Here is a 72,089-nt window from a genome sequence, read left to right as displayed (position 1 = left end):
ACCAGTAATACTCTGTGATGAGTTACCAACCAATATTTTGTGATGAGTTACCATCCACTGATTGTTTGACGGTGCCGACACTTCAACAATGCTTTTTGTGTCGTGTTACAAGATATGTCTAGATGCATTGAACCTAGGAAATTGTATTGTAATCCTATTGGACCGACATGAAATTAGATTCCTTTAAAAGGACATCATGTCTAGGGTTTTAGGTTGTTGCTAGGGTTTAAGGTGGTTGATGAGTTAGAGAGAGTATGAATGTGTAGAAGACTAAATTAATGCTGGAATGCATTAGGAACGTGCTATCAAGGATATAACCAAACAATCTGTGCTATTAGCTAGATCACTCACTTGTTGATTACTCACATATTCGACAAGTCTGAAGCCCTTAACCGAGTAGGCCTAAAATCCTTTTGTAAATCCTCTAACAAGGTGGTTCACATCTGTGGATCTAAAATCCTCTAGCAAGGTAGTCTTTAATCGGACTTATCTCCTAACAGAGATTAAGATTCCTAACAGGATCCATTATAGTAAAGAACATTGTATGACCTTAACTGGTCTAACCTTAACCGGTCTAGTTCCTATTCTTTATATAGTTACTTGTGAGTTCCATCTCACTGTGGTTTTTCCCATTTGGGTTTCCACGTCAAAATCTCTTGTGTTATGGTGTTTGTGCTTTTGTGGGTGAATGCATTATTTGCTATTTGGTTTGTATGCGTGCTAACTGGTTTGTCTGCTAAACTGTTTTACCGGTTTACTGTTAGTCTAGCAAAGTGTTTAAGTACAAAGATTTTTGGCATACTAATTCACCCCCCTCTTAGTATTCATCAATTGGTATCAGAGCCAACCTTCCTATAAGTTTAACCACTTGGAAAGAGATATGGGGGAATACACATTGAGGGAACTTACTCATCAACTCACTCAGTCTGAGCAAGTCTATGATGATCTTATGGTCAAATATAAGGCCTCTCAAGCAAAAAGGAGAGAACATGCTGAAAAGATGATGGAGCTATCTGAAAATAGTTCTTCTGATGAAGCGAACATGGAAACCCTAATCCAAGAAGTAGAAAAGCTGAATGAATTTAATTCCAATTTGAGAAAGGAGTTGGAAGGACTGACTATCTCCATGTTCCAAGAGCTTGAGAACCGGGGGAAAGCTGAAGATTTGATAAAAGACAAAGATCATGAAATCTCCAAGCTAAAGCAAGAGATTAGTGCCCTAACTGCTCAACTCCATGCGAGCAAAGTGGAAAAGGAAGACATGCAAGGAGAACTGAACATTGCCATCTCTGAGAATGCAAATCTGATGGAAACAAATGCTGCTATTTCCAAAGAACTCTCTGAGTCAAAGGAAATACTTGCTAGGTTCAACAAGAGTTCTGTTAAGCTAGAGCAAAAGATTGAATTTGCCAAACCTGTCAAGAATACTGATGGACTTGGTTATTCTGGTCATGAGGAAGGTGAGACCTCTGGTACAAATGCTAGAGCATCAAAGAAATAACCGACATCAAAGGATAAAGGTAAGCAAAAGTTTTAACATGTTTGCTTTAACTGTCTTAAAGAAGGACATACTGCCAATGTGTGTAGGAGTAAGGCTTACAATAATTTTCCTTATTTTCTAAATGATAAGCCTAGATCCTATAGATTTAATGGTAACTGTTATGCATGCAACAAGTTTGGGCATAGAGCATCTGAATGCAAGTATGTTATGAACAACACTGGAAGATATCCTCAGAGGACTCAAGGAGTTGGTTCTGAACCTTTTGTGAACCGGAATCACAACCGATTTAATGCCTTTAATCATCAGTCAAGAAGCGGTAGCTATCAAGCGGCAACCGAATGGAGAGCAAACTGTATGGTCTGTCATGGTCATGGTCACACTGCTGCAACATGCAGGAGGAACAACAACAACATGAATAATGGACCTTGGAGAGCACCAGGAATGGTCTGCTATCGTTGCAACAAACTGGGTCACATTGCCAGATTCTGCAGAACAACAAAGAACATATCGGATGACATACCGGTCACTCCAGAAGGAAAGATTGATATTGACACTATTCAAGCGGATATGAACAAAACCTATAAGAAGAAACCAGTAGTGCTGGAAGAAGAACCGGTTTCTGCACCTAGTGTGGAAATATCAGAACCGACAAACTAAGCATCAGAAAAGCTTAGGGGGAGCAAACGGCGAAATGTTTTGAACCCCCGGTTTACATCGATAAAAGACCTTAACCGGTATGTGATACCTGTCATCTGGTGGAAGACCAGAAATGGTAAAAGGCAAATTAGGGTTTACGCCCTAATGGTGGAGCATTTATCACGGTAGGTGAGGAATATGTTTAAAAGGAATTTTCAAATCACTTCTCACTATCATTTTTCGAGCGAAGAAGGTTTTCAAGAGCAGAGCGATGAAAAAGTGATTTGTGCTGTGATTTAGAGGAATTTAGAAACCTTGAAGGAGATTCAAAGGCAAATTACAAACGGTCAAGAGAAGAATGCAAAGCGGTGATTCTGCAACCGACGAAGTGTGAGGTGAAGTGGAATCTGAAAGCCCTAAATTCTTGATTTTCAAAAGGTATTTCTCGAGTTTTCTATTTTTATCATGGCTTCTGCATCTCATACTAGCTCTAGTGCATCTGTCGATTCAGTAAGCTTCATTCAACGCAAGTCCAAATACAATGCCCTATCACAAGTTCCTGCTGGAGTAATAGTGGAAGAAGGAATATCTGATTATATAGACTATAAAATTAAAGACCTAGGGTCTCTAGCAATCCACTCGCAGCTAGGTCTATTCTGTGGGAAAGATAAAAAGATCAAACCAAAGTATAGCATTCTGGAGAAAAAGAAACTTCACAATGCGGTTTACTTCCTAGAGGATTTCACAGATGACCACATTAGAATCATTCTGAGCAGAGTTCATGGTGACAAGATGTATCTGGAGAGAACGCATGATATAACACCACAAGCTATTCATGCCGTCACCGGTTTCTGCAATGTCGGTGAAGTGCCAGCCCTGAGGAAGATCATCAAGACTGAAATGACCAAGCTTACCGGTTCAGTGAGTAACTCACGAGGAATGACTGTTAATTCCATCAAGGATGACCTCATGAAATATGCGTGCATGGTGATTGGATACCGGACGTTCCATGCTAGCAGAATTAACTCTGTATCTACTGCAGTGGTAAATGCCGCTTACTAGATGATCAAGGAAGATGCATCATTTAACCTCTACATCGGTATGCAAAGGCAACTCCTGTTGAATCTTAAATCAATCAAATAGGATAATGCATTAAAATTCAAGTTTGGACAACTACTAGTAGGACTATTTTTCTACTTCCAAGGTTACTTCCCTAGAGTGGGAGATATTCAGTGGTCTGTGGACCAATCGGTTACCAAGCAAATCAAAGAAAGCCTGCAAGCAGTTGGAACCGGCTACCCTAAAGTTCTGAACAAGTACTTTGATGAGTTCAGAAGCAAGATGAGTATGAGGATGAGGATATCCGGTGACATTGTCAAGAAATATGAAGATGATATCTACTTTATCATCAATGTGGATGAATGCATAATGGAGGTCGTTGAGCCCAGACAGGAAGAAGTAGAGCCTATGGGCTTGAAGTAGAGCCTATGGGCTATGAGGTGATGTATGATATGCTGGATGGGTATGCTTCTACCCTAATTGCCTCACCCCTAGATCCCAAGGCAAAGAGAACCGACACCTATCTGGAAAGGGTTGCACTAGTTGTAGAACCTCTGGAAAAGAAAGGAAAGGCAGTGCCTTTGGCATCAACAACAATTATTGCAGCTAGTCCCAAAGTGACCAAGCGGTCACCTGCAAAAAAAGAAACCGAAAGCGGCACCTACCAAAGTCTTCGAGAGGAAGAGGAAGACACAAAATAACTCACCAGACTCAGAAGAAACTGTGTCTAAGGAAAAACCCAAGAAGACTAGACAGGCAAGGAAAAAGACAAAGAATGAACCGACATCATCGGCATCGGTAAATATTGACATTTCTTCCTACAAACCTTTGACACATTGTCAAAGAACCATAAAAAATATTAGGAGAAAAGTGTTGAATGATTTGATTGATTGTTTTGATGATTTTAATGATGATGAAAAGGAAGCAGTTGAAAAAGAAATCATTCAGTATTTATGTGTTAATGACTGGTCGCCTTCAAAAATTAGATCTGAGACACCGGATTCTTTGTATAACTCCTTAGACAATAAAAAATTAGATCTGAGACACCGGATTCTTTGTATAACTCCTTAGACAATAAATGACACATTGCCATAGAAAAAGAACAGGAAATGAGAGAGACAATTTTTGCTCAACATTTTCCTGATGTATCAAATTCAGAACTTTTTGAAGTTATGAATAAATACAAAGGCCTCTTCTTCATGAGAAGAAGAAGACTCCTATTGTTGGAAGGAAAGAGTCAAGAAGTGATCAAGAATACACACACTCTTGCTCTAGAAGCTCTTAAGATGCATCAAGTGGCTGAAGCCAACAGGAAGGCTGAGCAAGAACCGACAATAACTAAACTGGATGAAGTTTTTTATAATGAAGGAAACCCGGTTGTTGAACCAACAGACATTATTGATGTCGATAATCTAGATGTGAAAGATGTTGCTCAGGGTACACCATCAAAAGCAACAGGATAGGAGAAGCAGGCAGAACAGGTAGAAAAGCAAAAGGAAACTGAGGAAAAAAAGGAGGAAGCAAAGAAGCAAGCGGAGAAGAAGAAAGCAGAAGAGGAAAAGAAGAAGGATGAAGAGGAGAAAAGGAAGAAGGAAGGGGATAAGAAGAAGAAGAAGGAAGAGGAGAAGAAGAAGAAGGATGAAGAGGAGAAGAAGAAGAAGGATGAAGAGAAGAAGAAGAAAAAGGTAGAGGACAAGAAGAAGAAGGAAGAAGATGAGGAGAAATGGAAACAGGAAGAAAAGAGAAAAGAGGATGAGCAGAAAAGAAAGGAAGAGGAAAAGAGAAAGGAAGAGGAGAAGAGAAAGGAAGCAAAAAAGAAGAAGGAAGAAGAAGAAAAGGAAGAGGAGAAGAGGAAGGAAGCAGAGAAGAAGAAGGCAGAGGAGGATAAGGAAGAGGAAAAGAGAAAAGAAGCGGAGAAGAAGGTAGAGGAGGACAAGGAAGGAGAAGGGGCAAAGAGCACACAGATGGAGACTCCAAAGGCAACCAACAATCAAGCCAAATCAACTGACCTCACTAGTCCTATTGACCTCCAGTCTGCAAACGAAATGGAGTTGCTACAGAGCATTAAAGTTGCTCAATAACGCCTTGAGGTGTTAAAGAGGAAGAAGGAGGAAGATGTGATCCAAGCTGCGGTGGACACTCTTACCGGTTTGTTACTAGGCACAAACCTCCCCAATACTGACTCATCATTGGCACAATTGAAGCTCCTATGCACGGTAGTGGATGATCAGGTGCAGAGCCTAGAAGAGTTAGCAGAGGCAAATGCCAAGAAAGAGCATCAAAAGGCTCTCAACATTGCCTTGGTGAAGAAGCTTAATGAGCTCCGGTCCGAACTGCAAAAAGCACAAAAAGACATAAGGAATGCTCTAGATGAGGGGAATCTACTACTAAGTAAGATTTGCCAACCCCATCTCTTCTATGATGATGTGCTTATACAGAAGCAAAAGCTATAAACTGACTTGCAGTTACATATGAGCACCTTCAAGCTGCCGTATGACTCTTTTACAACTTATGGGAAAACCGTTCACCGGTTTCACATCCAGTCAGCCAAAATAGAGTTGGAAATCAGCAACCAAACTCGAGATTTGCAAGAACTCCAACTGGTTCCACTCCCTTGCCTGCAGATACTTCATAAATGTTATCTAAATCTGGATGCCTTACGATGACTTAAGAGGTGAGCACATTAGACGCCATGGAAGAACAGGTCTCCCAGATGCAGACAGAGAAAGAAGTGGCAACCTCTCTACTTGAGTCCTGGTCTTTATCAATGAAACAATTTTTGTAGAACTTCACATCAGTTTTTGACAAGTTTTATTCTTTACTGTCATAAGCACCTATTATTTTAATGAAATAGGGGTTAGTCTCCAATATTATTTTTTTTGTCATTGTTGGCAAAGGGGGAGAAGTATAAATTTTGAATGTTTTGATGTATACTTTCATTTTATTTCTGTTAAGAAGTAGTATACATTGTATTTTTCTACAAAAGGGATAGTGTATATGCTTAGGGGGGGTAATTTTGATTATGGCATATTTTTGTTGTAAAACACTTAGATGTCAAAATTTCCTAAGTGTTGCCATCAATGCCAAAGGGGGAGATTGTTGGCATTTTTGATGATTATGTTGTGATTGTCATTGATGGACACACACTTGCATTGAGATCACTTTTATATGTATGAGTTATGCTCAACCGACAATTGTTCCCAACCGGTATGATGCATTATAGTCCTTAGGCTATTGGTGTTTTGCAGAAAGTGTTTACCAATCTGAAGCGGTATGTTGACCCTAAGCAGTTCGAGGATCTCAAGCGGTACGAAGGATCAAAGCGGCAAAACACATATTTCCCACTCTTCATTTTGTCAAACCGACAACCGATATTTTGCTTAAACTGGTATTTTGTATGAACCGGTAATACTCTGTGATGAGTTACCAACCGACATTTTGTGATGAGTTACCATCCACCGATTGTTTAATGGTGCCAACACTTCAACGGTGCTTTTTGTGTCGTGTTACAAGATATGTCTAGATGCATTGAACCTAGGAAATTGTATTGTAATCCTATTGGACTGATATGAAATTAGATTCCTTTAAAAGGACATCATGTCTAGGGTTTTAGGTTGTTGCTAGGGTTTAAGGTGGTTGATGAGCTAGAGAGAGTATGAATGTGTAGAAGACTGAAGTAATGCTAGAATGCATTAGGAACGTGCTATCAAGGATCTAACCAAGCAATCTGTGCTATTAGCTAGATCACTCACTTGTTGATTACTCACATCTTCGACAAGTTTGAAGCGCTTAACCGGGTAGGCCTAAAAGCCTTTTGTAAATCCTCTAACAAGGTGGTTCACATCTGTGGATCTAAAATCCTCTAGCAAGGTAGTCTTTAATCGGACTTATCTCCTAACAGAGATTGAGTTTCCTAACAGGATCTGTTCTAGTAAAGATCATTGTATGACCTTAACCGGTCTGGTTCCTATTCTGCAGATAGTTACTTGTGAGTTCCATCTCACCGTGGTTTTTCCTGTAGACACCCAAAATTGTTATGTCTAATTAAATAAATATTTTTATTTATTTAATTATCTAAGCCTAATTCTTCTATTAATTAAATAAATCTTTATTTATTTAATTAATTCATTTATCATCTTTTAGCCTTATTTCTCATTTAAATAAATACATTTATTTATTTAAATTATCCTTTTCCTAAATTAAATAAATATCTTATTTATTTAATTGATCCCACTTCTTCTATTAATTAAATAAATCTTTATTTATTTAATTAATTCATTAACCTTTTCTACCCATGACACATGTCATTCATCTCTTAATTCATACACTACCTACCCCTTTCATTATTTTATTATTTCTTTTACCTACCCTCTAATCATAGCCGACCTCCTTTTACACCTCTCAATCTTATCCCTCCATTTCATATTGTGTCTTCTATATAAGGAGATGCTTCCCTCATTATCAAACCCTAATCATTTTATGCAATTGATTACACTACGATCCTACTTGCAACCACATTCTATTCTTTGTTGAGCTCTTGTGCACACATAAAATTTGAGAGCAAATATATCAAGCAAGATCAATGGAGATAGGAAGAATGGAGATCCAAACCCTATTGGACATGTGATGGTATAATCTTTGTGATTTCATTTGATTTGCATTGTCTTAGGTAATCTTCATATGTTATGGTGGATCTTTGTTATTGTTAGGCTAGGGTTTTGTGGTTGAATCTATTTAGCCTTTCAATATTGTTATTATTGTTATCCATTTTCACCATATACATTTTGGCACGCCCGGTGGGACCCTTGTCCCTTTTGCATTTAACATCCTTGTTGCAGATTTTGTATTTTGAAATTGCAGATCTGACATTTTCGGCAGCATTTTGATATTCTCGCGTCTGCGCACTTTCGGATCGCGTTTTTGTTTTTCTGGCGCGTCTGCGACTTCTGGAATCGCGTCTGTGTTACTAGCAGTATTTTATTTTGCAAGTTCCAGAAAAGCGCGTTTGTGTTATTAAGTCGCGTCTACGGTGTTTTTAGCTGCGTCTGTGTCCAAAAATCGCGTCTGTGTTCTGTAGTCGCGTCTGTGCCTCACAAAACCGCATCTGTGTAACAAAGGCGCGTCTGTGTTGAGGGTAATCGCGTCTGTGTTCACCAGTTTCAAATTTTAGGTTTATTGATTCAGTTTTGGATTTTGCATTTAGGGTTTCAGATCTGGTTTATTTTGAGCTAACATTTTCAAATCTAGCTAACGAAATTGGTGCAGCTTGTCTTGAAAGCAAAATCGTTTGGTTGAAGACCCCTATTTTCACAAAGTCTTTTGGGTTTAAAATCTACCTTACTTGTGTGCTTGCAGGAAAGGGTGATTATTTGAAACAATCCAAACTACTAACAACTCTTTGTTGCAGGTCCTTGGCAAGGGTTTTTGGATTTTTATTGTGTGCCTTGTTTTCATAGAATAGCAAACACTTCAATTGGTGCACTAAAATTGAATCATTGTCTTTTGTGTCTTGAGTAATAGACTCTTTTTGTTTAATCTTTAGAGGGCCTGTCTTCCCATGTGGTCATTAGGACTACTAGTGAGAAGAGAATGACTCAAGTGGTAGCGAGGAAAACCCACCTCTTCCGAACCACTATAAACAACTGTATTCATGGTGAAAACTATGAATAACATGTGCTGATTAGTTCATACCGACACTATGTCTCCCCATAAACCCGTTTGATCAAATTTATTTGATCATTTGTAGGGCGTAACCCCTACCGGCTAGGAGCCTTCTGTATTTACAGAGTTGAAAGTGCCGCGTGTATGGCCACACGAGCGGATGCCCTTACTAGCACCTTTTTGTTTTAGAAGCCCAAATCCTTCTACTTGTTGGGGCAGGAGGTCAGACCTTTGGTAGCGACTCACACACATACGGTTCTTAGTAGAGATACAAAGTTCGCCACGGGGAGTTTTCGTGGGGACTGATGCTTGGCTGACCCAAGAAGTGAGTGCCGAGGGTGGAGCCAGTGAGGTCAAGCATCTAAGTATCCGCTCTGAATAGCGTAGCCTCAGGGGTAAAACCCCATGTGGGATCAACAACTATTGTCTTGCCCAGCCATAAGAATTGTGTTTGAGTTATTTTAAACATTCAAAACATTCAAGACCAAACAGCAAAACATTGTGTCTTTTGTGTCTTCAAGTGTATGCAAAACATTTTTACATCAAATAACACACTTTTATGGGAGTCATTTGAGTCTAGACACTTGCAAACATTGAGTCTTCATCAACACTGTGTCCTCTTGTCATGAAAAATAGTCAAATAGTCAAATTTGGTCACAACAAAACGACTTCACAGATTGGAAAAAATTGCACAAATTTTGCAGAAACGCGTCTGTGTCGGACATAATAGCGTCTGTGTTGTATAACTGCATCTGTGAAGGGCAGAAACGCGTTTGTGTTCCCAGAATCAACATTACACTTGGCAAAAAAATCTCAGAGACGCGTCTGTGTTGAACAGAGCCATGTCTGTGTCAGGAAACCACGTCTGCGTTCAGAATTGAAAAAAAAAAAAAAAAACTTTACAGTCCAGCAAACAAACACAGTCAATTTTGGAATTCTTGAGCTTCCTAGGTCATTTCTCTAGGGTTTCATTTAGCAGTCAACATGTCCTTGGGTCTCACAAAGTCCATCATTGCTTCACATCTCACTTTACATTCACAATTGTCTAAACTTGAGTCAAAAGGTCACTTGCTTGTCCCCATCATACTTTGTCAACACACTACATACAACAACACTTTGCTAAATGGTCCCTCATCAAGGTTTCTTACCTTTGGGTCTCATTTGGTCTTACTTAGAGTCAAGGTCAACTTACCTCATCAAGAGAAACTATCCTCTCTTTGGAAGTCACACCTACTCTACTACATACATCCTTGGTCTTACACTTTGGACATTGAAAGTACACCTCAGATTTGTTTACATTCCATCCAACTCTTGGTCTTCCATACTTTTTCCATTTTCATCTAGTCTCACACATCTCGATCAATACTTAGTTCATGGTTGAAACCCGTCTTCAAAATCTAGGAGAGAAAGTAAAGAGGCTCAAGAGTCCGCATAATGAGTTCTTATGAGTATGACAATGATATCTTTTTCAATTCTGATCATACTACATTACCTGACATGGATGCCTATAGAAACATTCCAAATGTTGAGAACATGGACACTACAAACAACAATGCTACACACAATGACAATATGGATAACTTTTTCATACATTCAGCAGATGTGGAAGAATCCATTATGAATCCCCATTTCAATCGATTGGTTGAGGAAACAATGAGGAGGGATAGACAATACTTCTTACAAATGATGGCACAAAGTGGAGCCAAGATCCCTCATGATTTTGACATGTCTCAAATAATGGAACATAGACCTTTGCAACAAACTCACTCCAACATGGATCAAAGGAGGCCTAATAGTGGAGGCAATAGAGGACCACATATGGTGCCTGAATCACCATCATCTTTGTTTCAAAAACCAGAGCTCCCACACACACATGGTCAAGCATATGATACTCACCTTCGCAGACCTTTATGGAAGTCTTATGCAGAGAAATATGCTCGATCACATATCAATGCCAAGGATCAACCACCAAAGCAATTGGATATTCAAAGGCATGCTCAAAATTTGGACACAAGGAAACCCCATGTCAAATTCGGGGGCAACACATTAGAACATGATATGCCTGTAGAGTATGGTATACATGCACAAAATAGATATGGTGCTCCTCAACATGAATCTATACCAAGTGGTCCATATACGCAACATCACTATAGACCTCCTCCATATGAACATGTGTATGATCAATATCATCCATATATGCAACATGCTCCTCCTCCAATTGGTGCCTCAAGCATAGGGTATGGTCCAAGAAGTCGATCTCCACCTAAAAGCAATTTGGAGCAACAAATCAGGGACTTACAAAAGAAAATGGAGGACATAAATACACCGAAGCCAACATACACAATGAGAGACATATGTCCTTATCCATTTGACAAGAGCATTCCAATGCCTCCATTTCCTACACACTTTGTGACGCCTAAATTTGATAACTATAGAGGAAAAGGGGATCCTAAGGCACACATAAGACATTTTTTCATAGCTTGCATTGAGGTAGCAGCAGAAGAGACATATTTGATGAGATTATTCCCACAAAGCCTAGGTGATCAAGCTATGGAATGGTTCTCCCAACTCCCACCTGGTATTAAGTCATGGGGTGACTTAGCAGAGGCATTTATTCAACATTTCTCTTACAATATAGAGACAGACATATCGGTCACTACTTTGTGCAATACCAAGCAAAAAGAGGGAGAGCCTTTTGCATCATTTTTACAAAGATGGAGGAATCTAGCCAGCAGATGCTCTTGTGAAATTCCACAAAAACAAATGGTAGAAATGTTCACCCAGAATGTTAACAAAGAGATTGGTTATGACTTAAGGAAAGCTTGTTTGTCCACCTTCAAGGATGTCATTGAAAAAGGCTTAGCAACAGAGAAGGTCCTAATTGAACAAGGAGTCATTAAGATATTCAAGGAAAACAAAGATGATTTTAAGGGAAAAGACAAGCCGAGATTTTGGAACAAAAACAAGAATGTAGTCAATGATGGTGTTGTTGATGCCAACACAGTGCGACCCAAATTCATCTTTTCGGGATCAAGTTCTACAAACAATCAAGTGAATACTCAAACAACTTCTAGATCACGAAGGAAGTACACTCCATTGGGAGAACCACTTGAGTCAATTTTCAAGAAGCTAGTGGCAAACAAGGTAATCACAGTTCCAGATTTTCCTCCATATGAACCAAAGGTTAAGCCAAATTGGTGGAATGATGATGAGTATTGTGAATTTCATAAGAGCAAGGGTCATAAGATAGGAAATTGTCATCGACTGAAGAACATCATACAAGATCTCATTGATAGAGGTGATATTGAGATTGAAGGACACTCATCTAATCAAGAACATGAGATGTTTAAGGAACCATTCCCAAAACATGACAAAGGAAAAGCTAAAGCCACAGATGACCAAACCAAATATACCAGATCATCCTACAACTACGATTCAACTATCAATCACATTTCGATGGACAATTATGTCTCTACTATTATCATCAAGGACAAAAACCCTGAGAATTCTACCCGGAGACCCAGGATTGTCCTAAAAGGTGTTGGATCTTCTTTCGAACCTACCTCTGAATGTCATGATACAACCTGCCGAGGTAAAATCACTTTGCAAGGTGCTCTAGCCAAGAACACTGCCTCCTCATCAACCAAACCTGTGTATGACCTTGTAGAACAGTTAGGGAAGACACCCGTGCTCATCTCCATCCTTGAGCTATTACGCATATCCCCCGCTCATAAAGCCATTCTTGACAAAATCTTGAGAGACACCGTCGTTCCTACTGATCTGAACGTGGACTAGTTTCAAGCCATGGTGGGATACCTTTCCATTCCACACTCCCTTACATTCACAGAAGCTGATGACGCCTCCGTAAGTCAGCCAGATAATGCACCGTTACACGTTGAAGCCTTCATACACAAACATCGAATAAAAAGAGTCCTGATAGATGGAGGAGCAGGTCTAAACATTTGCACATTGAGAACTATTAAACAATTGGGATATTCTGATAAAGCTATGAATTCTGCAAATCAAATCACCATTAAGGCATATGACGACGAAGAGCATTCATCGAAGGGCACAGTCACCTTACCTCTCAGAGTTGGGCCAGTTACAAAGGATGTGGTTTGCCAAGTCTTGGATCTAGATCTCACTTATAACATATTACTAGGACGTCCTTGGATTCATGAAATGAGGGCAGTCCCATCCACATATCACCAATGCATTAAGTTTCCTCATAATGGAGTGGAAGTAACAGTTAACGGCTATCCTAATCCGTTCATATACTGCAATAACCTAAGATCAAAGACTGAGACCATCATTCCCAGTAATCGTGAAGCGGTTCCTTCCTCGGCATACATTGATCCTGAGTCATTAAAACCCCCGACATCAAAACAAGGTGAGCTTAAAGGCAAGTTTCAAGACAAGGGCATGGGGGAATACACTTTAAATTAGACCATGTACTTATGACAAGTCATGAGTTCCCCAAAAGAATATGGAAGACCACATCCTAACAAGCAAGTATCCATCATGATACTCAAATGGGACCCTACTACCTTTCAAAGATGGGGTGAACTGGAAGAGGAAGATTTATACAAAATGCTTTACAAAGACAATGAAGATGACACACAAGATCACATCAATCTACCATGTGAGAAATATGGCAAAGGCTTCAAAATTCTACAAAAATTCGGGTATGATGGAAAAAGCCCTCTTGGGTTACGAAAGGAAGGAATCTTTGAACCTTTACAACCTAAATTGACTTTCAAAAAGGAACGCTCGAAAGGACTTGGTTTCTTAACTTCCAAGGTCCACACCCAAAGGACAGAAGAAGCCTTACAAATCAAAGCTGCCAAAATTCAACAAGAGGATCGCTATTCCACAGATTCCAACAAATGGGAATGGGGTTCAGACAAGTCTTCCAGTGACTACGAGCTCACCGAAATATTCAGAGAGCCAGAAGAACCCACAGAAGAAGAGGAATTTTATGACAAGTTCAGAGTTGGTCAAGAAACAACCCATGAGGATTCCACACAGTCCTTGTCTCAAGGTTCTAGGTTGAAATCACATAGGATGAGAACACCCATCCCAAAATGCGCTACTAGGGATGATAATTTGGATTCGTTCGCGATCGAGACTGATGAGGAGAGCGCCATCGATGACCTCGACAATTACCTTGACATACTCGAATATAACTGCATCTTCACTCTTAGCCCCGCTAACTTCGAAGACGTTGAAGGCCTTCCCCTTGTTCACCACCAACTCATTGACTGGGATCATGAAGGACATGCACAGTTTGACACATTCCAAAATGATGAAGCTTTTATTGACTATCTGGGCATATGAGATGATCTTCCTCCTGGGGACCATAAAGCGGGATACACTATAGAACTCAACAGCGTGGCATATTTTGGTGAGGGTGTCGGACCTTCCAGTCGCAAAAATGTGAAAATAAGAACAAATCAAGGGTCTTGTGGCGAAAACCACACTGTGGCGCTGTCTAACCCCAAAAAAGTAAAAAGAAAGGACGTATCTGAGGGCGAAAACCTCTCTGAGGCACCCAAAGATGGAAGGCTCGACATTCTCCCTGCATCATATGAGGAAAAGTCATCCATATTGGTAGAGGAGACCATCAAAACAAACATTGGTACAGAAGAGGTTCCACACAACATATTCCTAGCTCAATCATTGACAGAGTCCAAAAGGTCAAAATTCATAAATTTCTTCAAAGAATGACAAATCAACTTTGCCTGGTCATACGCTGATATTTCTGGATTAGATCCGGATTTGGTAATGCATCATTTGACAGCCAAACCGGGGGCAAAACCAGTGAAACAAAAATTAAGAAAAATGCATCCACAAGTGGCATTACTGGTCAAAGCAGAACTTGAGAAATTATTGGATGTCAGATTCATATGCCCAATTGATTATCCTGAATGGATCTCTAACTTGGTGCCTGTTAGTAAACCAAATTGCAGCATCAAAATATGTACAGATTTCAGAGACATCAACAAATATTGTCCAAAGGATGACTTCCCATTACCAAATATTGACTTGATTGTTGATCTCACAGTAGGTCATGAAATGTTATCATTACTAGATGGATTCTCTGGTTATAACCAAATAAGGATCGCACCCGAGGATCAACACAAAACATCATTCACTTGTCTTTGGGGAACTTTCTATTGGAATGTCATGCCCTTCGGGCTAAAAAATGCAGGTGCTACATATCAAAGAGCCATGACTACTATCTTTCATGATCTCATTCACGTAACCATGGAAGATTATGTCGATGACCTCTTGGGCAAATCAATTGACAGAAATACACATTTGGACATACTTTCAGTCGTATTTGATCGTTTGGAAAAATACAAAGTAAGATTAACCCTAAGAAATGTGTCTTTGGGGTAACCTCCGGGAAGCTCCTAGGATTCATTGTATCCAAAAGAGGAATCGAAGCTGATCCAGCAAAAGTCAAGGCCATCTTGGAGATGCAACCACCAAGAAATATCAGTCAACTTCGATCCTTACAAGGCAGACTTCAGTCCATCTGAAGATTCATAGCACAACTTGTAGATAAGTGTAATCCTTTTCAGCACCTGCTACATAAAAACATCAAATTCAAATGGGATGATAACTGTCAACAGGCTTTCCAGACGCTCAAAGATTATCTTCTAAATCCGCCAGTTCTGATGCCACCAGTTCCAAATTAACCTCTGTTACTATACATCTCAGCTACTTCAACAGCACTGAGGGCACTCTTAGCACAACAAATTGCTGAGGGCAAAGAAAAAGCAGTATACTATATCAGTCGCACATTGGTAGGATATGAGCTAAACTACACACCAATTGAGCGTGCATGTCTCACCGTGGTCTTTGCTTCGTAGAAATTACGACATTACATGCTCACTCATAAGACTAAGTTAGTTGCAATGATCGATCCATTGAAATATTTTCTCAATAAAGCAACACTTACTAGGCGACTGGCCAAATGGGTAATGATCCTGAGTGAATTCGACATCGAGTATGTGGACAAAAAAGTAATAAAAGGACAAGCCATCGCAGATCAATTAGCAGACGCTCCCATGATAGATGATGTTCCTCTAAGTTCAGAATTTTCAGATGAATCTATTTTGACAATGTCACATGCAAAGCCATGGCAACTGTACTTCAACGGCTCATACACACAGCACGGGGCAAGAGCTGGCATCCTCTTTATAACTCCTCAAGGGGATTCTATACCAAAGTCATACCACTTATCATTTCCTTTCACTAACAATATAGCAGAATATAAGGCATTAACAACAGGATTACGAATTGCAGTTCAGTGGAAGATCCAGGAACTTCGTGTTTTTGGGGACTCCCAACTTGTCATCCGTCAAGCAACTGATGATTACCAAACAAAAGATGAAAAATTAATGCCTTATAAACAAATGGTGGATGACCTGAAACAACACTTCACAAAGATAGACTTTGAGCAGATACCAAGAGAGCAGAATCCCACCGCAGATGCCATGGCTACAATTGCTTCACTGATTGATCTACCTCCAAACGAGACCCGCTATGAGTTCTTGGTGGATAACCTTTTGGTTCCTTCATATGAGATCATGCCTACTGAGACGATATGTGTCGTCGGTCCCGAGTCCCAGTAATATGGTTCCATTTTCACATACCTTCATGATAATATCCTACCTCTTGATCTATCAAATAACCAACGTCGCACTTTTATTCGCCAATCCTCTAGATATGTCATTTTAGCTGATATCCTATACCGGCGAGGTCTAGATGGCACTCTTCTTAGATGTTTAGAAAGCGAAGAAGCTCAGATTGCGTTACGTGAAGTACATGAAGGGATTGTGGTCCGCATGCTAGTGGTCAAGAAACTCATCAGGACTGGATATTACTGGCCCAATATGGAAAAAGACTCATATTAGTTTGTCAAGAAATGTAAGCAATGTCAAATTCATGGAGACCTCATACATGCACCAGCACAAGAACTTCAACCAATTGCGTCTCCTTGGCCCTTTTGTCAGTGGGGACTCGATCTCATAGGCAAGATTCACCCTCCTTCGTCCAATGGTCATAAATTCATTATCACTGCCATAGAGTATTTTACAAAATGGATTGAAGCCATGCCTCTCACACAAGTCACAAGAAAACAAATTGCTACATTCATCCTCAACTATATCATTTGCTGATACGGTATTCCTATTTCCATTATCACTGATAACGGGCGTCCCTTCAAAAATCAGGATGTTCGTGAACTCTGTGACCACTTCCATATTTCCCATCATTTCTCCATGCCATATTATCCCCAAGGTAATGGTCAAGCTGAGACGTCTAATAAAACAATCCTTAAAATCCTAAAGAAGGCAGTCGACGATGCTGGCCGTAATTGGCATATCCAACTTAATCCTGCACTTTGGGGCTACCGTACAAGTGTCCGCACACCTACAGGAGCTACACCCTATTCACTTGTCTACGGTGCTGAAGCCATCTTGCCTATTGAGGTTGAGCTACCCTCTTTACGGGTCTCTTTGCAAAACATTATCAGTGATGAAGACTATAGGGTCTCTTGCTTACAAGAGCTGGAACTACTAGATGAACGAAGACAAATTGCTTTTAATCATCTCAAAGCTTACCAACAACGAATGAGTCGCAGCTACAATCACAAGGTCAAACCTCGCACATTTGAGGTAGGTGATTTGGTTCTCAGAGAAAACCCAAAAAATCAGCAAGACAAAGAGAAGAAGGGTAAGTTCAAACCAAATTGGCTTGGTCCTTACATCATTACAACAACATATGGATCTGGGGCATATCAGCTCTCAACTACAGAAGGTGAACCTTTGGAGGATCCTATCAACAACATGCACCTTCGCAGGTTTTACACATAGCTCTTCAAAGTATCCTAATTCAAAAAATACGAAAAAAATAAAAAAAAATTCAAAAATACAAAAAAAAATTATAAAACAAAAAAATCGTTACTCGGTGAAAACCTGGCAAACAAGCGCCTTGTGACACAAAAAACATTGAAAAACCGAAAAAAGTAAAGAGAAATAATTTCGTCCAACGGTGAAAACCACTTCGGTGGTGCCCTGGGCAAGTACCATGGTGAAAACTGGGTCACCAGCGCCATGCGTAGAGACATTGCTCCTCCCTCCTTCAGGATTCACTTTCATCACTTCACTTTACACACACTCACAACCTATCCATTTATAATAAACTTACCCATTCCCATCATGGCTTGTTATTGATCTACCCAAGATTGGTTAGCCATTCATAATAAACCTCCCTTTCCATCCATAATAAATCAGATCCTATATGTGGCTAAAGCAAATCCTGCGTCTAGTGATGGGTGTGGAACTGAGAACATCACATGTTTCGAGGAGTACAATTTTTTCCAGCTTCCTTCAGTCTATCCGCGCACAATCCACAATAAAGCAGCATCTACAACGCCAATCCACAATAAAGTTTCATCTTCTTCGCAATAAAGTATCAGTTTCATGGATTCAGTCAGTTTCAGATGAGACACAACAGTAACAATGGGCTTCAACAAAATCAAATCTTTCAACAGACTCAGACAACATATGGTTCAGTGCTATCTATCCTTTATGTGAAAGTAAACATTGTGACCACAATCAAATAAGACTTATACAAGTGACAAGAGACACTAAATTTGAGGACTACAGTGGATGTTGGTGTCGAGTCTTGGTTTTCTTTTGATTTCATCTTTTTTGGTGACATGTCTTTTAGCTTTTCCGGGATGTCTCTGACTAGAGATTCTATCTCCAAGATGTCTTTGACTAGAAAGGCGAGGATGGGGTATCGTCACCTATTTGTATTTGTTGTCTGTGGATTGTCTCTTAGTAATGCTATGACTTGTCCAAGGATATGAGGACACTGTGAGTCTAGTGTGAACTGGGGCATTCCTTGTTTGTGACTGTCTTATCTCCATGCAAACAGGTATAATGACTTTCTGGGTCAAACATATGCCTTGATTGTCATAACCTACTTGCCATAATAAAGCTCAATGATGATAACGCACAAGAAACTCTTTCACTTTCATATCTTCTGTCTTTCATCCCTCTTTCTTGATTGACTTCCATCGTCCTTCTCGAGTCCGCGTAGCCTATTATCACATGACTGAGTATAATGACACACCAAAAACATTTGCATTTCATGTAGTTGCACCTGCATTACCACATATAAGCATTTCATACATACATATAGACATCACATCTTGCACACAACACCTGTTAGCACAATTTACATTTGCATTATCATATTCATCTGCATTACATACATTCACATTTGCATCATGCATGCACATATAAAACATAAAAGAACAAAAATACTACATTGCATCATATACATATTTGCATCCATATCATAAGCATCACATAAGAACATCTCATCATATAGGTACACATGCATATAGCTGCCGCAAAGATGAATAATCTCGTATATATATATATATATAAAGTCATTATACAACGATGTCAAAATCATATGGCTACAAAAGCACCCGCAGGTGTCTACATCATCATACAAAAATGGTACAATACTGATACATAGGGAGCCCTCTATGGCTATGATGAACTCCCTCCCTCGGACTCGCCTGACCTCGATGGAATCTGAGCCCCTGAAAGACCCGCCCCAGGATCATCCCTCCTGTCCCCTTTATCTGGTGGTGGTGGAGGACCCATAACCCCACCACTTGATGCTTGTCTCCTTTGGCTCCCTCTCGTAATTGTTGCTGTATGTGACGGTCTATGGAAGCTCCTCGCCCGCTGATTTGCTGACACTGCACCATAATAGAGATCCTGCCAGTAGGCAATCTCCTCCCCTGCCCACAGGACATAGGCATATCCGGCTCCCGTGTCCTCCGCTGCCTATCTCCCAGCCCTCAGTGCTGTCTCAACCTTTGTATAACGCTGAATAGCCTGATCCCGCTCCCGCTCAGTATCTCTGAGCCTCCTCCTGAGCCGATCCCTCTCCCTCTCCAACTCCTGGATCTCATCTGCCTGTCCCTGGCAGATCTCCCTCAGCTTTATCAGCTCATCCTCCTCTGCATCAGCCCCCTCTGGCTCTGCCTGTGGCTCCCCCTGTACGGGTGCCTGCCCCTGTGCCTGTGCCGGTACTTGTACTGGTACCTGTCTCTGTCCCTGTCCCTGTTTGGGACCCTGTGCTGCTGACACCTGTAGTGGCAATCCACTGCGACCCCTCACCACCCGAGCTTGCCTCTCCTCTCCACTCTCCCTCTGCAGTGCAACCCTCCTCTCTCCAATTGCTCCCCTCCTCCTTCGTTGGCCTCTGCCCCCATCACCTCTACCACCATCATCATCATCCCCACCACCATCTCCATCTAAGGGCTCTCCCGGATCCGTCAGGCGTGGGAATGGATGCTCCGCATAGTATGCTGTGTACTCGGCATCCATGCCGGCATCCTCAATCTCTGGCCACATGTCCCAAGGTAGGGGCATCATCTCTACCAGCTACATAACCGCCTGATCATATGATAACAGGGACCCAAACTGCGCCTGATCTCTCACAGTCCGTGCATACATGCCTGAACCCCGTGGCATCCTCTGGATCCTGCCAAACTGCCTGCCAACCCTATCCATTAGCTGCCTCTCCAGCACATAGGGTGTCCGCCCAATCAGGTACCTACTCCGGAAGGTGTAGGGAAGCTCTACCGCATCATCCTCCCACTGCTCGCATCCCAGGTATGGTCTCCATATGACCATGTCAATGTCATCTATCACCCGCCGCCAATGCTCTAACCTGCCAATCCGTGGCTGTGACATGATCATGTCATATAAGTGCACAAAACTACGTCCATGACCTCTGCCTCTGAAGTGTATCGGCCTCGTCACTAGCAGATGCTCATAAGCCCACACTTGCAACAATGTCACCCCGCAGCCTAATCCCACTGATCCGTGGTATACAAACTGATGCAACTCATAATAGAGGTGTGCCAGCACACATGGTCCCCAGGCATATTTGGTGTGCTATGTCACCAGTGTCTCTAGTGCTCCTCCCCAGCCTACAGCCAACCCCCGTGTCGCTCTATCCGAACACAGGAACCCACTAATCGCTCCTCCTACCACTGCTAGCATTGCTAGCCCTGTAGCTGTCATTGTATCCCATGCCACATGTCCGACCCTCATCTCTAGTCCTGGGTCCTGGAACACTCGGCTTAGGGCCTCCCTATCTCCATCTCGATCGTATGGGATCAGCTCCCCATCGATCGGTATCCGCAAGATCCTGTATACATCCTCAAGGGTGACTGTCATCTCACCCATCGGCAAATGAAAAGTACATATCTTGGAGTGCCATCTCTCCGCCAGCGCAGTCAACAGTCCCATGTTTGCCCGAAACTCAGGCACATATAGAACATGTCTCAATCCCATAGCCTCAATAGCAGCTTGCTCCTCGGCTGTCAGCTCAGGTCGCAATCTCTGAGTCGACGGGAATCTCTCCTGTGACTCCAGCATAGGCAAATACTCTTGCAGTCAAGCAAATCAATCATGTCAGTCATAGTGACATTCACTGTTCATCACAAAATGCTACTTTTTATCTAAATGCATATGGCTATCTATCCTAGTGACACTCACTGTTCATCACAAAGTGTTGCTCTTATCCTAGTAGTACTCCCTGTTCATCACAAAGTATTATGTGTGTGACACTCACTATTCATCACAAAGTGTTACTCACATTTGCACTCACTGTTCATCACAAAGTGCTGCTCATATTTTAGTACTCCCTGTTCATCACATAGTACTCTATCTTGGTACTCATTGTTCATCACAAAGTGCCTTGATCTATCCTAGTCTTCCCTAGAGGACCTGCTTGAGTGTATCCTCTCAGCAGCTTATCCAATCGACAACGTATGTTCATCACAGAACTGCCGATTTGACCTAGAAGACAAAACTTCACATTTTTAAAACACAAATGCGCTTACCTGACATAAACGCGCTTAAAGACTGCACAGACACGCCTGAAACACACAGACGCGCCTGACCACCGCAGACGTGCCTATGCTCTGCACAGACGCACCTGTGCGACATAAACGTGCTTTCCTGGCACAGATGCGCCTGACCACCACAGATGTGCCTATACTCTGCACAGACGCGCCTGGGCGACATAGACGTGCTTTCTTGGCACAGACGCGCCTAAACATCACAAATGCGACCGCATTTGGCACAGACGCGGTTTCCATCACAGACGCGTCTGGTATAAACACAGACGCGCCTTGCGAGCATGGACGCGCCTGGCACCAACGCATACGCACCTGGACGTTTTTGGACATTTTTTGGACCTTATTATAAGCGCATTTATTGCCCTATCTACCATGCATTAATGACAATAATAAATGCGTCGAAGTATGAGGAGGTTTCGCGGTACTTACCGGCTCTCCTGCCTCTACTGGCCTCTGAAATCAGCGAACACGGTCGAATCTGTGAACAAAAGCCATCGCTGCTAACTGCTGCTGCTCTATTTTCGCTCTGCACTCTGCTCTCGTGGATGTGTAGATGGCAATGAGGATGTATTTCCCCCCGTGGTCTATCTTATAGACTACCCTAGCCCTCGCCCTCGTTTCCCGAGTCAGTCTTCATTATCCCGTGACTTTGTCACTTTATCCGGTCAGTCCATTCTAACCTTTCTTTATTATCGAGAGATTGTCTGCAATCTTTTCAGACATTTTCTTCCAATCTCTCGAGGGGGCATATCATTCCCATCTTTGGGCAACTCTGTATCAGTTCATCTTATCTTCTTTGAAACAACGCGTCAAGCCGCATTGTCTCAAAGAGGGGCAAAATGTAGACACCCAAAATTGTCATGTCTAATTAAATAAATATTTTTATTTATTTAATTATCTAAGCCTAATTCTTCTATTAATTAAATAAATCTTTATTTATTTAATTAATTCATTTATCCTCTTCTAGCCTTATTTCTCATTTAAATAAATACATTTATTTATTTAAATTATCCTTTTCCTAAATTAAATAAATATCTTATTTATTTAATTGATCCCACTTCTTCTATTAATTAAATAAATCTTTATTTATTTAATTAATTCATTAACCTTTTCTACCCATGACACATGTCATTCATCTCTTAATTCATACACTACCTACCCCTTTCATTATTTTATTATTTCTTTTACCTACCCTCTAATCATAGCCGACATCCTTTTACACCTCTCAATCTTATCCCTCCATTTCATATTGTGTCTTCTATATAAGGAGATGCTTCCCTCATTATCAAACCCTAATCATTTTATGCAATTGACTACACTACGATCCTACTTGCAACCACATTCCGTTCTTTGTTGAGCTCTTGTGCACACATAAAATCTGAGAGCAAACATATCAAGCAAGATCAATGGAGATAGGAAGAATGGAGATCCAAACCCTATTAGACATGTGATGGTATAATCTTTGTGATTTCATTTGATTTGCATTGTCTTAGGTAATCTTCATATGTTATGGTGGATCTTTGTTGTTGTTAGGCTAGGGTTTTGTGGTTGAATCTATTTAGCTTTTCAATATTGTTATTATTGTTATCCATTTTCACCATATACATTTCCCATTTGGGTTTCCACGTCAAAATCGCTTGTGTTATGGTGTTTGTGCTTCATTTAGTTTGCATGTGTGCTAGCCGGTTTGTCTGCTAAACTGTTTTACCGGTTACTATTAGTCTAACAAAGTGTTTAAGTACAAAGATTTTTGGCATACTAATTCACCCCCCCTCTTAGTATTCATCACTCACCTCCCGACCTGATGATACTTTCCCTCCCTTCGTGGAGGACGATGGTCTATTGTACACACTTGGCCAATGAAATCAGTTAGATCCAAATCTTGTCCAATTTTGATAATTAATAATTTATCGACAAAAGTAAAACATTGTATCATATTGTTAATTGTAAATTCATCAATTAATCAATCAAAGTCCATCAAATCACCATTGAAAGCATAATTTTCATCATTCACATATGCATAATCATCTGAACATATCCATCAATTAAAACATGAAACTAGGGCACATTAAACATCTTACAAGTATATATAAAAAATGCATTAGGGTTAACATGTATTAGGGCGTAAATACTGCACGTAAACAACTAGGGCACAAGTGGGATGTAACAATGCTCATACTAAACATGTTGATGTTCAATAACACTTTGTGCAAGAGATGGTTGAGAGTTGACAAGTCTTGATTAAAAAAGTTGACACTTTGGATAATGTTGCATATTCTCTCACGAAGCCAGTGACCACAAATAAGTTCTCTTGGTGTAGGAAGTCCATGGGAATGATGTCGAGTGAGAGAATGTTAGGATTTAGGTGCCATTAACCTTGTAAATCCTTTATTTAATTATTTTCTGATATCATTTGTAATTTGCCCATAAGAGGTTAAACCATTTTACCAACAATGATGAAAGAGAGAAAATGACAAAATAACTAGGCATCCCCTTATGAAATTTCCTATTTTGAGGTGTCTGGACACTTGTCAAGAGTTGTAAGAGATTATATGATAGTTTTGACAAACATTATGGGTTTCTATGACAAACATTTATGATAGAGACTCCTATATTGGTCCAGGGGTGCCCAAATTAGCTAGATGCTTTATGATAGCTATAAGAACCATATGTAAGATGCTATTTTGGGAAGGAGGCACAATATTTTCTTGGTGGTTTTGTTGCTTGTTGTTTGGTGACACCACAATGGTATTCATCCTCACAAGTTTCTATAAATTGGGGCCTTGAGTTAGAGTTCTTCATTCATTCTTGTTTAGCGTGCAGGATAATGAACTATTGCTAGAATTTACAGGGGTTTTATAGAGAAGTGTATTGTATTGTACTCTTCATTGGATTAGTAATATAATTTCTTCTCTTTCTGTGGTGGAGTTTTTTCGTGAAAGGGTTTATCCACATAAATTTGGTGTTTCATGTTTAATGGTTTTCTTCTATTTCTTTTGATTTTGCAATCACATTATTAAGGGTTAATCTTTGGTTTCAGTTTTGCAATAATATTCATTTTAATTTCATATTGCAAGCTTTCTTCACCTCATTTTACAACAACCTTGACATCTATAATAACAAATACGAGTTGTTAATCCATTTCCTAAGACACTTCATAAGGTAGATTATTTGTACTAGTAATGTGCAAGGCCTTGAGTTCCTCATATAACATATATGTATGAAGTGACAATTGAAATTGGGATACACTATGTAGTGGGTGCAAGGAAATTGATCACTCCTTGTGATTTCATTTAACCTAATGCCTTATGGAAGCTCTCCTTGGTCCAGTAGAGGAAAAAGTGAAGGAGGTTCTACCCACCTCAATGATAATAAGTATGTGACCTTCTTTTCAAATTTGGCACCCCTAACATTTGAGAAAATGATTAAACTTTACGGATTTGGGAATTACAACCCAATCACCAACACATGCATTATCAAATATCAAGAACAAATCATTCAAAATTGAGGAGCATTCACTATAGGAATGTTTTGATTTGGCACACTAAAAAGAAAAAAAAAGATTGACATCAATATTCTAGCACATACGCATGACTAAAGACTATTGCTCTTGATCATTTCTAAAGCCACAAAATCAGTTTTTTCAAGGGGTTGAACCAAAATAACTTAACCCTAGTGATCTTATCACCTCCTTAAGGTATTTTTAACTAATGCTAGTGCTTAGAAATCAATGATGAACATCTTTTAAGACAAATTGAAGATTAACAATGTAAAATTTAATAGATCAAATATGGACCAAATGATAGATCAATGCTTACATAAGTTATGTAACCATAATCTTGTATTGAATTTTGAAGTAAAATATAATACCCAAATTATCTATTTTCTTATACTAAAATAATAGAGTTCAATATTATATCATAATTATTCATCTACATGAATTTTAAAAATAATTAATTTTATCCAATTGTAAAAAAATTCTTACATTTAATAATCTGATCATTTCTCCTTAAATTAATCTAAATTGATTTATACTTATATATATATATAGAGAGAGAGGAATTAATTTAATTTAAGTACCTTCTAATCCGCATCCTCCTGATATCGTGGACCCAATACGCTCCACAAAACTTGATCCACAAGCAACTTCAACGATAGATCAAATCAATGAGTGACCTTGTAAAATCCCCCTTTTAGCTTTTGGTTTTTGTTTGAAGTTAGAAAAGAAGAAAAATCTAGAACTTTCCGAATATTCTGGGCTGTGGACGAATCGCAACCCTAAAATTGGAACAGGACATGCACACCCTAAAATTGGAACAGGACATGCACAATACATATAAATAACCCATCTTTTACCTAAACAAGACATTGTCAGGTGCTTTATACATTTTCTCATCGCTACAGGTGCGCAGGAGGCTAAGGAAAACTTCAAATCTTATTTTTTACGCTTGCAATCATGCCGAGACGCAGTGGAGGAGGCGGAGGTTCGATCTCCTAACTCATTGAATGCTATTTCTATTCATTCTGAGTCTTAAATGGAGGTTTTGAAAGATGTTTTCGTTTGTAGCATTAATATTAGCAAATATCGTTCTGATTGTTGCAAATCTTGGAATATTAAACGACATGGGTGAAGATTGTTTCATTGTTGTGAATGCTGGGGAAGCCCTAATTACTTCGAATGAAAACCCTAACCAATGCTAGCGAAAGCCCTTTTTTCTGTTGACTAAAAATTGTAAAAGACGCACATATAACCCATAGTCTTTGTTAATGAAAATGATCTAAACCATTGATTTAAAAACCCTTAGTTGGTTCTTGTAAAATCCTAATGTCGATATAAGCTCTGATAGGTGGCTTTCTTTGGGTTCCATGGTATATCGTAGCAGGAAAAATGACAACTTGGAAAGGTTTTTATTTTTTCATATTGAGGTGTTTATAAGATATTCTAGATTTCTATTGAAAGAGTCATGCATGGAGGAAGCACAAGGTGCATTTTTGTAGTTGTTTTTAAGATCTTAGTAGTACAAGGTCATGAATTTTTTTTTTATGCGGTAATCTTTTTTGGGTAGATTTTGAAACCCCCTCAATGGCTGTTGGTGATAAAAGTTGCGAAGTTCTACGTACGTTTACTGCTATAATTTTTCAGTAGCATACGACCAACAAGTGCTTCCTCGCTGAGGAGGGGCATCTGTAATTAGTTGGTCATCAATTAGCACTCTACTGCTATAATTTTTCAGTACCATACAACCAACAAGTGCTTCCTCGCTTTGGAGGGGCATCTGTAATTAATTGGTCATCAATTAGCCCTCTATCAATAGAAGCAGCTATATTGTAACTATTGCTGTAATTTTTCATTACCATACAACCAACAAGTGCCACCTCGTTGAGGAGGGGTATCTCTAATAAATTGGTCATCAATTATCCCTCCATCAATAGAAGCAACCATGTTGTGCCTGCACGAAACTAGTTCCCGCTATTGCATGTTGGGTATTCGCTATCCTGCCATCTGGTTTGATGCTACGATGGTATAAGATCTAGGCACTGGACTGCCACCCAACTCGAAAGAGTTTGATTCTCTTGTTCCAGAATATATCAGTAATCTAAACAAAATATTTTCTTTCGGCGTCACACGACAACATGGAAGACACATTTTTTGACTGTACTGAGTCGAGCTTTATCTAGTATGCTTAATTTGGTTTGCCGAAATATAGTTTCGTGTATTTGGGGCTGCTCTGTGAGATAGAATCTTTCCTATGTGCTTGAAAGGCGTTATTGACTGCACTTTTGGCCTCTGTTAAAATGAGGTTACGTACAGAGGAGGATAAAGATTAGGGTTTTGTTATTGACGGTCTTGTTACTTTTTGAAGATTGGGATGTGAAGAAAGAATCATTTGCAACATTGACCCTCCATTCTTTTGTGGAGTTAACACTCAGAGTTGCCTGATTTAATAATATGTGGGCTTGATATTTTGGCAGTGTTCACCCTACTGTCTCCTGTTGCAAGGAACTTGTGCCATCAGGCACGGATTTCGATTTCTCCATTTATGAGGGATTTATACTTATCCAAAGTTATCTTGGGTGTTACACTGAGTCTGATCTGAGTGTGGACTGTATTATTATCTGTTTAACTTTAAGTCATTGTAGTGTGAAATTTTCCACCTTGATTGATGAAACTCAATCCATGATGGTTTGATAGGCCTGAAGGCTTCGTTTATAATTTGAACAAAGCAAAGGTGTGGGGTTAGTTCTTTGTTAATGGAAATTGCCACATCTTACAGATATTTGTCTTCATTTGCATGAAAAAAGCCGTTGTACCTTTTTACTGAACTATAAAAAGCTTAGGAAAGATTTGATACGTGGAGAATGAATTCATCAATACCTCAAAGGAATGCTATTTGTCTCGATGGTATGAATTCATCAATACCTCAAAGGAATGCTATTTGTCTCGATGGTGAAGTTCCTCTTCTTGCATTGCTTTAGTCCAAATTAATGCGCTTTATTAGTTCCTCTTCTTACAATTTTGATATGTAGATGTGTTAGAGAGCTTGTGAGCTTTGCAGGTCACATAATTCTTGGTCTGGTTTAAGAAACATTGATAGAATTTGTTTCAACTAGGGAATCATCTAGGAACGTTCAAAACATTCAAAACCTGTTTTCTCGCATTCAGCAAAAAATGGCAACTGTGATTACAATTGCTTAAAGTTTGACAGTCCATTGGTATGATAGTAAGAGTATCAGGAAAAAGGCTACAAGTATTGCGTACATCTATGCTTCAGATGATACGCCATGTGTAGTTAGGTTTTTCAACACGTACGCAAGAATAGAAGTTATCAACTGCCTTGAAAACTGGTCTTTATACAGGGTCTTTTGCACATGGTATCTGATGTATTTTACTGGTAAACCATTTTGTCTAGGAGAAAATGCCATTTACAAATTTTCCCACGACTCAGCTAGAAAAGGCTAAGGAATGGATTTGACACATCAAGCGAAGTCATTAAAAGTATTCGAGATTATTACTTATTTTTTATTATAAAATAATGGTAATTACCTATGAGTTGAGTGTTTCATTGAAATTCTAAGTTACTTGGTTTTTCAAGTTTGGGTCACATATCTGTACCAGATGGGTGCAGGGAGTGGGTATGAATTTGGGATAGCAAGGGCCCAGACCTGCTGCCCTGGGCACCCTGTGGATATATAGACTGTGCCCTGGTCAAAAGCGGGCCATGTCTGGCTATTTCTAGGAGAAACTGAGGCTGCCTACGGAAAAAAATATAAAACAAAAAAAGAACTGGTCATGCTTTACTCCTGCTTTTCCCTGGTCTGTCTGTTATTTTTGCTAATCGTTGCATTAAATTGTATACAAATATAATCATGATGTAGGGATGTAGCCTGACAATGGAGACCATTATATTATGCAGAGCCACAATAAAGAGGTCTAACCTCAAGTCTCCAAGAGATGTATTTGCATTTGAAAAACTTAAGAGGACTGGTGCAGGCTACTTCGCAAAAATAGTTGTTAAATTTGCCTCTCTTTGTTCTAGCAGTAATGGATAGGATGTCCCTTCAGCTTAAAAAACACAGTGAAGATGTGTAAATTATTTGTTTCGTATTTACAACTGAGTTCACCATGTTCGTTTGGTTGTATAAGTATTAACAAGTATGGCTACAAAATATATTCACAGCCTAGCAAATTATTTTAATTTTTTTTGTTGGAACAATTATTTAATACCACAGCAAAAGAACAATCAAATAAAAACATTTGACTAGAATAATTTTAAGGAGTGTATTATGTGTGTGTTTCACATAATAGTAATAAAATTAATCACGTCTTCTAATAAACAGTCAAATCAAATCAACTATACCACACACAGAATCCATATTAGATTTGATTGAATTTATATGGTTTCTTAAATTTTAAGTCATTGTTTATTTGAACGCGTGCTCCCAACCCCTCTCTATATTTTACATACTCACCGGCAACCCACATTAAATTTGATTGAATTTTTATAAGTTCGTAATTTGTAAGTAATTGTTTGTTAGAACCCATAGTCAGCCCAGCCCCTTTGCCTGTATGAGGAAAAATACATATAAAACTACTTGAAATTATATTTAGGCAAATATTTTTATTTGATCGTTATATGTATATTTGCAAGTCATGGTTATTTTAATATAAATACATCACAAAGAACAGAATCCATATTAGATTTGATTGAATTTTTTTAGGTTTGTAAATTAGAAGTAATTATTATTTAAAACCCAATGATTAATCTCCCTATCTTATGTGTGGAAAAACACATGAAAACACATAATTCTACTAAAACTTATATGAGCCAAATATTTTTATTTGATTGTTATTTATATTTGCAAATTATTGCAATTTAATGTACAGGATATCATAACCGTACCAAACCTTAGGGAAAAAACTGCCATACATAACCAAACCCTGAACATCTGACACGGTAACCAAATTGGTAACTTAGTTTAAATTGATACATTTGTTAGTTTAAATTGATACATTTGTTTGACAAACCATCTAATATGAGTGAAAAAAACTAGTATTCCCAGAAGGAAAGGCCATCTAAAATAATAGAAATCTGCCTTTGAGCACAGGACAGTGGGAACTCTACAAGAAGCAAAATTGTTTAATACTAACGACACACTGACAGAGAGCCTGATACCTTGCAGACTACTTAAGTTTAAATGGTCCTTGTTGAGAGGTTGGAGTTTATCACTCTCTCAAATTCAAGCAAAGTTGATTGCCTTGTAACAGTGAAATTAGAGAGCGAATGAACCTACTCTCTCTAATGCGCTCTCGCCTTCTCCTTGACACAATTCTTATGATCTCTTTTTATATAACATATTATTTGCCACAAGATTTTTAATTTGAGCATATCATTTGCATACAAGTAGAGTTGCTTGAACCTAAAATTTTAGGATTGATGTAGGAAACAGTGATAAAGGTTTGTGTCAAACAGGTAAGCACATTGTAACATTCGACATGTTTCTCCACATGGGATCCATAACATTTGGAATTTTGTCAGCTGTTCCTGTGCACCACATTTGAAGGATCCATTATATATACGCGTTCTTTGTTATTGAATTTTTGATCGAATATTGAAAAATTTGTTTTGATAGAATTGGAAAATATTGTTTTTAATTTGTCTTAAATATAAAATTATTTTGACAGGTTGATATTTTACGTAAAGTTGGGTTTTCTCTATTGGGGTGTTTATCAAAATTATTTTGACAGGTTGATATTTTACGTAAAGCTGGGTTTTCTCAATATATTCATGATTTTTCTTTTATAGGAAGGATGGGGGGTGCTCGTCCAGCTCGATCACCAGTTCGTAGCCCGCCACAGCCAGGTATATTATCTGCCTGTATTTTCAATTGAACGAGTTAAGTATTTTTATTTAAAATTTGAATAATAGTATTGGCTGACAGCGGCGGGGCCTTGCAAGGTACTTAAGCATCAACATCGTATTTGAGTTTTATAGTTTGTTAAACATGTGTTATGATTTCGACAAACATGGTATTCAGAAAAAAAGCAAGAATCTGGTATTTTGTAGTCTCTTCAGCAGTCATGCATATATTTCTTTGTTTTCTCCTTTTCCGTTTTTGATATTTATTGAGTACCATTTTGTTGCCTAGACTGACAGTTTACGGTTTAAATTTTATCTTCAATAGAAGCTTCAATTTTTTAAGGATGTTCTTCTGCATCACGTTTCATTTATATACAATTTTATTGTACTTCTGTATATTTCTTATATTGAGTTCGAGAGATATAGGTACCATTGATGCCGCTTATTACCGTTCATTCATTATAAATTTGATATAGATTTCTGCAGTACTCATCAATACTGCAAGGATGTAGCGGTGCTATGCTACTTGAGTGAAAAGGGTTTTATAATTACATAAAAGAGACTTTCATTCCAGAGTTTTTGACGTCCTAGGGTTTTCTACAAATTACTTTTGGTCTTATTATTGTTCATTATTTTCGTATCAAGTTTCGACATTTAAGCAAATTTTGTTTTAGGCAAAGGATGCATAGATACAGAAAGGGAACTCTTGACTTAGGCAGGGGTCTCATGAGGGGGCTTAAGCTCTATATTTTTTCTGCTGCAGTATTATTTGAAATCTTTTTCTAAAAAAGAGAAGCCCGTACTTCTTAGTACTTTTTAGGCCTGCAAATTTGAGTGGAACGGGGTGGGTCGTTCTTCTGCATCACGTTTCACTTGTAAAATTGTACTTCTGTATGTTTCTTATATTGAGTTTGAGAGATATAGGTACCATTGATGCCGCTTATTACCGTTCATTCATTATAAATTTGATATAGATTTCTGCAGTACTCATCAATACTGCAAGGATGTAGCGGTGCTATGCTACTTGAGTGAAAAGGGTTTTATAATTACATAAAAGAGACTTTCATTCCAGAGTTTTTGACGTCCTAGGGTTTTCTACAAATTACTTTTGGTCTTATTATTGTTCATTATTTTCGTATCAAGTTTCGACATTTAAGCAAATTTTGTTTTAGGCAAAGGATGCATAGATACAGAAAGGGAACTCTTGACTTAGGCAGGGGTCTCATGAGGGGGCTTAAGCTCTATATTTTTCTGCTGCAGGATTATTTGGAATCTTTTTCTAAAAAAGAGAAGCCCGTACTTTTTAGTACTTTTTAGGCCAGCAAATTTGAGTGGAACTTTGAGTGGAACGGGGTGGGTCTAGAAATTGCCCCACCATCTTTAGGGATGTTATCTGCCATTTGTCAAACATTTTAGTTTAGTTTTTATTAAAAAATAGTTTTTAAGGAACTGAACCGACAAAATCTCAGCAGCTCCAGCTCAATTTTTTAGTAAGCCCCTCCATGGGACCCCAGCCTTAGGGAAGGATGCATGACCAGAGTGCACTAGTTGTCTTTATAAAATCTCTGCCAGAGTTTAATGCAAATTGTTACTGTTTAGCTAAAGTTTATTAACAATGGCATTGATAGTAAATTGGGTGATGATGTATAAAGATATTTATGTTAGTTTTGTTTGTTAAAGTCATTAAATGTTTTGGTCAACCAAGTGATCTGTATTAGTTTTCTTAATTGAAGACATAATAATATGTTTGTTCTGTTGTGATCTCCATGCTGGATAAAATTGCATGACGATATAAATCGGTTCTTCTTTATTGGTTTTCATGTTACAGCTCCAGCTTCTCATGCTCCACCCCCGGCTCCACTACAGTCTAGTGGTGGTGGGTCCATGCTCAGTGGCATTGGTTCTACCATAGCACAAGGTAATATTTAAAATCTCAACTTGTTCAACCAGATGCACAAGGTTATATTGAATATCTCAACTTGTTCAACCAGATGCACAAGGTTATATTGAATATCTCAACTTGTTCAAGCAGAGATTGTATGTGTAGATGAGATTAGCTGGGGGCATAAGCCTTATTTAAGCTCAAGTAGAATGTTAAGTGAACTCCATGTTGTGGTTGATAGGGTTGGCTTTTGGAACCGGAAGTGCTGTAGCACATAGAGCTGTTGATGGAATCATGGGTCCACGGACAGTTCAACATGAGTTCGAGCCTGGTGAGGCACCTGCTGCAGCTGGTGCGCCTGCTGTTACAAACATGAGTGGGCCAGATTCTTGTGGAAATCAGGCCAAAGCATTCCAAGATGTATGCCATTCCCAGTTATCCATGTCAAGAAATTTGATTGTTTCCAAACCTTTTTATAGTTTTATCGGTTATATTTTATTGTTTCAATTGCTTGTGCAGTGCCTGAACAATTATGGGAGTGACATTTCAAAGTGTCAGTTCTATGTAGACATGCTCAATGAATGCCGTAAAGGCCCTGTATCAGGTAATAATCTTGGGCAAAAGGTTGTTTATGTTAAGGACAGTATTTTTTTTTGGATTATTCTGTAAAAGTATCTAATAATTTGCAAAATTCCTTTTGATGCAGCTCAATTCTAAATGCGTGGTTAGTTTTCATGGTGGCTACGAGAATTTTTAAATGCTATGGGACTGAATCTAGTGGCATTGGACATGAATCTTTAACTTCAAAACATCTCAAAACTCATAAATTTAGTAGCAGCATTGGAAATGCATCTTATTTAAACTTCAATATATTTGATCTACTGACGAGGCTTCTCAGTTTCAAGTGCATTTGGCCTTAAAGAGAGCTATAAATTCAATAAACAATTTGGATGATTACTTGATTTTAATCTTCCAAAGTTATATTCAATTATTTAAATGCTATAGGAATCTAATAGCATTGAACCTGCATGATCTGGAATCTAATAGCATTGAACCTGCATGATCTGACGCTCATTTTATTTGATAATTTCTGTTGCTTTTCATCTTTAAGTGCTTGTGAAATCATTTGAAAGATGCATGAACATAAAACGTAATTTAGGTAATTATTACAAATTATTCTATAGGAATCTAATAGCATTGAACCTGCATGATCTGATTGTCAATTTTTTTGATAATTTCTGTTGCTTTTCATGTTTAAGTGCTCGTGAAATCATTTGAAAGAAGCATGAACATAAAACATTTTTTAGGTAATTATTACAAATTATTCTATAGAAATCTAATCGCATTGAACCTACATGATCTGATTGTCATTTTTTTTGATAATTTCTGTTGCTTTTCATGCTAAAGTGCTCGTGAAATCATTTGAAAGATGCATGAACATAAAACATAATTTAGGTAATTATTACAAATTATTCTACTTATGAGCGTTTCTATTTCAAGATTATTCTTTTTTCTCCGAAAAAAATCAATCGAATCTTGGGTCTAGGTAGATGAACACTTGAGCTTGTTTTAATGGTTTTTGAAAGATAAATCTAAAGATTGATTTACTTTTAGTCTCTCAGTTCAATGATTTTTGTTCATTGATGTTTCTTTTGATAAAGTCATCTCTCTCCTTTTAGCTTTCGCTGGCTCTAAGCTGTATTTTTGTGCTGTTATTCATACACACTTAATGGTAGAGCACTAAAAACGTTATCTGTGCAATTTTACTAGCTATTCAAGATTGTCTGCCGTTTAGTTGTTCTTCTTGTGTTTTCGATTCTCCTTATGATTGATGTTTATGTGAAGTATGCATTTGTATGCATTTGTAGGTGACCAATGTACAAAGAAAATGGAGGATTTGAGTTAGATGTAATCGTGTACCAAAAGCCCCACGCATGACTTGAATGATATAAAGCCTCCAATTTTGCTTAGTTTCTTATTCTCTTGGCCATTTTTTCTTAATTGCACTATGCACTCTGAACTCTTCATGCACCCTAAGCATTATATATTCTATATGCGAAAGATAAAATGCAGTTTAGGTAAAGCGTTTTAAAAATATTTTCAGTTTTAGGCAATTTGTAATCGTTCTAAAAATATTTTCAATCACACAATATAAGCTCTTCTTCCCTTTTTGTTTTATGGAATTAATTATGTGATATTTGATTATACATTTATCGTGCACCAAATATTATACATTAAATCCTTGAAGTTTTTATAACGTGAAATAGGAAAAATCGATTAAATTAGAGGGGATTCTTGATACAATCCACGATCTAATCAATGAAAGTTCTACGCGTCTTAATGAAAACAAGAAACATAAATGTTCATCTATTTTGAATATGCGAAATAGAACCAACTAGTCATAGGTTTTGAACCACACAAAGTTCCGATTGAATTGAATATACATCTTCTTGGCTCTTTAAAGGGTGGCTTTAGAGGTGATGTTCAAGAGTGGAATGATCACCTTTCTAAGTTTTTACAATATGTACTATACAACATTATCTACCTTGAAAATTGCATCATCTTTTTTCAATAAAAAAGTTTAATGTCCTAAAAAAAATGTTTAAGGTCTTATTTCAAATATTTCTGATTCAGGGCTTGCACACGTCATTAATCTGATTTAGGGTTTGCATAATAAAGTTATAATGTATATTCATCATTAATATTTAATTTAATATATGTGCATAATTATTATTTTGATTTAGGCACATTTCTATGGTCAAGTTGTACGCTATATGTGCATATCTATAATCAAGTTTTACATTATATGTGCACAAACTTTTTTGATTTAGGCACATTTCTATGGTCAAATCTAATTGTGAATTTGCAAGTTGTCCTTGTATTGAGAACATGTGTGGATTTTTTTGTAACTCTATCTTGGGGTGTTGTTTGAGAAGACCTTAAAGTCCATGTGCATCATTTGAATTCTAATATTTAGAGACACTAGTCCTAATGTTTAGAGGTAGACTTTATCCCTAGTCCACCTTGGAGGTAGGATTTTATGTATACTTAATGATTTTATGTATACTCCATCCTTAGTTCACTTTGAAGGTTGGTTGCCATTCTTGATCAAGCATACTCCATTTTTATTTGGACCTTGAGCATTTTTATTTGGACCTTGAGCATTTTTATTCTTGAAGTTTATATGAAAAAAGATGATGCAATTTTCAAGTTAGATAATGTTGTATTCACCTCCCAACCCATGAGTATGGTAGGACTTCCAATCCATACATTTTAGGGTCGTATGCTGGATAAGAAGAATGAGACTAACTTTCCTATTGGATCAAGATCACTCAATGGCCTTTTTGTCCACGAGCATGGTAGAACCCCCAATCCATCCATCTTGGGTGGTGTATTTAATGAAAAATGATTAATATTTAAAATCCATCCATCTTGGGTGGTGTAGATGATGAAAAATGATTAATATTTAAACACTCATAAACTGAAAGGTTGGCTATTATTGCTCTCATATGCATGACATTGCTATAAATTTCAAGGTAGGCTGCTAAAGGTATTTGTTGTATCATTGTTGGAAAATACTTCTTGATGAAGTGATGTTTGATGTGGATTTGATAATTGTTTGCTTAATTTTTGGAGGGTTTGACGATTGATGGATTTTAATGAGTACCTCTCATAATTTCTTCTCTTTGAAATAGTCACCTCCTTATTTTCTTCCCACTCATTTCTATTAATCTTTTTTGATTCATATGCCCTATTCTTTTTTACTTCAGTATTGTTGGATAAATGATCCCTGGATCTCCCTTTTATATTTCAAGATAGTCACCATTTCAAATTTTTAGTTCACTTTTATTTGATATTGATCCCTATATATATATATATATATACGGGGCAAGGACATGATTTATGTTCTCCAATATATACCATCGCAGTCTGAAATTGTCCCATTTGCATCTTCATTCCTTGGTTGAGGATGGACTCTCCGATGAGATTACGTAGTGACAAACGTCAAATGGCTTTTTTGGGGCAAATTGCATCCTGTGTGTTCTGTTCCTGGAAATTGAGGCAATTAAAATGTTGCTCGGGAGGGAGTTTCTGACTAATGAAGATCGATTTCGAGTGAACTCTGATTTTCCTCGAGATTTCTTGCTTCCCTGTTGGATTTAGGAGGGACAAAAGCCATTATTCTTCACCTGTGACGGGAAATTTTTATAGCAGACATTTTAATTGACGATAACGACATTGTGGTATGGGCTGAGATAGGTGTTGAGATTCCATGGCCAAAGGATGCTCCAAAATTGGTCATCCCTGCCGTGGTTGTCCTTCGACGGTCATTCATTCTAAATATGGATGACAGAGCCCTTGGTTGACACTGATAATGGGCTACACTATTGGACGTGTTTTCCTCAAAGGAACGAAGGCCATTAATGTGGACGACAACTAGGATTGGCATTTTTAGTTTATAGATGTTGTTCTGGATGGGGACTTCTTTGAAGTTGGATGAGTGACCCACACGGATTTGGGTATATGCAATGTTATGTACTATATCAATACCGACTCGCGCATTTTTTTGGGTAGGTTTTTTCTTTGACTAAGGCCTTTTTGTTTTAAATTCTCCTTTGGGATTTTCGTTGGGCATTGTAAATGAGGGACTTGGATATCTAGGTAGATGTTAATTTTGAATATAATCACATCCCATGTAATATTGTATTTTATATATTATAATACAACCTCGCTATAGAAGGTATAAATAAAACAAGAATAATATTTAATTGATTACCATGTGTAAAAATGTATTTATTTACACTTCTCAAAAAAATGTAAAGACAAATAATTTGAAAATGAGACAAGAACATAAACTATTGTCTTAAGTAGAGATAAAATCTCCCAAAGTAATGTTAAATGTTTAGCATATTAAGATAATTTATTTAGGTGAACCATGAGTAAACAAAAAAGGCTTATTAATTCCTTTCATTAGACGAAGATAGCTATAAGTAGACAATAATGTTTCAAAAATAATGTAGAGGGATATTTGATAAAATTAAAATTAATTTTAATTTAAATGACTTTGGAACTTTGAAAGAGTAAAATATTAATGGAAATAGAGAGTTTAATTTAAATGACTTTGGAACTTTGAAAGAGTAAAATATTAATGGAAATAGAGGTTTTTCAACTAAGTTTCTTAGAACCCTTTAAAGATTAACCCCCTCTTATAGTCAAGGGCTTCTAGGCAAACCCTACTTAAATATTAAGTTTTAAATCTTTTGCACTTTTGGCTCTGCAAACCAAGGAGGGTAATCCTAATACAATATCTTTTTGTCTTAACCTTAAGCATTGAGATTTCATTTAAGCAAACATACTCTTATATTTAAATGCAAATTTTATATATACTTCGAGGCTAGAATGCATTGGATTTGATTAGCACTCAGGAGCTAAAGCATCAAACCCTATAAGATGCTTCAAAACTCTGATCCCTAAGGTAACTCAGACTAGTGCCTTATAGGGGCATAACTTCAAGCCAAAGCACAATCACTAGCCACCTTTAAACAAGAAAATTTCAATGTTTTAACCCAAGTATGTTAACTATTTGCTTGGAATAGAACAAAAATCAAAACACTCACTACATTACAAAGATGAAATATTTAAGCCTTACTCTAAAAGATCAAGTATCCCAAGAGGAGACAATTGTACCAAGCAACCTCCACCTCCATTTTCATTATCAAATGTGAAAAATGCTTTACAATGACAAATGATATGTTTGTCTTTGCTCTTGATTCTATACCAAATCCTCCTAGAGATCAAAATCTCAAAACAATGCTGAAGAAGAATACAATGGCTTTGATTTCCCTTTTATAGAAGCTGTAGAAACTAAAAAATAGTTCGACACGTATGTCTCCCTTTTTAACATGTCCTTATGCTGTGCAGTTAATCTTCACCATTTGTCGATCTTGCATCATTCTTCTGTCTTCTAATGTAATAGTTTCCTATCATCTTGACCTAAATCAACCTTCTTGATGTCTTAATTAAACAATTTTGTTGGTTACCCAGTTTCTGATATCAATTTGTCCCAATTTCATATCCATTGATATAATTTTGTCTTAATTCCTTGTCCATGGACATCAATTTGTCCCCATTTCGGTCCATGATATCAATTTGTCCCCATTTCAGTCCATGATATCAATTTGTCCCAATTTATGTCCCATTGACATCAATTTGTCCCAATTTCGATCCTATGACATCAATTTGAACGACCCCATTTCCATCTTATGATATCAATTTGATCTAATCCTTGTCCCTTGGCTTCATTTTGACTTAATTCCCTCCTAGGGTTAATTAATCATTTAATTAATCAAGCCTCCTCTATGCTAACATATCCCTCTTGAGATAAATAAATTGACTATTTATTTATATCCTATTTCTTGTCACAATTAAATGAAATATTTAATTGGTTAATTATGAGTTTGAATGAATAAATAAATTAATATTTATTTTCCCACTCCATTTTTATCTTCACTTCTAACTCCCCTTATCTCTTCCACTTTCTTGATTTGCTACACACCATTAGAGGAGAAGAAAAGAAAAATGAAGCAACATCAAAGTAATGTGTTTTGGTGATATCATTTTGAGTTCATGTTATTTTGTTTGCATTTCATTTTGATGTCTTTATTAGTTTTCTTAGGATTAGTTATGCATGTTGTTTAGCTTTGTGGTTCACTTTTTATATCATGCTTTGTTTTTAACTGATTTCCTAGTCAACATTTTGGTGAACCCAATGTGAAACACACCAAGCTCTGATGTATTTGTGAGTTTATGTTTGCATGCAGGTGCCAAAGAATGGGTTTTCACCTTTTATGCATCTCAAAGGCAAATTTGTGTGATTGCACTCATATCTTCACAGTTGGTCTTAATAACTACGTAGTTGGATTTTCTAACTATTCAATTGAATCTATTCCTGTATAATTGTAGCTACTTTCTTAGTATTTGGGCCTTCACATCGTGCATTTGATATACTTCTGTTGCGTAGTTGATTGTATTTAAGTTTTTTTCATCTTTGTTTGCATGTAGGGTTTTTGGATGAATTGATATCTAATATGCAGGGTTTATATGATGGATGTTTATGTTAGTGTAGTGTCATAAAATTGCGGCCCCTATAATTTTAACCATATTTTGGGTCCTCACCTTGGCGACGACATCTCCTTCCCTAACCGAGACCTATTTCTGCATTTCCAACCCTTCACTCTTTCTCCTTCATGTCTTGTAGGTGCTCTAGACCCTGTCTCGGCAGGGGTGTGGCACCCATGTCCCCACCTCTTAGGGTGGCCCTATGTCAGGTCTTTCTGATCTCCTATGCATTTCTTGTCTTTGGGGTTTGTTATTCCTCTTTGTCGACCTTCGGTGGTTGAAAGTTAATCCTTGAGGCATGCATAAAAGGGAATTCGATACCCTCATTCATGGACGATGACAAATGGACAATGGAAAGATACAAGATTTAAAGGACATCATCAAGCATTCAAGTCTTCTCCATTCATCCATTGGAGTGACATTACAACATTCATTTGCAAGCATGTGTGTGTGTGTGTTAGGGTTTTGTCACGTTACATGTCATTTCACACAACATTTGTGGTTACATTCAAGAAGCAAGGCAATCATCATCAACAAGTTGCAAATCTACAAGGTATACATCTCCATTATTTACATTCAAGCATTTGTAATTACTTTCTTTCAAGGTTGATTCCTCAACTGGGGTTTGACTGAGGCAAACCCCTATCCACAACCTCCCTTTATTTTCTTTTTTGTGTGTAGGTTGCAGGTGTGCAACTGTAATTGTAGGTTTGAGCTTCATCTGTAGAAACGGAAGAACCCTTTCGTTTAGTGGATTTTGTGGATGACCATGTACATTCCCACCACGGTCTCGATGAATTTTCTCCAAATTTGCATAGTAGATCCACATCGGTCTAATTAGCTCAGATTCGAAGTTACAGCGTGATCCCAAACCAGTAGCTCCTCATTTCACTCATTTCCCCTTTCTATTCCATATAGTCAACATGTCAACTTTCTCATTTACAAAAGAGGGTAAATCATACTTCAACCACTTGCAATCCACTCATAATCACATCCTTGTTTCCCTCGGATTTGGATCTAGCGGATTCAACCCCTCTTTTGAATGTAAAGTTCTTCCCAAGTGAAATCATCCTAGTGGCTTCCTTTCTCTCTCCTAGGTGGGGAGTCACTAGGATCCAATTTTCCACTTTACATATTGGTGAACCCGATGTCTTACATATTAATTCTGATTGCTCATTCTTAGATCTAATTAATTGCAATTTGAATTTCAATTTTTTTCGTTTTCAAGTTTGATCTATTTGCAAATTTTAGAGGTTAATTGCATAAAAACCCTAATTTTTCATTTTGAGAGAATTAAGCTTGTGAGGTGTAAAATTTTAATTGCTTGTTTTAGATCTGATTTCTATTTCAAAGTTGCAATTCAAATCTGTCTTTTTTATTATGAAAATTTAGTGGTTAAATCATAAAACCCTAATTTTTAAGATTCTTCTATTTTCGACCTTTGATTGCAATTTTGACTAATCCAGACATCTTCAAATCGGCTGTTTTTTTGGATTCCATTTTAAAATCATAATCTCTACCATCCCTGAAAATTTCAAAAAAAGTTGGTCGGACTGTGTGCATTATCGCCATGGTCCTCGACTTTTTCCTCGGAAATTCGGGAGACATAATTGACTGTATTTTTCTGCTCAGATCCAGAAAACTAGTATACTTTATTAATTTTACCACTCTTTAAGGTCAAACACAAATTCAAATTTCATCAAATTCAAATCTTAAAATTATTTTTCATTAAAAAATCCTAATTTTAGATATGCTTTTCCAACAAATTCAGATTTCACTTAAGAGACTTTTAATGACAATTAATAAATTGGATTTACTTGTTCTTTCGCATGTGATTACATTAATTTTTACATATGTTTATCATGTGTCAGATAAGAGTTTCTTCCATTTCTTGTTGGTTCTCTTTCTTCATAGCACTTGGTCATATTGTGTTGTTAGGATTTCCAAATTATTTTCTTTTCAATTAGATCTCAAAGCTTTCATGTATTACTTATGTTGTATTATGGTGATGTTCTTAACAAAATGCATTTCCTATGTTAATCACCTTAAATCTTTTGTAGATCCTAAACCTAAAGATCCCAACCTTCGTACCTCTCCTGGGGTATCTTGTGTGAAAGAAATGAGATCTAATGCTTTACCGAATGATCTTTTTACAAGAGAGTAAGCATTGGAAAGTAATATGGATCCATCTTCCTCTTCTACACATACCCATGAGCAAGGGGGGAATATGATAACATCAACATTCTTACATTTTTTGATCCTCCTTATTCTCCCAGGACCTATCTTCAACATCAAAGTCTATGTAGAGAGGATGATGTCATGCACTTTATTCATGACCTTTCCCCTCACATAGAAATCACTAAAAATGAGCTTTTAGATGATGAAGATGTTCCTCCCCAATCTTCCAAAAAGGATAAGCTTGATAAAGGCAAAGAGATTCTCATTTAAAATGATACTCCTCCTTCATCTATAAATCCTTTTCTGCCTCCTTACACATCAGATTCCAAAGAAATTCATGATTTTGTTCCTTCATCTAGTCAATTGCAACATTTTTATAGTAGTGGCTTTCAGATAATTACAAAACAAGATTTTAAAGGACAAGGAATTGGGAAATTTGAGCATGGAATTCGTGTCCCTATAAATCCTCCTACACAAACTACTACAAGTGGCCTAGGAAGTGGTACCCCTCTTTCTATGGACGAATTCCTTAGACTTAAAAAATTTAAAGATTACCTTCAAAAACAACAAATCAAGAGAGCCCGCAAGAATGCTTCTTCTTCAAAGCATCTTTTTGTTCATTTCATCAAACCCATGACCATAATGTTGACGATTGCCCTGATTTTCAAAAATCTATTCAAGATGGTATAGATAGTGGCAAAATTAGAATTGTGGATAATGAAACTCCTTCTTCTAACAAACTTTCTTCATGGGAAGATGATATTTTCCATCCTGACAGATTAGCTGCAAGAATATATTGGAGATTGAAACATGATAAGAACATTTCCTTTCCTCATCAAAATAAAAATAAAGATCTTAAGCAAGTGTAAGGTATTGAATATTGCATTTTTCATGATTTATATTCACATTCTATTGGAAAATGTTATGCATTTTTGAAATTTGTTCAACTGCAATATGATCTTGCACACATTTGTCTCACAGAAGATCTAGCTGTATTTCTTGGTAAAAACATCATGCCTTAGCACTTCTTTTCCCTTCATGTCTCTCTTCACCCAATGGCATAATTAGCCCATTTAACGGGAGCTCTTTATCATTAGTGGTGGTAGTGTTTCACTTTAACATACTTTGGGGCAGCAACATGAAGTCCATTTTTCTTCTTCTTTCTATGCATTTATCTCTATCTTTGTGCATTATTCATTATTAGATCTCTTTTCTTGCATAGGGTCATTCTTATGTGAGCATATAATTGTTCTTTGGTTTCCCTCTTTTCTTGGAGAGGGGCATCTTTAATGAATATTGCACTTCTTTTCTTTCCTTCATTCTCTTGGAAATATTACCTCTTCTATGGTTTCGATTCTTCACACGTATGATATGCCCCTTAATAGGGATTGATCTCTTGAGAAGTATGTATCCCTTCCTTGAAAGGATTTGTTCCACTAGGATGACATATCTCTTGAAACTAATCACCATTAGAAAATGTGTAATATTTCTCCTTGCTCCTCACTTGGGGGGCAAGGATTTTCACTCCTTTCCCTTATATCATTATTTCCTTTAGGGGCTGCATTTTTCATATGTGATTATCATTTCTTACAATGATACGATTTTATGATTAATCCCCCTTGGGGAATGTATGATGCTTTTTCTCTCTTCTTTTTGAAGATTGTATTTTACATTTGCTAATGTCTTTTCTTGCATGGGTTCATGTAAGTTCATTGCACATTTGCTTATGTTTAATCTCTCTCTAGTAGATTTTGTAAGCTCTTCTCATTGTCCCTTAGCTTGGCGGGCAATTATCCTTCTCTCTCTCTTTCTCTAGGGATCCACTTTGCCCTATTAAGTGGATGGTGTGAGTTCTATTACTTGATGTCATTCCTTGTGCATAATTGTTGGTTATTGACTTAAGGATTCTCTCTTATACAAAAAGTGTTAATCCTTGACTACGACCTCTTTTACACTTGGTAATGTTCATCTATGATAAATCCAACCATCCCTTTGGGGGCTAAATGTGAGTCATCCCTCATCAAGAATCCCTTTCACCTAGAAATAGGAGGAAGGATTGCATTCTTGATTCTTTCCTTTTCTTGAACTAGAATATGTTATATTTGTCTAAGACAACTCTTGGGGGTAGATGTCTTTTGAACAAAGATCTCTTCTCCTCCAAGGATCACCTTTACACTTACAACAAGATATCTCTTTTCAACTATCTTATCCTTGCTTGAAGAGTATTCCCTCTATTGCTTGGATTTATGACATTGCTGCATGGCAGATATCTTCTTTGTGATGAAGGTAGGTATCCTTGTTCTTATTTTCTTAAGATATCAACATTAACCTATGTTGACATCTTAAGGGGGGGCACCCACACTGCTCCTTTTTACTATGCTTCTCTCATGCATTGAACAATGGGACATTGTTGGAACCAGAGGGAAACCTCTTAGAGAAAGATGTCATCACTTTTTGTACATTTGGGTCATTCTCAGAACCAAAGCACGTCGCTTAGAGCGAGATGTCTCCACTTCTTCTTGTCTTGTACAATGGGACATTCTTGGAACTAGAGGGAAACCTCTTAGAGAAATATGTCGTCACCTTTTGTACAATGGGTCATTCTTGGAACCAGAGCACGGTCTCTTAGAGCGAGATGACGCCACTTTTTCTCTTATGCAGGGTAATTTATTCTCGAAACTAGAGCATGGTCTCTTAGAGTGAGATATCACACCTTTCTTGACACTTGTACTATACATTCTATATAGGTTGTAGTGTACTCGAGCATAAAATCCTATGAGGTGCTTCCAACCTCACTTGCACACACACGCATGAGGTTGAGTGGAACTAATGGTGTTCTCACTCTCTCTCTTTACATGGATCACCTAGACAAGCTCTAGGGGCAAGATTTTCCATGTCCTCCTCTTCATGGATCACCTAGTTTTAGGGGCGAGACATCCATGGTTTATTTCTTCTTCGCCTTTATTCTCATGGATCACCAAAGTGTGTATTCATGTCCTTTCTCTTCTTCCTCTCATGAACTCATAGTTTTACTATTGATAGTTGTTAGAATATTTAATCTTTACTTGGCTTAGGTTTATTTGTATTTAGTTTAGGATATTCCTTTGGAATCCCTACATATAATTTTTCCTCTAGTACATGTGTGAGGACAAGTCATTTCTTTTATTTTCCTTTATTAAGGAATTTTAGATTTCCTCCATAAGTGGACACATGGCACACACATTTTATGAATGGTGGAATTCATAGATTTAAGAGTTACTTTGTAACTCCTTTCCTCATCTCTATTTAAGAGATGTCTCCTCTCTCATTTATTCTTAATGAAATTATTGTAAAGAGCCTCTCTCTCTCTCTCTCACACACACACACACACACACACACACACACACAAACACACACACACACACATTTTAGGCATTGCCTCATTCATAATAACATAAAGGGGTTTTCTTTGCTTTTCCTCTTTCAAAAGTTCTTGTGCCTCCTTCACATTTGGGTCTCTTGGTAACATTTACTTCATCTGTTGGTATTATGGATATGTTGCATTGGTTTTGTCATTCATGTCAACACTTATCAACACTTATCCTTCTGGAGATCTTTGATTATGTTCACCGACAAGTTCAGTGACTTATGCACAGTCACCGGTATTTGGTTCACCGACAGGTTATATTGTTCATCGGCACTGAGGATGACTTGTTATCATTTGGAGATCACTTGGTTACGTCGAAGACATGGTTTGGACACTTGGTTTTGGAGATTTGGTTATTGGTCTAACCAGGTTGACATATTTGCTATTACCGACAAATTGGTCTAGGTTATGGACCGACATGCGTTATCTATTCTAGATCAGCACAACATGTTATGGAGATGGTTTAATCAATTAATATTGTTGTTTATCCGACATGATGCATCACATCTTGACTTGTTGTAATTGATTTTATTGTATTATTCTTAGTAAGGCAACCTACACATTTGGTCTTAGGTCTTGGTATATATGTAAGATCTCAATTGTGAGATTCATATAGAGGTGGTATGTAATAAGGTATTATAAGGTTGTGATATTCGGTATATGCGAATATAAGCATAGCTACTCACACATACATCATTTGAAGATTCAAGAAAGGTTTGAAGAAGACAATCAAAGCTTAACCGGTACTGAATCCAACATTAGAGATACTACTTTGAGTAGTACATCATTATTGGATTTAATCATCCAATTGTAGTCAGTGTGATTCCTATTTTGTGATTGAGCAGTGAGCTCTACGCAGCTGGCCTTTCTGCATGTGTAGACCCCATTTATAAACACATACTATCTGTAGTAGTATCATCTGATTGTGGGTAAGGTTTCCCATTGTGGGTTTTCCCCTTACAGGGTATCCACGTACAAATCTCAATGTTATGTGTTGTGGATATTGTTTCTCTTTCTGTTTTATGCATTAAGTTTCACCGGTACTGTTAGTAACTGTTAGCCAACATTAAGTTTGGTTTACCGGTATTAAGTATCAAGTTTGGTTAAGTTGTATTTGAGATAAAATTATAAAGACAACTGATTCACCCCCCCCCCCCCCCCCCTCAGTTGCCTCCAGGTCCTAACAATTGGTATCAAAGCTAAGTCCTCTTTTGCAGAAGTTTAACAACTTGAGGAGATTCTATGGCAACTAAGTATTTCAGGAAGGACAGTCCGAAACTTGATGGAACTAACTATGGTATATGGAAGATTAGAATGGAGACACATCTAAATTCCATTGGAAGAGACATATGGGATGCTACATAGAATGATTATGTTGGTCCTACACCAGGTCAACCTAATCCACCTACATTGGTTAAGGATCAAGAGAATGATCACAAACAAGAGAAGCACTCTTGAGTGCCTTGTCAGATTAGCAAATTATGGGATTATCAGACCGATCTACTGCTAAAGCTATTTGGGACAAGTTGGAAACATTGAATGAAAGAGATACCACTGTCAAAATTGCAAAACTGGAATGCTTCCGGGTCAGGTATGAAAATTTGAAAATGGAAGAAGATGAAATAATTTTTGCTTTTATGGAAAGGGTTAATGAAATTGTTTTGGGAATACAATGATGTGGAGGCTCCTTAAGTGAAGATGAAATTGTTTCTAAAGTTTTAAGAGAATTGCCACCAGCATACAAAATGAAAGCAATTGCTATAAATGAGTTGAGAACCATGCCTAATACATCAGTGTCTAGAGATACCTTGGTTGGAAAACTTTCAGCATTTGAGCTTGAGGAATTTGGTCTTGTCGCTACAATTAAGACAGATTTAGCTTTCAAAGCATCATCATCTGCAACATCTTCATCATCAGCTAATAAATCTGATGGGAAAGCACTTTATGCAAGAGAACTTGAAGACATCAGGAGGGAAACTGAAGAACTTGAAGCACTATTTGCAAGGAAAATGCCTAAAGGTCCTATTGGAAGTAAGTATGAAGGTAAAGCACCTTTTAAATTTTTTAACTGCAATAAAATTGGTCATATGGCATCTAGATGTTCAGACAGATATGCAAGATTGAGAGAAGAAGCTAAAAGAACATATAAGCCTAACCTTGAATATCAGAGATACAAATTTAAGAAGAATAGAGACAAATCATGTTACTATGCAGATGTGTAAATGTAAATAGATTGTTATTACTTTATGAGCAATCATAATTCTGAGACAACTAGTTTAGAAGTTTTAGCGTTAGATATAAGGAATGTAAAATCGATTTTTATTAGTCTTATTGATTTTCCTCTGCAGATGAAAAACAAATGATTATATTTACTACTGATCATTGTATTGTTTTCTTCTATCGAATATCTTATAAATAGATAGGGTAGCGTATATATATCTTTTGTTTCCATTGGATCATTCCTCCACAGGGGGTCACGATCCTATGTGGAACCACGTGGTTCCACATAGGGTCGTGACCCCTGTGTGGAGCCACGATCCTTCTACACCGACGATTACTTCCTTACATAAACTCAAGGATACATATCATAGCAAATTTGTTAGTTAATAATAACTAAATTTAATCACAATTAAATCGCAAATAACATACATAGTTTCTGTGCGTTGATAGTATAAGGAGATAGATTTATTTTCCTGAGTGTTACGACTGAGACTATAATTAACACTCCCTCTTAGTCTTAGGAGTATAGACCTAAAACTTAATTGAGCTCACCACTAATCTCATGAGAATTACATCACCTAGATGTGAAGTATCATCATGTGATACTCAGGATATACTCACTTTGATATCCAGTTTTAAGTATCAGCCTGTGATACTAAGGATATACTCACTTTGATATCCCTGTTATAGTATGTGCACTGACATTAATCTGCTTACATAATGTCTACTATAACTTATCATATTACTGATATTCAAATTGTCTGATTTTCAGTTTATATGATCTTCCAAACATTTATAAGATCGTCACCTTACAATGTTAAAGTACAAGTGTTCATTAGCTAAAGAATCGTCATCCTTTAGGAATGAACACAGGGAAAGGTTACATACTTCATATACTCAAATATATGACCAAGAAGTTTACATAAATTTTAGACATCAATTACAATTTAACCATACCAAGATACCTCCTCAAGTGATCTATTTTCACTCTTGCTAGGGGTTTGGTGAGAATGTCAGCTGTCTGATCTCCTGTATTGACATATTCCAGTCTTATTACCTTTCTCTTTGTCATGTCTCTTACATAGTGATATGGGATCTCAATGTGCTTGGATCTATCATGAAAAACTGGATTCACTGAAAGTTTAATGTATCTTTGATTGTCACAATGAATGATAGTAGGCTTCAGACTTTCACCAAACAATCCTACTATCAATTTCCTCAACCATACGACTTCCTTAGCTACCATGGATGCAGCTATATATTCAGCTTCTGTGGAGCTCTGAGCTACGAATGATTGTTTTCTGTAGATCCAAGATACCATGGCTGATCCTAAGCTGAAACAACATCCTGAAGTGCTCTTCTTGTCTATCATGCTTCCAACCCAGTTTGAATTAGAGTATCCATGTAGGTTCAATGCAGTGTGTTCATAATGCAGTCCATTGTCCAAGGTACCTTGTAGATATCTCAATATATGCTTTACTGCAACCAAATGTATTTCTTTGGGTTCAACCATGTGTTGACTGAGTGCATTTACTGCATAACATATATCAGGTCTGGTATTGACTAGGTACATTAATGATCCAATAATCTGTCTATATAATGTTGGATCTGCAAATTTGGAATCTGCTATAGCTTCTTTTAGTTTATGTAGGTTTGTTTCCATAGGAGATGACATTGGCTTACAATTCATCATTCCAAATCTCTTCAGAATGTCAATGGTGTATTTACCTTGATTTAGATAAATACCATCTGGTTTTTGCCATACTTCTAATCCAAGGAAATAATGGAGTAGACCTAAATTCTTCATCTCAAACTTTGAAGCTAGTTCTTGTTTGCATTTTGCAATGAGATGATCTTAGCCTATAATTAATAAGTCATCTACATATAATATGAGTATCAACATTTCACCTTTGATTATTTTGAAATACAGATTTGGATCAACAATGTTCTTAGAGAAACCTATCTCTAATAAGTAACTGTCAATTCTTTCGTACCATGCTCTGGGAGCATGTTTTAATCCATACAGTGCTTTCTCTAACTTGCATACATGTGTTTTAGCATTATTTACCTCAAATCCCTTAGGTTGCTCTAGATATACTTCTTCTTCAATTGTTCCATTAAAAAATGCAGTTTTTACATCCATTTGATGAACTTTCCATCCTTTAGATGCTGCTATAGACATGATTGTTCTGACAGAAGTGTATCGTGCAACAGGTGCAAATGTTTCTTCATAGTCAATTCCTTCCTTCTGTGAGAAACCTCGAGCAACAAATCTTGCCTTATGTTTTTCAATACTGCCATCAACAACATGCTTAATTTTAAAGAGCCATTTAGAAGATACAACTAATTTTCCTTTAGGTCTAGGCACAATTGTCTTTAAGATAGATTGATATTCCTCTATCATGGCATCCTTCCATACTTGTTGTTTAAGAGCCTCTCCAGCACTTGAAGGTTCAACATTTATGAGGCCTGTCATTATAGTAACATAGCTAGAAAACTTTGAAGGTCTTTTGCTTTCTCTAACTGTTCCGCTAGGTGCTGCAAAGGATTCTGCTTCCTGTATTGTTTTAGTGGCCCATAGTGGTCTCTTCCTAGGATTCTCTGTTGTAGTGTTCTCAAGTTCCAAGGTGTTATCCTCAGGATGCTCCCTCTGAGTTTCAGAAAGAGAATCTTCTTCCAAATTAATGGAATTAGTTGGGATTTCAGGTGTGATGGAACTCCTTGTTTTGTTAATAGCTATATCTTCCTCAAATATGACATCTTTGCTTAATTCTATTTGTCTTTGACCAGGGATGAATATTCGGTAGGCTTTAGATGTTTCACTATATCCTACAAAAATCCCTTTCTATCCAGTAGGTTCTAATTTAGGTCTTTTCTCCTTAGGTACATGAATATAAACAGGACATCCAACTATTTTGAGATGGCTAATATCAGGTTTAATTCCAGTAAAGACTTCTTCAGGAGTTTTGTCACCAATATGAGAGTGAGGACATCTATTTTGAATGTATATAGTGGTATTAGTGGGTTCTCCCCAAAGTGCAGTTTCTAGGTTTTGATCTAACAACATAGCTCTTGCCGCTTCTACTATTGTTCTATTTTTTCTTTCAACAACCCCGTTTTGTTGAGGATTGTAAGGTACAGTGAACTCCCTCTTAATCCCAGCATCGTTACAAAACTCTTTAAACAATTCCATTGTCAGTCCTAAGAGTTTTGATTTTCCTACCAGAGTGATTTTCTGTAATAGATTTGAACTCTTTAAATTTCTTAAGAATATCTTCAAATTCTTTACTTTTAAGGAAATAAATCCAAGTTTTCCTAGAAAAATCGTCTACAAAGATTACATAGTATAATGCGTTTCCTAGTGATGGTTCAGACATAGGCCCACATAAGTCAGAGTGAACTAGTTCTAGTACCCCTTTAGTTTTTCTAGAACTGCAAGGAAAAGAGCTTTTAGTGTTTTTCCCTAGTGCACATCCTTTACAAACATCTGAATGAATTGGCTTTAGTTTAGGTAGTTCTGTGACTAATTTCTCCATAGAGGGTAGAGCACGAAAATGTAAGTGCCCTAGTCTTCTATGCCAAATTTATGCTTGATCTATGACTTCATGAAGTAAGGTTTGAATTTTCTCATTACGCAATTCATATAGGTGCCCTTGTCTATAACCAATCACTTGTGCTCTTTTGAAGGTGGCTGTTTTTGGCCATGCCATTACCTTTCCTTCTATGAATGAGACTCTATATCCGTCGTCCTCAAGTGCAGAGATAGAGACTAAGTTCTTTTTGATGCCTGGTACAAATAATACCCCGGTGAGTTGGATTGAGATTCCAGACTTCAGTCTGATTGTACATGTCCCGACACCCTTTACAGGATGTGCAGAGTCATCCCCTATTGTTACCTCTTCATTTGATCCCTTTTCCATTGAGTCTAGTAATTCTCTGAATTTGGTGACATGTCTTGACGATCCATTGTCTATCACCCAAGTGTTAGACTTGTTTGAAGCTTGACTTGATACTGCTGAATATAATACAAACTTCTCAGATTCAAGTTCTGTGTTCCTCTCTACTTTGGCGAATGATGCCTGCTGTTTTACTTTATTAGGACAGTTAAATGACATATGTCCGTACTGATCACATCTATGACATTGGATTTTTGACATGTCTTTCTTATGAAAGCTTTTCCCATGATGGGATTTTCTCTTCTTGCCTTTCTTACGGGAGTCGGTATTCAGAATGTGGAGGTCTTCATCTTTAGTTTTGTGATTTCCCCCTTTCATTTTCCTTGATTCTTCAAGGAGACAATCATCCCTTAGTTGATCAAATTCTGTGAATTTATCACTTGCATTTATGCCTTGTTTGAATGATTCCCAAGATTCAGGTAATCCGTCTAGGGTAATCATTGATAGTTCTTGCTTCTGGACATGATAATCAAGTTTTTGCAATTGATCTCTGAGTGAACCTATCCTCACGAAGTATGTGTTTATTGTTTCACCTTTATTTATACTTATGCGGTTCAACTGTCTTTTTAGAGCTAGGGTTTTGCTCAGATTGTTTATTTCATACGTCCTTTCAAGGGTTTTGAACATTTCATATGCGTTGTCATATTATAATATAAGTGGTATTATGTGATCCCTTACTGCATCTATCACAATTTTTACAGCTTTATCATTTCCTTCATTCCATATAGTTTTCTCAGGTTCATCTACAGGTTCGGGCTTGTCTTCTTTTATTAATTTGATTACTTTGTTCTCTTTTAACACTATCATAATTCTGACTTTCCAAGCCAAAAGAATTGCTACTCCTTCGAGTCTGTCCTTGAATCTGATTGTGTTCGCCATTTTAGAACTCTTCAATTTTGTAAACTTTGCTTTCAGTCTATTTGGATCTTTAAGTAGTTAGGCTCTGATACCATGTAAATGTAAATAGACTGTTATTACTTTTTGAGCATCAGAATTTTGAGACAACTAGTTTAGAAGTTTTAGCGTTGGATATAAGGAATGTAAAACCAATTTTTATTAGTCTTATCGATTTGCCTCTGCAGATGAAAAACAAACGATTATATTTACTACCGATCACTGTATTGTTTTCTTCTATCGAATATCTTATAAACAGAGAGGGTAGCGTATATATATCTTTTGTTTCCATTGGATCGTGCCTCCACAGGGGGTCATGATCCAATGTGGAACCACGTGGTTCCACATAGGGTCGTGAACCCTATGTGGAGCCACGATCCTTCTACACCGGCGATTACTTCCTTACATATACTCAACGATACATAGCATAGCAAATTTGTTAGTTAATACTAACTAAATTTAATCACAATTAAATCGCAAATAACAAACTTAGTTTCTGTCCGTTGATAAAATAAGGAGACAGATTTATTTTCTTGAGTGTTACGACTGAGACTATAATTAATAGGATGAAAGAGTTACTAATGATTCTAATGAAGAACCAGGAGACAATGGATGGGCTTTTGTTGCAATAATAGAAGATCAACCGACACCTACTGTTCCACCAGTAGAGCAGGCCCTGGTAGCTAAAATAGAAGAACACGATGAATGGATTATAGATTCTGGATGTTCACATCATATGACTGGTGATAAAAGTAAATTCTTATCTTTTCAGGAATACAATGGAGGTCTAGTAAGATTTGGAGACGACAAAGTTTGTTTGATAAGAGGAAAAGGCACTATATCTTTTGATGGTAAGCACAATACTGACAATGTTTATTACGTTGAAGGTTTGAAGCACAATCTTTTGAGTGTTGGTCAATTAGTTGAAAAAGGATTTCAGTTACAATTCAAGAATGGTAAATGCAAAATCATGAATAGAACTAGTTTGGAAATTGCATCCGATAATCAGACTAGAGGTAATATCTTTCATTTCAATAACATTGAAAAGACATGCTTGATTGCACATATTGATGAAAGTTGGTTATGGCATAAAAGACTCTGTCATGTGAATTTTGATTGCATTATGAAGATTAGTTCATTTAAGGCAGTAAGGGATTTACCTAAGATTGTAAAAGCTCATAATCCTGTATGTAAGGAATGTCAAATGGGAAAGCAAGTTAGAACAACTTTCAAAAGTATTTCTGAGAAAACCAATGATGTTCTTGATTTAATTCATACTGACTTATGTGGTCCAGCAAGAACAAGAAGTCTACAGGGAGATAGATACTTTATGATAATCATTGATGATTATTCTAGAATGTGTTGGGTTACTTTTCTCAGAGAGAAATCAAAAGCTTTTGGGAAATTCACCTCCTTGATCTGATCAAATGTTTAAGATTAGATCAAGGAGGTGAATTTACATCTAAGGAGTTGAATACATTTTGTGAAGTGAATGGAATCAGAAGACAACTATCAGCACCCCAGACACCTTAGGAAAATGGAGTTGTGGAAAGGAAGAATAGAACTATTCTGGATGCAGCCAAAAGCATGATATCAGAAGAAAATCTACCTCATGTGTATTGGAGAGAAGTAGTGAATACAACGGTTTACACTTTCAACAGAGTTCACATCAAAGCTGAAACCGGTAAGACACCTTATGAATTATGGTTTGGTAATATTCCTACTCTTAAGTACTTCAAAATATTTGGAAGAAAATGTTACATTAGGAGAGATGAGTATATTGGTAAATTTGATCCTAGAAGTGATGAAGAAATATTTCTTGGGTATTCATCTAAAAGTGAAGCATATAGATGTTTTAATAAGAGACTGCAGAAAATCATCGAGAGTGCAAATGTGAAGATTGATGAACACTTTATAAGAAATTCAAGATCTTGGATTTTGAACCGGCAATTGAGATAATCACAAATGAACCTATATAGAGTGCACCGGTACATAATGTTGATCCAGTTACACCGGCATCATCAGAGAATTCCATAGTGACCGAAGAACAACAACAAGTGAACACACCCATGTATGTAAGATTGAATCACTCTGAAAGTCAAATAATTGGGAAGAAGTATCAAGGAGTTATGACTAGAGGAAGACTGGAAAATGAAGAGGTATGTTTAATTTCTCAAATTGAAATAGAATCTATCATTGAGGCATGTGAAGATAAACATTGGATTAAGGCTATGGAAGATGAATTGGAACAAATTGAAAAGAACAATACATGGACATTGGTTCCCCGACCTAAAAATAAAAATGTAATTGGAACTAAATGGGTATTCAGAAATAAACTTAATGAAGATGGTAAGGTAATCGGAAACAAAACAAGATTAGTGTGTAAGGGATATTCATAGAAAGAAGAAATTGATTACAATGAAACCTTTGCACCGATAGCTATAATTGAGGCAGTTAGATTATTTCTTGCATTTGCAGCACACAAAAACTATAAAGTTTATCAAATGGATGTTGAATGTGCATTTCTGAATGGTGATCTGGAAGAGGAAGTTTACATTGAACAACCTGCTGGATTTTCATTGACAAATGACAAAGACATGGTTTGAAGATTAAGGAAAGCTTTATATGGATTGAAGCAAGCTCCCAGAGCTTGGTATGCTAGATTGGACAAATATCTTTTGAAGCTTGGTTACACTAAAGGTAATGCTGACACCAACTTATAATTCAAAGTGACTAATGATGACATCTCGATCATTGAAGTTTTTGTTGATCATATCATTTTTGGAGGAGAAGATGGATTGTGTAAAGACTTTGCTAACAAGATGCAGGAAGAATTTGAAATGTCTATGATTAGGGAGATAAAATTCTTTTTAGGATTGCAGATTTCACAAATTGATAGAGGTATATTCTTATGTCAAACAAAATACTTGAAGGAACTACTGAACAAATTTGGTATGGAAAACTTTAAACCGGTAAGTACTCCTATGACTACAACTGATAAACTATCATTGAAGGATGATTCAGCTTCTGTTAATCCGACAAGATAGAAATATATGATTGGAGGTTTACTGTATTTGACATAAACAAGACCTGATATAATGAATGCAATGTGTATTGTTTCAAGATTTCAGAGTAATCCTAGAGAAAATCATGAATCAACAGTAAAAAGGATTTTCCAGTATTTACAAGGCACAACAAATCTTGGTTTATGGTATCCTAAAGATGAAAATCTTGAGTTATGTATATACACCGATGCTAATTGGGCAGGAGATGTAGATGACAGAAAGAGAACCACCGGCAGGGCATTCTTTCTTAGTAGCAGATTGATTTCATGGTTGAGCAAAAAACATAGTTGTACATGATTATCAACAACAAAATCAGAATATGTTGCAGCAACAACCAATTGTACTCAGGTATTATGGATTAAGCAAAAGTTGAGGGACATAAAGGTAAAATGCAAAGAACCTATAATCATCTATTGTGATAATATGGTAGCAATTGATATATCTAAGAATCCGGTATTTCACTCTAAAACTAAAAATGTTTCTATCAAATACAATTTTTTGAAAGAGAATGTTGAAGCAAAAGAAGTGAGATTGGTTTATGTGAATACTAAAGAGAAGATTGCAAACATCTTTACTAAGCCTTTGCCTAAGGAAACTTTTGAATATCTTAGAGAGCAACTTGGGGTCATACCCTCACCGGTAGAGACTTAGACATTTGATGCTTGACATCAAACCAACAAATTTACAGAGAAACCTTTTCCGGATTTAATGGAGGAGAGCTACTTCTTAGGGGGAGTAGTTGGTTAAGTTGGTATTTTGGTTCTATGAACTGATTTTATCTGGTATTTGTATTGCTTTGGCATTTGATGTCAAAGGGGGAAATATATCTATGAAAAAACATTAAACACACTATCCTTTGGGGAGAGATTATTCATTGGGGGAGAGATTGTTACTCTCTGCATTTGTATTTTGATTTCTGGTATTGATCTATTCTGGAGATTGTTGTTTTTTGGTCTATTGACATTTCTGCTTTGGCATTTAGATGGTTTTTCCATCTTGTGTTGCCATCAATGCCAAAGGGGCAGATTGTTGGTATTATGGATATGTTGCATTGGTTTTGTCATTGATGTCAACACTTATCAACACTTATCCTTCTGGAAATCTTTGATTATGTTCACCGGCAAGTTCAGTGACTCATGCACAGCCATCGGTATTTGGTTCACTGACAGGATATATTGTTCACCGGTACTGAGGATGACTTGTTATCATATGGAGATCACTTGGTTATGTCGAAGACATGGTTTGGACACTTGGTGTTGAAGATTTTGTTATTGGTCTAACCAGGTTGACATATTTGCTATTACCGACAAATTGGTTTAGGTTATGGACTGGCATGCGTTATCTATTCCAGATCAGCACGACATGTTATGGAGATGGTTTAATCAATTAATATTGTTGTTGAGCCGACATGATGCATCACATCTTGACTTGTTGTAATTTATTTTATTTTATTATTCTTAGTAACCCAACCTACACATTTGGACTTAGGTTTTGGTATATATGTAAGATCTCAATTGTGAGATTCATATAGAGGTGGTATGTAATAAGGTATTATAAGGTTGTGATATTTTATATATGCGAATATAAGTAGAGCTACTCACACATATATCATTTAAAGATTCAAGAAAGTTTTGAAGAAGACAATCAGAGTTTAACTGATACTGAATCCAGCATTGGAGATGCTACTTTGAGCAGTACATCATCATTGGATTTAATCATCCAATTGTAGTCAGTGTGACTCTTATTTTGTGATTGAGCAGTAAGCTCTAGGCAACTGGCATTTCTGCATGTGCAGACCCCATTTGTAAACACATAGTATCTACAGTAGTATCATCTGATTGTGGGTAAGGTTTCCCACCATGGTTTTTCCCCTTACAAGGTTTCCACGTACAAATCTTTGTGTTATGTGTTGTGAATATTGTTTCTCTTTCTGTTTCATGCATTAAGTTTCACCGGTACTGTTATTAACTGTTAACCGACATTAAGTTTGGTTTACCGGTATTAAGTATTAAGTTTAGTTAAGTTGTATTTGAGATAAAATTATTAGACAACTGATTCACCCCCCCTCTCAGTTGCCTCTGGGTCCTAACATCATCAATAAACTTACTTGGATTTTGTTTTTCTTTCCTTGCTCTTGTATTACCTTTCAATAGTTCATGGATGATGTTAACTTTGCTCTTTTATGCGATCACTTATGTTTATGTGATGGCATTGGTCTTTGTGTCCTGATTAGTTGTTGAGACATCTAAGTTTGAGATCTCTTTGGCTAGTTAGTTTTTCGTCTTGTGTCTTATTCTTGTCATGTGTCTTTTTGCACTTTGTCTTTATTTTTGTGTATCTCATGCCTTTTTGTTTTGTGTGTTCTTGCATATGTTGGTGTGGGTTAAGACCCTAAAATTGGGGGCTTCTTACTCCTCAATATTAGTGATGTCTTATACTCCTTGTGGTCTTTCTTTCTCCACATCTCTCATCTTCATCTCTCTCTTTCTTCTACTTTATCGGTAGTAGTGGCGTAAGCCATACTCTCGCTAAAGTGGGGGCTAAATGTAGTGTCATAAAATTGCGACCCCTGTAATTTTAACCATATTTTGGGTCCTCACCTTGGTGACAACATCTCCTTCCCTAGCCAAGACCTATTTCTACATTTCCAATCCTTCATTCTTTCTCCTTCATGTCCTGTATCTGCTCTAGACCCTGCGCGGGCCCCAAAAATAGGGTAGGACAGGGGCGCCCCTATCCCCACCTCTTAGGGTGGCCCTATGTTAGGTCTGCTTGATCTCCTATGCATTTATTGTCTTCGGGGTTTGTTATTCCTCTTTGTCGGCCTTCGATGGTTGAAAGTTAATCCTTGAGGCATGTATAAAAGGGAATTCAATACCCTCATTCATGGACAAATGACAAATGGACAATGGAAAGACAGATAAAGAGAATAAGGAGAAGATACAAGATTTCAATGAAATCATCAAGAATTCAAGTCTTCTTCATTCATCCATTGGAGAAAAATCACAACATTCATTTGCAAGCATGTGTGCGTGTTAGGGTTTTGTCATGTTACATGCCATTTCATACAACATTTATAGTTACATTCAAGAAGCAAGGCAATCATCATCAACAAACTGCAGATCTACAAGGTATACATCTCCATTGTTTACATTCAAGCATTTGCAATTACTTTCTTTCAAGGTTGATTCTTCAACCAGAGTTTGACTAAGGCAAACCCCTATCCACAACCCCCCCCCCCCCCTTTTTTTTTTTTGTGTGTGTAGGTTGCAGGTGCGCAATTGTAATTACAGGTTTGGGCTTCATTTGTAGAGACGAAAGAACCCTTTTCGTTTCGCGAATTTTATGGCGGACCATGTACATTCGCACCACGGTCCCGACGAATTTTCTCCAAATTTGCAGAATAGATCCGTGTCAATCTAATTAGCTCAAATCTGAAGTTACAACATGATCCCGAACCGGTAGCTCCTCATTTCACTCATTTTCCCTTTCTTTTCCACATAGTCAACAGGTCAACTTTCTCATTTACAAAAGAGGGTAAATCATACTTAAAGCACTTGCAATCCACTTAGTATTCACATCCTTGTTTTCCTCAGATTTGGATCTAGCGGATTCAACCCCTCTTTTGAATGTAAAGTTCTTCCCAAGTGAAAATCATCCTAGTGGCTTCCTTTCTCTCTCCTAGGTGGGGAGTCACTAGAATCCAATTTTCCACTTTATAGTTAGATTTGATAATTTGAGGCTAAAATGAACCTTACAACTCACATTTCTTTTGATTGGGGGTTGAATGAACCACAAATTGCATTTAGCCTAATTAGGGTTTCAATTGACAACAAATTTCATATTTCATTTTGTTAAAATTTTAAAATGAATCTCACGTAGCCTAATTAGGGTTTCAATTAAAAAGAAATTGTACATTTAATTTTGTTAAGTGGTTAAAATGAATTAGTGGAGAGCCTAGTTAGGGGATAAATTTACAAGAACTATTCATTCCATTTTGCAAAAGGTTTAAAATGAATCATCACATAGACTAATTAGGGTTTCAATTAACATCAATTTCACATTTCAATTTGCAAAGGGCTTAAAATGAATCACATCTAGCCTAATTAGGGTTTCAATTTGGTTTCAATTTATCATTTCATTTCACAAGTTTGTTTAAATGAACTGTACAATTCTCATCTAGTGTAAATAGGGGGGTAAATTAGATAATTTGCAAATTGGGTCTCTTCATTTTGGTCAATTTCAGTTTTGAATGTTTGATTAAGGGTTTTATTCCATCATTTTCAAGTTTTGAATGATTATGTCTTTCTATTGCATAGTTGAGGCCCAATTGTGTGCATTTGAGGCTTGATGCTATGCAATTGAGCCTTTATTATGCACAATTGGGCTATGTTTCTGTGTAATTGGGCTCTAAATTCTGCGCAATTGAGCTTTGTTAATGTGCAATTGAGCTATGAAACTACGCAATTTTCTGGTGAAATGTGGTTTCTATTTTGATATATCATTTCTAATTTGCAAGTTTCTAATTTTGATAGCATGAAAAGGTTTTGATATTACTGATGTTTTCTTTGGCATTATGGTGATCGTGGGATGAATGTTTTAAGAAAAAATACTAACAGGTTTAATGCAAGGTGCTTGACAAAGACTGGTAAATTTAAACCATTGCATGTCTATTTTCATAGTTTAGAACATGTTTATTTTGCTGAAGGTTAATGAACAAATGTGTGTTTGCTATGTCTTGTGTACTTGCACTATGTAGAGTGGGCCTACTATTGCACCAAGTATCCTCTCCCCTTTGTTTGGTGTATGAGAAAAGTGTCAATGATGCCCAAATTTTTATTTTGTAGAAAAGAGCCTACCTTGGTGGGAAAAAAGTACTTACCCCAAAGGACAACTCTAAGCCATACTTTCCTTTAGTCCACTATATAAATGCCTAGAGTAAAGCTGAAGCTACTTGGCGATGTTTATCTATATCAATAATTCCTTAGTGCCCACACTCATGTGAGATATATCAACCCTTTTTTTATAAAGGGATAAAATAGGCTCTTTAGTGAGTCACTGCTGCACATATAGACGTTAGGCCCCCGAAGTTCCTCCACTATGGACCAAATGTTTTGGGTAAAAGTAGAAACCTGTGTCACACTTTTACAAAGGAAAAGGTTAACACAACAATAACTGTTCAATTTCCTCGCTATAAAAGTGGTATTTGTATTTTGAATTTGAAGATGATGTAAACTGATGAAATGTGTAAAATTTGGTGAAGTTTAAGTCTACTATTTTTTGAATTTTTTCTGTCAATAATTTATATGTTTTTTTTAGCTTTAAAGTTCATTTTTTTATTGTTGAAAAACGCTAAAAATCAGAGGGTTTAGTTCCCACCACAAAAGAAAATGTAAATCAACTTATTTTTTTTCCGATTTTGATATCCGTTATAGATGACATATATATATAGTGTATTAAAAAAATAAATAATTTTTTGATGTATATTTTCTTTGTTAGAGTATTTGGAAGTCGAATATAGCAGAATTTAACAGTTTTTGTCTCCCACCACAATTTGTCTATTCAATTTATGATAAACCAAAAACAAAAAAATACCCTTTTGTAGAAGACTCTCTCCTCTAGTGAACCATATTTTTTTCAATTTTTTTTGAAGTTATTCGATATTTTTTTGTTTTTCAAACTGACCTCTTACCGAACAAAAGAATACCTACTTGTAGTATTTTTAATTTTTTTTATATTAAATATAATAAAAACATTATATAAATTATATGAGTAGAATCGTGACTTCGATCTCTAAAATAAGGTATTTTTAGTTTTTTTAATAAATTTAATTTACCTATTGAATTTTTTTGTAGAAGTCACAAGTTTCAGAAAATCAACATATTTGTTGATGTGGCTGCCACTTGGCATTCCACATAGATAGTTTTGGCAGTAAACAATTTGGGTGGAAGGGTTTTGGCCAGAACTGTTTTCGACCGAAATGCTTCCGGCTAGAACTATGGAGGCCGACGCAAACGTTCGTACAAGCGACCAGTCTCTTCAACCCCATATAAAATTATGTTTTTTTTCCAATAAAAAAATCAATTTCAATCAAGTGTGAAAATAATAAAAGTGATTTTTGAATAAAATCATTTTTTTTCTCAAATAAAGTGGCATTTTGGAGCGAGGAGGAAGATTATAAAGGGGCGAATATTTCTAATTTTATAAAGGGGTGAAGATTTTGATTTTTTTTTCGAAGGCGTCTACCCTTTCCAAGTATGTAATTTTAAATTATTATTTTCAATCATGCTTAATTTACAATATTAGATTTTTTTTTGGAAAATTAAATATTTTTTAGATTTTTTTAAACTTTATTTTATTATTCGTTAATTTTGCGTCAATCATTTATTTTAAATTATGTTATTTTAAATTATTTTTTTCAATTATGTTCAAATATACAAATATTTGAAGGTTTTTTGAAAACTATTTATATTTTTTAGATTTAATTAAACTTTATTTTATTAATCATTAATTGTAGATTCAATCATTTATTTTCAAGTATATTATATTACACTTTATTTTAATTTTTTTTTTTTTATATTAAACATTAATTTTGGATTCAATCATGTGTATCTTATCTTGAATCTTTTATTTATATGTACATGGTTTCCATATGTTTTTATTTATATATGTATGCATTTATCCATTTTTATTTACGTGTATGGATTCATTTATACGTGTTCATATATATGCGTAGATTCATTCTTATTTACATACTTAAAAGAACTAAATAGTGAATTTGTAAAATATATATTAAACACTAATGAAATTGAGTATATTCAACACTATTTATTATTTAATTATAATTTTTTTGAAACTAATACTTGATTCAAATTCTCTATATATTAGCTACTCTAGATTTCAAGCAATTAATGTTATTAAATCATGTTCATATGTACATTGCATAATCAAATGTAGAATCCAACTAGACTTAATTTCTTACTCTTTATCTTATGTTTGGTAGAAACTAGGTCTTATTTCTTGAACGTTATTTTTTTATTTTCTAAATTTTAAAAAGTGGAATTCAAGTCAAATGATCTAAATGGATGAAATTTACACATGTTTTATTTATTCAATGTATAAAGTTTAAGAATGCAAATTTAAATACATTTCATTAATTATATTTTGTTTGTTAAGAACAAGGAAAAGTAACTATATAACTTTTTTAACTTTCATAGTTTACAAATGAAGTCTATTTATAGATTTAACTCCAACATTGTTCTGATAAGTATATATATGTATATAGATAACTTCTAGAATTTAAAATAACTTGAAAGGTGCACCAAATATGTTTTTTTCTTATATATGGTACATTTGCACGTTTGTTTTTTTAGGTTCAAAGCACAAAATTTTGAAGATCTAAATGTTTTTTGCAATGGGGAATAAGAGGACTAGATCAAGATTGTATGATCGTAAAAGGGATGATAAGATGAAAGGTCATACAAAACGTAGTCAATAACAATCCGTTGATGTTAAAGATCAACATGATGATGTTCAAGAAACATCTACTCAGGTATGAGATGAAATTGGTATAGGCTCAAGTTCAATTTTTCTTTTGGTATGAAAAATTTGATGGAAATGGATGAAGATAGTCTTTTCTATAAAATTCCATCTGAAGATATGATACCTGAAAGCACATTAAAATTGCATTCTAAGAAATTGTGGGATGATTATTTTAAAAATAAGTCTATTATTGGAAGTGCACAATTATTTACTAAGTTATTTATGAAAAGGGAAATGAACCCCATTTTGGAGTTGTTGGGTGTTGATAATAAGAAAAGTTCCCTTGATACATTAGTAAAAGAAACTATAATTAAAAATTTACAAGATGCATTGAGTTGTATTGACAATACAAGTTGAGGTGTTTTAAGTGCTACACGTAGAGCATTGATGACTATGATTACTAGTAAGAAATTGACTCGTAGAAATTAAGTTAATGCAATTTCTCAATTAAAGCATGTATCTAGAAGAACTATTCAAAGATACATTAGGAAGAGAAATATGTTGGATGAAAACATTGAAAAGAATTGGGTAAATATCTATAGGGTTCCTAGAAAAGACAAAATTTCTAAAGATGTAAAGAGACAGATCATTGATTATTGGACCAACCACTCTCGTGTTTCTTCCAATAGATGGGACACTATACATATGATAGATGAAGATGGTAAAAATATTACACATCCAAAACATTTCTTAGATACAACACAAAGTGATTTGTTTGAAGCATTCAAGCAAGAATTCTCAGATATAAAGATTTGCCAAAGGATGTTTAGAGATTGCGTCCTTTCTTTGTACGCATAAATAAGGTACGTGAAACTTGTTGTTGTCAAAATCATGTTGAATTTCATCTACACTTGCAATTATATAAGAAGTTCATGGCAACAATTAATCCAAATCTAGTCATTCCTACAAGTACAACACAATTTGTGAAGTCTATTGTATGTGATAAATTAGAAGATTCAGATGAGTTCAAAATACAATGTATAAAAGGTGAATGCAATGATTGTGGAGTTTTGAGTAAGTTTGTGTTGCAAATTGAGAATAGTGATATTCATGCACTAGTTATATGGAAGAGATTTGAATATGAGACATACCAAACTAAGTCAGGAACTGAATCCAAAAAAAATTATGTTGAAAGAGAGAATTGCCCTACATTCAGTTTATAGATAGATTTCGTAATATGATATATCCACATATCCAACATTGTCATGGTGCAAGATGGTAGGCTAAACAATTTCATGATTCAAAGAATTGTTTTCCACTAGGTTGTATTCTTTCAATTGTATATTTCTCTGAGAACTATACATTTAGTCCTTACACAGAAATTCGAAGTCAATATTATCATTCCGATCAAGTTGCAATATTTGTACAAGTTTGCTATAAACATGCACAATTTCAAGTGGATGGTATAGAGAGTACTGAAAATGAACACATTATCATCAAGGAGATTCATTTCTATATCAGTGATGATATGTGTCATGATAGGAGCTATGTAGTACATTGTTTTGGAATATTTTTCGAAGATATTAAAGATCATGGGATAGATTGTACACAACATTGGATTTGGTCAGATGGATGTGCAGGTAAGTGTTAGATTTGAAATTGATTATAAGTTGATTTTTTTCTTATATATGATTTGATTTTATAACAGGTCAAAAGTTTAAATATATATATATATATATATATATATATATATATATATATATATATATATATATATATATATATATATATATATATATATATATATGTTATTCATCTCAAGGCAATTTAAGTCTGCAAAAGCTTTTAATTGGTTATCCCTACAACATGCTCGACGTAACATAAATTTTTTGTGGAACTTCTTTGAGAGTGGACATGGAAAAGGAGAGCATGATGGAGCAGAAGCATGTGTGAAGCGTGCACTTTGCCAACATGAACTTGCAGGTAAATTCTCTTCATATTCTGTACAATTTTAATTCTCTTCATATATATATATATATATATATAGCATGATGGAGCAGAAGCATGTGTGAAGCGTGCACTTTGCCAACATGAACTTGCAGGTAAATTCTCTTCATATTTGTGTAAAGTTTTAATTCTCTTCATATATATATGTGTGTGTGTGTGTGTGTGTGTGTGTGTACATGGGTTGTCCAATTTCCTAAAGTGAGAGCTTCTGTACAGGGCCATATGTAATTCTAATGATATTGTTGAATGGTGCAAAATTCATTTTGCTGGTCATGATACAACTTACAACAAGCGTTATTTTTGAGAAGTTAAAGGTATATATATATATATATATATATATATATATATATATATTGTAGTCACACAAATCTGTCCAGCTTAATTAAATAAATAAATGCTATTTATTTGATTAAAAATCCACTAACCATCAGTTAATTAAATAAATATTTAATTAATTCATCTCTAAACATTCTTCTATTAATTAAATAAATTATTCAATTTATTTTAATTAATTCATTAAATCAAATTCAAATCAATTAAATAAATAAAATCTATTTATTTAATTAAATCCCTCTATTCCTCTTTTAAATAAATTAAATAAAACATTTATTTAAATCATTATCCCCCCCCCACTTGCATTTTCCTACAAATGCAACTTGCACACATTTATTGGAATAAATAAATTTTTATTTTAATAAAATCCTATTTTCCCTCACCCACCAAATCCACTTGCAAAATCTAATCCCCTTCTAGATTCTTCTAAACCCTTCCTAATTAGCCTAATCCATCCCCTAATTATTGTCACATTCCTAAGCAAAATGGAGTCACTTCTCAAAGACTCCAAAGTCTTTGAAAAGCATTTAATGCTTTGTGTGTTCAACAAATTAACCCCCAAAGTCTTCTAAGACCACTAATGGCTCTTACATGACCATTTATGGCTCTTACATAACCATTTATGGTTATTTCAAACTTGTCTCCCCAGTTATTGTTTTGACCATATTCATCCATTTCACATTTGCACAAGAATTTATCCATTGGATAAAAGCTTTATTCTTTGAATAAAGAGTTTATTCATTCAACCAACCTTGACTTTAACTTCCAAAGTCATATCAATCATTTAATGCTTATTCCCTCTCCTCTTAACCTATCTCACATTGACACTTGTCATCCTGGGATTGGGTTGAAAGCCCTCACATGGATTTGAAATCATTCAATCCTGACCCTTGTTGAGATTGCTCAATCTCAACCATCCATTGCTCCATTTTTCCTATAAATAGAGCCCATTTCTTCATAATCCAGATCCTGAAAACTTGTATGCATTTAAGCTATAGGCATTTTAAGAGAGCATTTTAGCATAATTAACTAATATCTTGTCATTTTGGATAAAATCAATTATTTTAGTATCAATAGCTTAATATTAGCTTCTTTATTTACATTTAGAGCAATATTTCAATCTCAATCCTCCATAAGCATCCATAGTGCAAAAAGCTGCTGAGAGCTACACTATTTTGGAACTTGGAGAGGAGAGGAACAAGGGAGGAGCTAAGAACATGCTAAGAGGCATTTGGAGATGCCTCATTATCTTTGTTTCATTAGTTAGATATATTAGCATGATTTTAGTGTCTCTCTTGATATGCCTGTTTAGATTAGTTTTTGATTGAATAACACTAACGGTTTCTTGTGTGTTTTGTGTTGTTTCTCTTAGACTAACCTTGTCCATTTAGCAGGGCATCATATATATATATGCATATGTGCAAAATGAACTAAATAATTTGTACTATCAGATATTGATCGATCAAATCCTTATAATTGTCAATCAATTAATGGTATTAGAAGTTTTCATCAAGTCACGACTATGGGATTCAGCAAGCCTCACGTTATTCTTGCAAGAGGAAAATCATGCTTTTGTGTTGATTGCATTGTGAACAACACAAATACTCATTGTTAGAATATTGCTGATGGATATGTTTTGCAATGAGAAATGATTTTTTTTTACACAATGCCTCCTTACGAAGATAGTGACTTTATTGATATTCATGATCCTCTATATTCAGCTGATTATGAACATGTTTCTGATTCAGTTGTTATAGGTGCGTGCGTGCATATTATGTAAATTATATATGTACATGTACAAAATTTTAAATTCTTATTTAATTTAATATTGTTCAAAATTAATTTAAAAATGTATAATGAACTAATATTGCTTGAAATATATATACATGTGGTCTATTTTCACAGGTGATATTTTTGTAGTGATTGCTGATCCTGACAATATTGAAGGTGTAGATTATTATCTAATGAGATGCACACAACCAAAATGCAAGTTATTGGAATTAGTCAATGATGATGATGGGCAACAATATCCCACTGGTTCAGTTGTAGTTGAAGGCACCTATTATCAACAAATAAAGATAGATACAAATGGTGTAACATTCATTGATTATATACCTGACTAAAAAGTTCTACACTATAGTCACTTCGTAATAGCGACAAGATTGCAGTTGGAGACATTGCCAAAAAGAGGATGTGGCAACCAAAAGTGGAGGTTGCCTATTGAAGATCATGCAAAATTTTTAGATTATAAAAGATATGGAGGATCCAGATTATATGTACCAGGAGCTTTAAGTTCACTTGTCATGTTTGAACAAGTAAATTATATTAGATAGGTCTTATTTTGATAAACTCAAATATATATAGATATTTCAAAATGTGTTTACATTCAGATAGTGTGGAAATTTAGTTTTGCTGATGCATCTATTTTACGTTTTATACGTTGATTTTACATGTTTTATTCTTAAATTAAATATTTTGTGTCTATGCATTGAACATGTATGTATTGATTTTAATTTTTAAGTTTATTTATGTGTATGGATTCATTTCATTATGTTGTCATAAGGGGTCATTTACACATGTATAGATTCATTTATATTTGTACACATGCATGAACTCATTTTATTCATCTATGTATTCATTTAATTTATAATTACACATGTATAGTTTCATTTAATTATGTTGTATGGATTCATTTAATTATGTTGTCCTAAGGTGTTTTAAGTGGTCTTAAGGGGATTTATGCAAAGTGGTCATAATGCATGTATATATAGTTACACATGTAGCTTGAATCTTCAATGTGTGAATCACCTATTAAATCATCTTTAAATGTATGTATACATGTATCGATTCATCTATAGATATGCATGATCAAAGAGACCATATATATATATATATATATGTTGTCTTAAGGGGTCTTAAGGGGATATTTGCGTCATGAATTCGGTTATATTTTTACACATGCATGGATTCGTTTTATTCATCTATGTATTCATTTAATTTATATTTACACATATATAGTTTCATTTAATTATGTTGTATGGATTCATTTAATTATGTTGTCCTAAGGTGTTTTAAGTGGTCTTAAGGGGATTCAAGGGGACATTTGCGTCATGGATTCTTTTATATTTTTACATATGATTGGATTCATTTTATTCATCTATGCATTTAATTTAAAAGTGAAAATAACCAAGTTCATTAAATTTCAATAAATAGATATAAGTTCATTAAATTTTTCAAGTAGGTTCATTAAACATACATAAACACTTAACTAAAATGAATGACTAAATTAAATTTTTACGACTAAATTTGTTTAACAATGAACAACTAAAATATACATAAACACTTAACTTTCAAAAATGTAATATTTAAACACTTAACTTTAAAAAACGTGCAAAGTCTAGTATGAAATGTAGATTCCTAACACATATATGTATATGTCTATCTATCAGATACACATTTGAAATTTAAATGACTATCTATCACATACACTTAACTAAATTGAAATGACTATCTATCATTTAAACACTTAACTTTCAGAAACGTAATCTATATATATATATAAATGTGAAAATTAGTATGAAATGTAGATCTATCTAACACATAAATATATATGTCTATCTATCACATACACATGTATTAAATGTCTAGTACACATACACATGAAATATGGAAAATAAATATCTAGTACACATACACATATGAAATATGTAGTACACATGTATGAAATGTCTAGTACACATGTACAAATATAAAATATCTAGAAAATGTGTGCACATGAACATATATAAACAATAGGTCACTCGGGGCCTTGTCCTGAAGCATGTCCCGATCCATGCGCCCGCAATAGAGTATGCACACATAAACTCATACATTAAACATTTAATTCATACTAGAGTAATTTTTTTTAGATAAAATAGATTAAGAGAATTTGTGTGTACATACACATTGTAGACAAACATACCTTTGAAGGGTCTCTAACATCACCACCACGTGCATGCAAGATTCTAGGACGTCTATGTGACGAGGACTCAACCTGCATGATAGTGGTGCATCCTGCAATGTTGAAATTTTGTTAGATATACATAGACATTTATTTATAAATTGAAACCTAACCCTTTAAATATAGAACTTAAATATTTAAGAAATAATTTATTTAAAGTTATAATGTATACCCATGTCTGTTGATGAACAGGGTCGGTGGCAATGTGCAAATCCTCAAACATCGCCCCTTGCGCCCGCAATATAAATTACACATGAAGTCACATGTACATTATTTAAACATTCATTATTAAGAGTTTTAAATATATATATAAAATTTATTTAGATCAAATTGAATCTACTTGAACATGTACATGTACGTGGCTATAGATAAACTCACCTCGGGGTCTCTAACACCTCCACCGCACGCATGTTGGACTCGAGAACGTTTGTGGGATGAATGGCTTATCTTGAGCAATGCTCGCTCATCCTAGACAATGCACACATTTTGTTCAAAATATAATTTAAATAACTTGAAATTATTTAATCAACACCTAGATATCCCTTTAAATAGAACTTAAAAACAAAAAATAAATAATTTAAACTTTATATACCTGTGTCTCCTGATGAACACCTCAGTCAGTGATAGCATCCAAATCTCCATACATCAACCCTAACGTGATACCCTATATAGTTCAAAAAATACAATCCAATATATAATTAATTTAATCTATGCAGTTCATGTGTACAATCAAGTAGCTATATAAAATTGCTAAATTAAAATTAGTAAATTATATTATAATTCATACCTCTCCCGCAACATGTAAGGCTCGTCCGATCTTACTGATGTCAAAATCATGCAAGGAGCCCACTGCAACATGATCCCCCTCACTGTTTGGCTCCATAAGCATGGTAGTGAACATCCCCTAAAATCCAGTACCAGGTACTATGGCCCGATCAACTGATGTATAAATAGGAGGAGGAGGTGTATCCTGACCAACTGTTGTATGAATATATAAATATAAAAGTATACATACATTTTCATCATTTTAAACATATTTAAACTTGTAAATTAAAAAAATTAGAGATACAAAAAAGAAATTTAAACATCATAAATGAATACACTAAAATTATCTATATAAAGACAAATTTAAGATAAATTTCTAGATCCATGCACAAAAGAAATTTAAACAACTACACATTTAATTTTAAATTTCAATATAAATCTAATTTACAATTACATATATTTACATATACAATAATTAAGTTGAAAATTAGTCAAATTAATTTAAATTAGTCAAATTAAGTCAAATTAGTCAAATTAAGTCAAATGAGTAAACTTAAGTCAAATTAGTCAAACTAAGTCAAATTAGTTCCTAAGGGGTGTACATGTGTCGTAAGGGGTCTTATGTGGTCCAATTAGGTCCTAAGGGGTGCACATGTGTCATAAGGGGCCTTATGTGGTCCTAAGGGGTCACCCATGTGTTAGAACACATGAGTGATCCCTTAGGACCACACAAGGCCCCTTGCAACATCATTTGGTCTTATGTGGTCGAATTAGGTCCTAAGGGGTGCACATGTTTCGTAAGGGGTCTTATGTGGTCCTAAGGGGTCACCCATGTGTTAGAATACATGTGTGACCCCTTAGGACCATATAAGACCCCTTCCGACATCGTTTGGTCTTATGTGGTCCAATTAGGTCCTAAGGGGTGCACATGTGTTATAAGGGGTCTTATGTGGTCCTAAGGGGTCACCCATGCATTTGAACACATGTATGACCCCTTAGGACCACATGAGACCCCTTGTGGTACCATTTCATCTTATGTGGTCCAATTAGGTCCTAAGGGGTGCACATATGTCGTAAGGGGCCTTATGTGGTCCTTAGGGGTCACTCATGTGTTAGAACACATGCATGACCCCTTAGGACCACATAAGACCCCTTGCGACACCATTTGGTCTTATATTGTCCAATTAGGTCCTAAGGGGTGCACATGTGTCGTAAGGGGTCTTATGTGGTCCTAAGAGGTCACCCATGTGTTAGAACAGATGCATGACCCCTTAGGACCATATAAGACCCCTTGCGACACCATTTGGTCTTATGTGGTCCAATTAGGTCCTAAGGGGTGCACATGTGTTGTAAGGGGTCTTATGTGGTCCTAAGGGGTCACCCATGTATTAGAACACATGCGTGACCCCTTAGGACGACATAAGACCCCTTGCGACACCATTTGGTCTTATGTGGTCCAATTAGGTCCTAAGGGGTGCACATGTGTCGTAAGAGGCCTTATGTGGTCCTAAGGGGTCACCCATGTGTAAGAATGCATGTGTGACCCCTTAGGACCACATAAGACCCCTTGTGACACCATTTGGTCTTATGTGG

The 72,089-nt window shown here is 36.1% G+C and overlaps 1 protein-coding gene across 2 annotated transcripts; it reads left to right on the top strand.

Moving 5' to 3' along the window:
• Positions 1-26,048: 26,048 nt before the first annotated feature.
• LOC131028015 (uncharacterized protein C6C3.02c) lies at positions 26,049-34,100 on the top strand. Of its 2 annotated transcripts, none has more exons than XM_057958135.1 (6): positions 26,049-26,314; positions 31,136-31,192; positions 33,018-33,107; positions 33,313-33,491; positions 33,591-33,675; positions 33,778-34,100. In XM_057958135.1, exons 1-6 carry the CDS (start codon positions 26,287-26,289, stop codon positions 33,786-33,788), a joined length of 450 nt encoding a protein of 149 aa, XP_057814118.1. In that variant the 5' UTR covers positions 26,049-26,286; the 3' UTR covers positions 33,789-34,100. The 2 variants fall into 2 exon arrangements, with proteins under 2 accessions (XP_057814118.1, XP_057814119.1); XM_057958136.2 differs by having other exon boundaries at positions 26,128-26,314; positions 33,024-33,107.
• Positions 34,101-72,089: the final 37,989 nt, after the last annotated feature.

This window comes from Cryptomeria japonica, chromosome 5, assembly GCF_030272615.1.
Source record: "Cryptomeria japonica chromosome 5, Sugi_1.0, whole genome shotgun sequence".
NCBI classification, from domain to species: Eukaryota; Viridiplantae; Streptophyta; class Pinopsida; order Cupressales; family Cupressaceae; genus Cryptomeria; species Cryptomeria japonica.
This window is presented reverse-complemented; position numbering and strand designations above follow the sequence as displayed.

Coding starts and splice junctions, on each gene's coding strand:
- LOC131028015 (XM_057958135.1), top strand. CDS start 26,287: ATGCCGAGACGCAGTGGAGGAGGCGGAG. Junction 31,193..33,017: donor TCGTAGCCCGCCACAGCCAG/GTATATTATCTG, acceptor TTCATGTTACAG/CTCCAGCTTCTCATGCTCCA. Junction 33,492..33,590: donor AGGCCAAAGCATTCCAAGAT/GTATGCCATTCC, acceptor TTGCTTGTGCAG/TGCCTGAACAATTATGGGAG.